The 69154-nt window shown below is 33.8% G+C and overlaps 4 protein-coding genes across 6 annotated transcripts in view; 3 read left to right on the forward strand and 1 right to left on the reverse strand.

Moving 5' to 3' along the window:
- Nucleotides 1-28954: 28954 nt before the first annotated feature.
- Nucleotides 28955-30880, forward strand: LOC111421763 (myb/SANT-like DNA-binding domain-containing protein 1). 3 transcript variants are annotated; one of them, XM_071200589.1, is made up of 4 exons: nucleotides 28955-29553; nucleotides 30053-30330; nucleotides 30383-30580; nucleotides 30650-30880. In XM_071200589.1, the coding sequence occupies exons 1-4, from the start codon at nucleotides 29099-29101 to the stop codon at nucleotides 30763-30765; spliced, it is 1047 nt and encodes a 348-aa protein (XP_071056690.1). In that variant the 5' UTR covers nucleotides 28955-29098; the 3' UTR covers nucleotides 30766-30880. The 3 variants fall into 3 exon arrangements, with proteins under 3 accessions (XP_071056690.1, XP_071056691.1, XP_022910716.1); XM_071200590.1 differs by having other exon boundaries at nucleotides 30631-30742; XM_023054948.2 differs by having other exon boundaries at nucleotides 30383-30880.
- Nucleotides 30881-41038: 10158 nt separating this feature from the next.
- Nucleotides 41039-42391, forward strand: LOC111413973 (transforming growth factor beta regulator 1). The gene is made up of 3 exons (XM_023045120.2): nucleotides 41039-41230; nucleotides 41312-41847; nucleotides 41904-42391. Exons 1-3 carry the CDS (start codon nucleotides 41120-41122, stop codon nucleotides 42286-42288), a joined length of 1032 nt encoding a protein of 343 aa, XP_022900888.2. The 5' UTR covers nucleotides 41039-41119; the 3' UTR covers nucleotides 42289-42391.
- Nucleotides 42392-45868: 3477 nt separating this feature from the next.
- LOC111420559 (uncharacterized) lies at nucleotides 45869-52141 on the reverse strand. Its single transcript, XM_071200201.1, has one exon. It carries the CDS (start codon nucleotides 51599-51601, stop codon nucleotides 46361-46363), a length of 5241 nt encoding a protein of 1746 aa, XP_071056302.1. The 5' UTR covers nucleotides 51602-52141; the 3' UTR covers nucleotides 45869-46360.
- Nucleotides 52142-68629: 16488 nt separating this feature from the next.
- The window catches only part of LOC111413981 (uncharacterized), a 1649-nt gene continuing 1124 nt past the window's right edge, over nucleotides 68630-69154 (forward strand). The window contains exons 1-3 of the mRNA XM_023045128.2: nucleotides 68630-68750; nucleotides 68811-68993; nucleotides 69057-69154. The exon at nucleotides 69057-69154 is cut by the window's right edge and continues 112 nt beyond it. Coding sequence (XP_022900896.2) covers nucleotides 68690-68750; nucleotides 68811-68993; nucleotides 69057-69154 — 342 coding nt within the window. The 5' untranslated portion in view covers nucleotides 68630-68689. The remainder of the gene's footprint in view (nucleotides 68751-68810; nucleotides 68994-69056) is intronic.

Below are 69154 nucleotides of genomic sequence, written 5' to 3' on the forward strand. Positions count from 1 at the left end.
TGTTGTTTATATCAAAAAGGAAGTTTGTGTACGAAGAGTATGATTAAAACGAGAATTTTCTGAGAACAAGCCTTTAAATACAAATACAGCTCGGAAAATTCAGTCTGACGGTATCATATTTATAGGATTAATTACTATGGAGGACTTATTTATAATGTTTAGAACATATTTCGCGTAAAAAAAATAATTCATTCTTTGAAACAAATAGTTCGAATCTAATTAATTTTCAGGCAGCTTTGGCAAATTTTCCAAATCACTGCATTCAATCACTTCAATATCAGAAAGCTCTTCATTAACCTCCACATTGGCAGAAACTAATAATTTTAAATTATGAGCAATGAAAGTTATTTTGTCCACGACTACGTTATAATATATACCTTATGAATGAGTTTTCTAAAACAAAATGGTAGTCATTTTTCACGGAGTGAATAATAGCGGTGAATAATAATCATTATTCACGGGTAGCCATCTTGACCAGACTAATAATAATTATTTCAAACGTTAAAAGTTCAAAAAACGTCAATTTAATTCAATTTTTTAGGAGTTTCTAAATGTTTGACATTAAAAAAACCTAAACAAATTCCTTTTTTCGTATGATTTAAGCATAAATTAATTAATTTTCGTAAAGAAAACGACGTTTTATAAAACTGAAACTTAATTTTGACAAATTGTTGTGAAGTTGGTTACAGTTAGTAACATTGAATTTGTGTCACATTGACGTTTAACCTTTATTCAAAAATTTATTTAAAAAATAAGTTTATGGAATCAATTTCAATAGTCGTGGACAAAGTATAGTATTCTACTCGCATATAATGAGCTATTATTCACTCAGGTTAATTATGCCACTCGCTACGCTCGTGACATAAACTTAACCTTCGTGAATAATAGCCCTCATTATATGCTCATATAATAATATACTATTAGCTCGTTCAGCCGTAAGCCCATTTCTTTTTGCAGTGTGAATAAAACCACCTTCCACCATAAAACGGGATGTAGTTTTTCCACGGATTTTATATGGTTTTCCAAATAACCCTTCCTTAAATCGATAAAGTGCCAATTCTAACTTTACCTCTGCAGACTCATCTGGGCTTGGTACAGTAGCCATATTGTCTATAAACTCTGCTCCTTGTATTTGTTCTTCTCTATTAAGATGAATTCCATTAAAATTTGGATCTAAAATATTTGCAGCAAAATGGATTGGATTTATGCCCATTTGCTTTCTCTCAACTAATAAATTTTTTACTTCCCTTTCCTCTTGGTTAAGCAAAGGGCTTGAGGAAAGGGCTGTTTCAAAATGACCTTCCAACTCATAAATGCATTCAGTTACTTAGCTTAACCTTGGTTTACCTCCTTCCAGTTGGATTATGTATTTAACAATAGGGTTTATTAGGTGATAAAAGTTTGAACCTTTTACCCAAAAATATCGTCATCTAATATCAACTTTGCAACTCGTTTACTGAGTATACTGATTGTGAGTATTGTTTCAGAAACTGCTAATGTTTTTAATGCATATTTTGTATCAAGAAAACTTTTTAAACTACGAATAATTGATCCCCATCGTGTTTTCACAGGTAATTTTAAGGAAATGGCTGCTTTGGTGTAATTTCTTTCAGTTTGAATTTTTTTGAAAGTAGCCAATAAAATGTGAGAATTGTTAATTTGTTTGGTGACAGCCTTAACATCTTCCATAATAGTAGACATGGTTTTCATTTTTGAAATGCCTCCAATTAACAAATTTAGCGTATGAGCAATGCATCCATAAACAGAAATGTGTTTATACTTTTCATGAAGTATATTTCTTGCTTTAACCATTGCATTGTCGGTTGCTATAGCAAAGAATTTTTCAGTACCAACTTTTGTACCCACATGAACAGATTTTTTTTCAGGATTGCCTAAAGGCCCTTCTGACGTCATTTTAATTTTTTCAAGTCGCACATATACTTTTTTCTTTCAACGTCTTAAACAACTTGACAAACTAAGTATTTTTTGCTTAAAAATTTTTTTTCTTAAATTCTGCGTTATGAAGATTTCTACAAAAAGAAAAATAAAACAACATTTTTCAAAATGTAATTAATAAAAAAACGATTTAATTAATCGTAAAATAGTACTAAAATTCTTCTTCATTTTTGAAATCACCTTAGAACATTGATTAAAATTTATAAAGTTACTTTTATACATCGATTAAATACTCAAAATGATGACCATTCACTTCTAAACATTTCTGAATTCTCATTGAAAACGTTCTCAGCACATTGCCAAACATTTCTTCAGTTATTGATTCGCAAGCTGCTCTGATGCGGTTTTTCATATCGTTTGGTGTTGTTGGAACCTGATTGTAAACTTTCTCTTTGAGGTAACCCCAAAGAAAGAAATCGGGAGAAGTTAAGTCGGGTGATCTAGCTGGCCAATTCACCGGTCCATTACGTCCTATCCATTTTTCAGGAAACATTTCGTCTAAAACTTCTCTTGCGGCTAGAGCATAATGAGATGGACATCCATCATGCTAATACCATAGCGCAAGTCTTTGCTCCAGAGTAAGGTCTTCCAACAAAACCGGTAAATCGTTCAACAACAAATTCCGATACTTTCTGCCATTCAAATTGCCATCAATAAAAAAAATCCATTTATTTTATTTGTGAAAAAAAATGATTCGTCGGAAAATAGTACATTGAAGAAAAAATGTTCATTCAATCTTAATTTTTCCATAACCCAAGTACAAAATTGCACACGATTTTCGAAATCGTCGTCATGTAATTGTTGGTGTAGAGAGACATGATACGGATGAAACTTATTAATTGAATTAAAATTTCTCTTAATATACTGTTTGATTTTGTTTTATTTTAATTGTCCTAATCGATTTCGACCACTTTGTCGTCCTCAGAAGACGTCTACATAACGTACAATTAAATTAAAATTAAATAGAATACAATAATACTAATAAAACTTACGTCAGAAACGGTACACATAAATTAAAAAATTCTCCAACATGAATATTTTTTAGGTACTATCTGTATTTTCACGTGTTATAAGTTATAACACAGCGCGGTTGGAGGGTTGGAGTTATAGCGAGGTTATGTTAAAGTTGGTAAACAGAACTTTGAAAGGTTGACCTTGACAATAATACAATATTAATTCAATGTAAAACATCATATTTCACACAAACGAACTCAACTATCATCGATTTTAGTTTTTGAATTTCTCGTTTGTAAGATAAGGGTTAAACATAGATATAGGAGTGTATATTGAGGTGTTATTTAGTCGTTTAGGATCGTTTTGTTTGGGTGTTTTTGTATGAACTTATTTATTTCATATAATCCATAATCTCCATAAAATTTCCCTTATCTAGTCGGTGTAAAATTTTACTATTTTTGTCTTCGTCGAAATCATGGTTTTGGAACATTAGGTGTCTTCCAAAATTTGAGTTCTCTTTTGTTTTGTGTTCTCGAATCCGTTGACTAAGATCTCTTCCTGTCTCTCCTATATAGATTGCTCCGCAAGTGTTACAATCTAACTGATATATACCGCTTTTCTGCAAATGATTTGTTTGGTCTTTGTTATTTATTAGAATATTTCTTAGAGTATTTTTTGTTTTAAAAGATAAACATATATCGTATTGTTTAAATACGTTTTTAATTTTGTGGGAAATTTTTCCAGGAAATGATATTGATCTATATGTTGTATCGTTCACTTTTTTATCATTGGTTAGAGTAGTGATATTAGATAAATTGGTTTTGTGTTGTATTTTGTTTATCAGTTTATGTATTCTATGTTGCGGAAAATCATTTTTCATTGCGATCTGCTGTATGATTAGAAGTTCTTTTTCTGTTTCTGCTACTTTTAGGCTTGAGTTTAATGCTCTCCAAATGTACGCTCTAAAGGCAGCATACTTCTGCGATTCATCGTGGTATGCGTTATGAGGTATAATGCAATCAGTCTGAGTTGGTTTGCGATATATTGAAAATTCCAAATTTTCATTGTTTTTATGTATGGTGAGATCAAGGAAATTTATAGAGCTATTTTCTTCTATTTCTATGGTGAAGTTAAAATTTTTATGTAATTTGTTGATGTAATTATGTAGGTCATTTATATGTTTTTCGTCTTCTATTATTACCAAAATGTCATCAACATATCTTCGCCATAGTTTTATGTATTTTCGGAAAGTATTGAGGAGAACCCATTGGTAATCCATCTTCAAAACTATAAATGGTATTATTGAATTGACAGAAATTCTGTTTAACACATTGTTTAAACAATAATTGTGTATTTTTAATGTCTTCATCATCATTTAATGAGTCTTGAATGATTTCTTTAATTATTTCAGTGGTCTCCAAAACAGGTACATTTGTATAAAGGTTAGAGATGTCAAATGAAATTATTTTGTAGTTGTCTTCCATTTTTATGTCCTTAAGTAGCGAAATTAGTTGGTTTCTATTATTTATTGTATATTCTGGTTTGAATTTAATGTCATTTTTAAGGAAATTAACCAACTTTTTAGACAAATTGTAAGTGCTGGAATTAACGCTGCTGATTATAGGTCGAATCGGTTGGCCTTCTTTATGCAATTTCAATAAACTGTATAGTTTAGGGGTTTGAGGGTTCATTGGAAGGTTATATTTATAATTACCTATGATTTTTTTAATTGTGTTTTCACATATTTTTACTAGTCGTTTAGTTTCTTTGTGGAATGCCTTTGTAGGATCTTTCTTAAGTTCTTTAAATTTATTGTCCTGAAGAAATTTTTCTGTTTTATCTATATATTCTTCTTTTCGCATCATTATCATCCTGGCATTTTTATCACCCGGGGTCACAATCAAATTATTGGTTTTTATCTTCTGTCTTATGTCCTTGATTATCTTCATTGTCCTCTTCTCCTCTCTTTCTTCGTTCCTACCGCTATGTCTTCTATTTCTTTCTTCTTATATAAGTATATGTTGAATGTCTTTCTTTATTTTATTACCTTCTTTGTGTCCTATCACTGTTGCCTGGATTTCTATTGCGGTGTAGGTAGTGTCGTTGTCGTTTTTGGAGCAAATTTCATTCCCTTGTCCAATATTTTTTGTTCTTCTGAGTTAAAATTAACATTAGTTAAATTAGTAAATCCAGGGCAAAAGCTATGTATGGTATTCATTCTCTCTTCCTTTTTTGTTCTTGTTAGTTTTTCTTTTATCATGCATTCTATCTCAATGTAGTGTAAATTATTGTTTAATGTTTGGTAGATGTTATATAACTTTATGTTAAGTAAGTTAATCTTTCTGTAATGATCGTTGATACTCTTCTTCATGTATTTTGTCTTTAACTGTTTTACTTCATCTTCTCGAATGTATCCAGAGTATTTTTTGTTTACAAAAGGTGGAAAAATCTCTTCTTTCAAACAAATTCTAAGAAATTTAATGTTGAAGTTTTAGTCTATATGTTTGAAACTTATTAAGTTTCAAAATCCGATTCAATTTCAAAATTCGTTAACGAAATGCCTGCATCTTTCTGTCCTTTTATTTAAAATAATTTTTAGTGTACCCACAGATTGAAATTAATGTTGAAAGTTGTGGTTATTTTGATTTGTTTATTGACTTACCGCTAAAAGCAACCGCTAGAAACAACGATAGTTCTAAAAAAAACTGTTTCAAAAAATATAAAGGCAGCAAAAAACGGTTAAAGAACAAAGAAAATACGAAAACTCACAAAGCTTACGACAATCACAACAATAACGCACGATCTGGTTACTAATTTAATTAATTAAATTAATTATCCAAGCTACCACTACGTATTGAGATATGCAGCCAATATGACACAGGTCACATGGGTTACGATAATTAATTAACACACTGTATGTCGAAAACGACTTTCGTTATTCCAATATTTAAATCCGGTGATAAACAATTGGTATCCAATTACCGTCCTATTCCTATCCTTTCAGCTATCCCCAAGATCTTTGAAAAAATTATCCACGAATATCTTAGTCCCTCTATTTCACACTCTATAATCAATGAACAACATGGTTTCCTGTCTGGACGACCGGAGGAATCTAATCTGTTGTACTATGTAAACGTCATTCATTCTGCTTTAAACGAGGATACTCAGATTGACGCAATCTACACCGACTACTACAACGCCTGCGACAAAACCGATCATACTATTCTTGTTCAGAAACTTTTCTGCTTTGATATTCCAGACGGTCTTGTTCACTGGATTATATCGTATTTATCTAACAGAAGTCAGGCCGTCAGGATTGGTACTTTGTATCTGATTACAAACCTATCACATCCGGTGTGCCTCAGGGCAGTCATCTTGGACCCTTACTATTTGCAATGTACATAAACGATATTTCTTTTTGTTTTAAATTTTCAAAGTTTTTACTTTATGCTGACGATAATCTGGACTGTCTTAGACTATAGAAAGGTTTTAACCGACTGCCTGACTACTGTCGCCTCAACAAACTTTACCTAAATTATGACAAATGCCAAAAAATTACATTTACCTGGAAACGTTACACAGCTCTACAACAACAAAAAATTGTTTTGTTGCCCTGGATATCTTTGCAAATTATTGTTTTCAAGTGCCCAGATATATATTGTCCTATCACACTGTAATATCGCGAAGCTGCTTTTAGACATGGGTTTAAAAGAATACAAACCTACTAAGTAGCGCTTTTTTATTGACAGTTGTAAAAGAAGTAAAATTTTTTTTGACAAAATTAATTACTTGGAGCATCAATGGCCGATCTGTGTGGATTTGAAAATGGTTAATTTTTTACTTGGTCAACAAAGTAGATACACGAAATACCCTTGCTTCAGTTGTATGTGGGACAGTAGAGCAAAGCAACTTCATTGGGAACAAGATGTTTGGCCTGTAAGAAATTCTTTAACTGTCGGTAAAGCCAATGTAATAAGGGAACCGTTGGTGAACACAGACAAAATCATACTTCCACCATTATATATTAAGTTAGGAATGATAAAGCAATTTGTAAAAGCGTTGGACAAAGAAGGAGATTGTTTTAATTAGAATTGTAAAAAATTTCCAAAGCTTAGTATGGAAAAGTTAAAAGATGGAATATTTGATTGTCCTCAAATACGGCAATAGATGAAAGATACAGATTTTATTAAAGTGATGACTGTTCCGGAAAGTAAAGCTTGGAAAAGTTTTGTGTTGGTAGTCGAAAACTTCCTAGGTAACCATAAAGCACCAAATTATGAAGAAATTGTACAAAATATGTAGATTTCAGACTCTAGGAGCAAATATGAGTATCAAGTTACACTATCTCCGCAATCATCTAAATAAATTTCCGGATAATTTAGGAAATTATAGTGAGGAACAGGGAGGGCGGTTTCACCAGGATCTAAAAGTAATGGAGGAAAGGTATCAGGGTCGATGGGATTGTCACGTGATGACAGATTACTTCTGGTCTTTAAAAAGAGATTGTACCCTGAAAAATTATAAAAGAAAAGCTCATAAAAGGTGTTTTATGAAAATATAACATATACAGGTGTCTCAGCGAGACCGGTCATTAGACCTTTCTGGGGTTCTGGCAAAAATAAAAATTTGAGAATTCAGACAAGTATTATTAATTACGATCTCTTCGACTAAAATATTTTCAGATTTCTTACACTTCCGGTTATATCGGAAGTCGCCACCTACGTTATTTTTTTAAATGGAACAGCCTGTATATTTTTACATATTTGGATTTGTCTGTTTTCAAGGTTTATAAATTACTTTACTTTTTGCAATTTGATTCGGCCGTTCTCGAGTTATTCGAAATTTTCTAGAAAAATCTGCTCCAGCAGACATTTGTTCAAAAAATCAGAGAACACTCGATTTTTGGGATATCACTGTAGGATTCAGAACATGCTTAAGCAACATGATGGAGTATGTTTTGGTGCCGAGAACGGCTGTCTAGAACATTTGGTCACTTTACTATGGCACGTTAACTTTTCGAAATTTGGAAATACCATAACTTCATTTTTTTAAATGGCACCCCCCATATTTTATTACTTAGTCGTCTCCGGTGTCTCATTCTACATCTTTTATATCCCATATGTTTCACACCTAACATTAATAGTTTTGGAGATAATTAGGATTTTTTGAAAAATGCACACATATATGGATATTTAGCGTAGTGTGCCATGAAAAACAAGCCTTCTCAATGAGTTCTTGCCAAAGACTCACTTGTTTACGTCACTTGATGCATGTGAGCTAATAATTATCTGTTAGGTCCCTTAATATTAGTACTGAAAAGAGTTAAAATCGATAACAATAACGAAAGTAATATTTACACAAATCAAGAAATTCTTAATTTATTTTTTATGCATGAAAAGCGCGACAAAGTTCGTAGTGTGATTCCCAAATCTTCTTTGACAGCTCGAATTTAGGTGTTGGGACTGGGCTCGAAATAAACCAAGGTATTCATGAACTTATCCGTCTATTTAAAATCGTTGTTTACTAAAAAATCTGATAATCATAAATATTAAAATTGAAGCGAATCTTTAAAAAATCGCTTCTGGTTAATTTATACGAGTTAAGATATGAATTATATCTTAAATTAAAGCTAAGATTATCTAAATTACAATAACATTTATTAATGTGGAGACTGAATTATTAAACGATCGAGAAAAATAGTCAAATATGTAGCTATGATTTTTGAAGGTAATTACGAATACTAAAGCTAAAACGAATATTTGAAAAATCACTTCTGGTTCATTTATACGAGTTAAGAGATGAACTATATCTTAAATTAAAGCTAAGAGAATCTAGATTTCAATAACGTATAATAATGTACAGACAAAATTGAATGTTTCGCGCGAACAACGTAGCAAACGACAAAAGGAACTCCACCAGATCATCAGGCTCATACAGTTTACACAGTTTTTTATTCTTCTCAACCAGAGCAAAATCCCTATCACAGGGTAAAAAACTATGCCCACTCACCAAAAACTTTTGATTAACTTCAGAGAAATATCGAAAATAAGTTAAATAGGTACACAATATTACCATTTTAAAGTTATTATTGTGGCCAATGCAGCGGTCTGACCAGATTGTTAACTTCCGTTCTTGCCCTGCTTGAAGTACACTGAAATAATGCACAACATGCTGAATAAGGCATGACGTAATTTCAGCGGAACCGCGTTTAGCTACAGATTCATGCCATAAATACATGGTTACTTGTGAATTACCCATGTTATGCACAGCATAATTATAATTTGAATATTGTCTTTGGTAGAAAACATCCGAGTGTGTGAAATTAGGTGTAAACAACACCTGCTGTAAATCAACACACAAAACTACAAAATCTTGATTTTGTTTTGCAGTCTCTGCATCCCTATGCAAGGTTTCATAAGCTTTTTCGGCCTTTCTGTGATGAAGTTCAGCTTCTGCAGCAATTTTATTTCGAGTTTCATCATCTTCGGTAGCAATAAGTTTAATGTAATATTTGTCACACAACTTACAGGTGTCTGATCTTGGGGTACCGAATCTTAAGTCAAAGTCTGACTTAAATATGTTTCTGTATGTATTATACTTAATAGGTGAGTCTGGGTATTTCTCTATGTACAGTTTAAACATTTTTTGTATAGATAGAGATGGATCAAGACATTTTTTCTTATTAGAAGACCTCGAATAATGACTCTCTTGAACAGGAAAGCTGGTAATGTGAGACTCAATGGTATCAATATGAAAGTCAGGTATTTTATGAGGACGGTTTAGATGAAGGCCCCTTTGATCGTCAATCAGCTGTAACCGCCGACGTGTGACACTTAACGCGTTACATAAAGATTTCTGACATACATTGAGCCGTCCATTTTTAGTTATTAGTGGATATTTTACTGTACAATGTCTGGTAGAAACTTCTTCAGCAACACGTCTTCTTTTAGGCTCCATCACATCCATACAGCATTGCAAAACTAAATTTTGTTCATTGTAAGTTTTCTTATAAAAGTCCGTGTATAAATCTAGTTTTTCTTCCTCAGTAATATTTTTACATCCCATATATTTACATTTATACTGGAAATCCTGTAACAGAATGGTAAAACGAAAATGATATTATGTAGGTATGTGCATATTAAAATCACGCAACTTTAATCAAACAAAAGTTTAGAAAAGTAACATGAATAACATTAAACGCACAAAGCACGTTGTTCCAACCAACATGACTTGGTCCCGGTTTACCGCTTACTGGTTTTCCCCTTCGACTTATGTAGGGTTTTCCTGCATCTTTTAACATCTTCCTTTTGAAATCCTTCCTGTTTGTAATGTCTATTTTTCTTCTTTTACGTTTATTAATATCATTTAACTCACTTGAACTTACGCGAATTGTTGACTAAAACGACGCCATGTCGGTATTAGCAACATTGTTCCGCTGTTTACGTTCAGCACTCTAGGTTACTAACATAAGTTTGGCAAAGACAAAAACATTATTTCTGCTTGAACCCTAAGATATGGATAAGTATTAGTATAATCAAAGATGTTCCATAAGAAAATCATATTTCACATTTTTGTCGTTTGCAACGTTGTTCGCGCGAGGCATTCAATTATAAAAAGATCAAGAAAAATGAGCGTACGTACTTATGTTTTTTGTAGGTAATCAAATCACAAATATTAAAGTTAAAGCGAATCTTTAAAAAAAATCACTTCTGGTTCATTTACACAACTTAAGATATGAATTATACCTTAAATTAAAGCTAAGATCATCTAAATTACAATAACATTTAATAATGCACAGATTATATTATGAAAAGATCGAGAACAATATATAAATATGTAGTTCTGTTTTTTGCAGGTAATCATAAATATTAAAATCAAAGCGAATCTTTAAAAAATCACTTCCAGTTTATTTATATGAGTTGAAATATAAAATACATCTTAAATTAATGCTAAAAGAATCTCGATTTCAATAATGTGTAATAATGTTCAGACTATATTATAAAAAGATCGAGAAGAATTATCACTTCTGGTTCATTTCACGACTTAAAATATGAATTATATCTTAAATTAAAGCTAAGATCATCTAAATTACAATAACATTTAATAATATACAGTAAACCCCCTGACTTACGAGAACATTTGTTTCGTAATTTTTCTCGTAACTCGAAAATCTCGTAAGTCGAATTCGAATTTATTGAAAACGGGAATAGATATGCATGTAGTAAAAATTAAAGATAAAAGCACCGTATTCTCAGTACGGTGTCATAAGAAACTACTAAAATAAGAAAATATATATATTTAACAAGAAAAAAAGAAAACGTATTTACAAATTTATCATAGCATCCTCTAAAATAGAACTTGAAGGTTGAGGAGAATTTTGTATTTTAGGTTTTTTTTGCGTATAACAAACGCTTCCAAAATTGTCTGACTTTTTCTTTTCTTTTTTTGTATTCTAAAGTACTTCATACCACTATTTCTTTATCCGGGGGATTATTAACAGCTGCTTCTCTAAGGAAATTCCAAGCTTGGATTTTTGATAACAAAGTATTAGAAGAAATATCTTCTAATTTAATCTTCTATATTTAATTAGTCAATAGTTTCATTCATTTTCTCTAAAGCTTTTAAATCGTCTGTAGAAAGGTCATCATGAGACTTTAGTAACTCATTTATGTCATCAACTTCTACATTTAAGCCAACAGATGCACCTATCATCACAATTTCCTTTCCAATTTCTTGAGCTTCATCTACCTCTGCATTATTTTCATAAATAATTTCAAGCATCAAGTTTTCCATGCCGATCTTAGTATCCTTATGGATAGATCATCCCATGATTTTACAACTAATTTAACGCATTCCAATATATTTAATTTTGTTTTCCAAAATTCTTTAAGAGTCATAGAATCATCAGCATATATTTTGTATACAATTTTTTCAAATTTTTCAAATTGGCAATTACTTGCTGATCCATCGGTTGTAGAATTGAGGTTGTGTTTGGGGGAAAAAATTTTATAGCAATCCAATCAAATTTTGTATCGAGAGTAAAAATCAGGATAGGATCATAACCAGGGGCGTTATCCAGTAATAATAGATCTTTAAGTGGAAGTTTTTTTTTATGAGATAACCGTAGTACCAAAGGTGTTGTTTGTCCATTGGCTAAAAAGGTAAAGGGTAACCTAAGCTCTCTTTATTGACTTTTTTTGTTTTAAATACTCTAGCATTGTCGGAGTGATAAACAAACATCGGTTTTAATTTCATATCCCCAGAAGAATTTGCACCAAGAAGAAGTGTTACCCTATCTTTCATAGGTTTATGACCTGGAAGGCGCGACGTTTCCTGTGTGACATATGTTCGGTACCTTTTTTCAGAACAATCCGGTTTCATCGCAATTAAACATTTGTTGGGGGAATAATGATTTTAAAACGTTCTGCCTACTTTCTGTCCTCACTTGCAGCTTCTCAATGTCTAACGATATTGTGTATACTACACCTTTTTTTAAATCGATCAAACCAACTATTATAAAACATAAAGAGATAATTATGAAAACAATTAGATTGATTTGCGAAATGGAAAATTTACTACTGATTTATATTAAAGACAAAGAGATGAGAGGGGAGTCCCTATCTGGTGCATTTATTTGTGAAAAAGCACTGAAAATTATTATTATACACTTTAAAGCTAGTAAGGGTTAATGTGCTAATTAAATTTATAAGAAAATCGAGAAAAATAATCTAATATGTCACATCTCACTCATTTATACGAGTGTTAAATTATAGCTTAAATTAAAGCTGATCGCATCTAGACTACAAGGATATTTAATAACATAGAGATTAAATTAGAGAAAGAATCGATAAATTATAATGTTTAGTAACGATTTTGTGATTACCTTACTATAATTAAAGTAGAAGCGAAACTTTCAAGGATCGCTTGCGGTTAATTTTTAAGAGTTGAGGAACAAATTATATTTTGAAACTGTTAATATCTAATTTAAAACGATTGGTAATCACTACATTGATTCGATTATACAGGGTGAGTTATTAGCAGAGTCACGACATTTCGGGCTGTTGAGGTCACCATCTGTATAGAGCAGCGAACGGGTTATAGCGTAGTAGTAACATGCTCCTATCGAGCACATCGTTGTGCCGCAACGTATCGATACTGGTTGAATGCTGGCCCATATAAAATTTGTGGGGTTCTCTGCGGTACAGCGTTGAATACGTGTTTGGTCGATTGTCTGACTAAAACTCAACCAGTGGCGTGGTATACTATATGTGGCGTGATGTGGTCCATGTGGCCCGAGTCTCTACCGTAAGGCGACGAGCCGCCAATGAATTGCCCGACAACGTCGCGGCTCTGGTTATTAGTATCCCGGCGGTCGATACTTACTAAACCGTTTGAAAAACAAAAAATATTTTATACAAAAGTTGTTTGACTCATGACTTTCTATTACATAAAATTATTTGCACTTATAGAGGTGTTCCATTTAAGCGTAACATTTAGAGTACATATTTTATCATATTATGAATACAACTAAATTTGTTTATATAACCGTATATGTTACTATTTCACTGCGTTCATAGTTCTTGAGATATTCAATTATTCCTCCAAAATGTGCCCATTACAGGATCTTTTTAAAAACGATGTAAAAACGACATTTTCCGATTTTGCCTTGAAACTACGTCAGACAATAGTCAAAGCCAGTAGGTAGATGATAGTATTCAAAGGTATTAGATACAATATACAGTGTGTTTAAAAAGCTCAGTTACTTTTGATGTTTTTTAAATGACTTTTTCTTAAGTTTTTTAAATGGAACACCTGTACGTTGTGTGCTAGTTGAATTGCTCATCAAGTTCCCTTTTATTAATGATAAGTATTTCATATGTCTAACTTTAATAGTTTTCCTGATATTTAGAATTTAAAGAAAAATGTGTAATAAGATGTCATTATTGTACTTAAAAAACTATGAATGCTATGAGTTAGTAACATACACGGTTGTATAATAGTTATTTATATTACAAGTGGGCTAGAAACATAATTACAGTACGAGTGTGGAGAATCACACGAGTACTGCCATTATGCTCTAGCCCACGTGTGATATACAGCATTTTATCTACAACTGTTAAAAATAACTAAAAAATCAATTTCTTTAAAAAATTCTATTTGACATTTATAAAAATATTTTGAAATGATTTTTGTCAATTTTTAATTGTCAGTTTCAACATGTTTACTCATCTGGAATAAGTGTTTTGAAATGTAAAAACATAACAATTAATGTTTATAATAAATAGTATTGTTTCTCTGTAAGTAGATAGCACTTTTTCTTTTGTATTGTTGCTCGTTTCAATAAATTAAGTCTGTTCTGATTAGGTTAAAAATGCGTTACGTAATGAAACCAGTGCGATAATGAACCTCATTACGTAACTCAAAACACCTCAAATGAGTGCGGTAATGATGACTTATCCAAGCAGTCGTAGATAATAGTTATTTATATTACAAGTGGGCTAGAAACATAATTACGGTACGAGCGTGGAGAATTGCACGACGAGGTCGTAGACCGAGTCGTGTAATCACACGAGTACTGTAATTATGCTCTAGCCCACTTGTGATATACAGCATTTTATCTACGACTGCTAAAAATTACTAAAAAATCAATTTCTTTAGAAAAGTCTATTTGACATTTATAAAAATATTTTAAAATGATTGTTGACAATTTTGAATTGTCAGTTTCAACAACATGTTTACTCATCGGGAATAAGTGTTTTGAAATGTAAAAACATAACAATCAATGTTTATAATAAATAGTATTGTTTCTCTGTAAGTAGAAAGCACTTTTTCTTTTATATTGTTGCTCGTTTCAATAAATTAAGTCTGTTCTGATTAGGCTAAACATGCGTTACGTAATGAAACCAGTGCGGTAATGAACTTCATTATGTAACTCAAATCACCTCAAATGAGTGCGGTAATGATGACTTATCCAAGCAGTCGTAGATAAACAAATTTAATGCTATTCATAATATGATAAAATGTATAGGGTGTTCCATTTAAAAAATTCTACATACTCTCCGTTACACTTAAATGGAACATCTGTATAAGTGAAAATAATTTTACGTAATAAAAAGTGGTGAGTCAAACAACTTTTATATAAAACATTTTTTGTTTCTCAAACGGTTTAGCAACTATCGTAACGGGATACTAATAACTCACCCTGTATAATCTTTATTAAAAAAGAATTAAATTGTCATTATTCGTGACAAAACAGTTTTGATATGTAACAACATAGATTCTATTTGACCATTTATTTTATTCGATAAATACAATTTGTTATCGCAAGTCTTAAAGGGATGTAGTACTTTAAATGATTTAACAATTTAAATTCATAATTCATAATAATGCTTAAAGCGATTTTAGTTTGCTTGATTTTGATATAAAAATGTCTTAGCTCCAATAAATTTAAAGAGAAAGATTTTTGGCTCCATCAAATGCTTCATATCTATAGAATTATTATGCTTATGTCCCAATGCTGCCATAAAATCCATGTCAATCTATAAAAGTAAAAATATTCGTAAGTAACTTGCGCAAGAAAACAATAGGAATCAATATTTTTATAGCAAACGAAACTCAGATGAAGTTTTGTAATATGATTTTGATGATGCTAATAGTGAACCTCTGGACTACTTTTTATTAGTAGTTGAGGTGTAGGTTAACCTGCATGAGGATGCCATTGACGATGTGCTTGGACTTGGTGAAAGTGATGGAGATAGTAACAAATCAGCATTCCGATAGTAAACACCGTCTAGTGACTAAGGTATTTAGTTTCGCCATTCTTGCAGGATAATTTGTCATAACAAATGTCTAATGTGAATATTGAAACATTAACAATTTGAGATGAATCTGCCTACATTTCTTGTGATGGTCGTCCTGAAGGCGGAAAAACAGAGTCATGGATGTGTCCAGAAGGAAAATTCTTCGGTAATTCTCTGGGTGCGCGTATGTTCTTTTCTTAAATAGTAGAATAATGATATTATTACTCCAGCTCTCTGGAGTTTGCACGTTTTGTAGTATTTTCTGTTACCTGATCTATTCCTTCTGTTTATGTACTTGATGTAGTTTCTTGGTGTTTTGTTTGATTTATACCTTAAGTGGGATTTATATTTTCTTGGGAGTTTTACCTTTGGTATAACATAAGGTATTTTGTTCCTCATTGATGCTCACTGTGCCCAGTGCTTGTACTGCAACTTCATTTACGTTGTTTTTTAACACTTGTGAAGCATTATTTACTGTGCCTTGTTGCTAGATTGATGTATCTTTAATTTTTTTGGGGAAGCTAAATAGGTCCCGTGTGCTCTTAGTTCTTAGCGATTCTATATCTTCAAGTGTAGGCAGTATCAAATACCTTACAAAAAGTCGAACAAAACCGCAACCTATCATAATAAGCGCACTTAATATCATCAAAAATTTGAATATGTGGTTAATCTATGCCATTTTATAAATCATACTCAATCAATGCTACCAGAATTACGCACTTGCCTTTAAATCCCATCAGTGCAGTTGTCTGAGATTTTTTCAAATCGTAAATCATCAAGTTACTTGTCACATATTGATGAAATGAACCAAATCTAAAGTCAATCCAAATTATTTAACGCAGTCACATAATAGTTATTTATATTACAAGTGGGCTAGAAACATAATTACTGTACGAGTATGGAGAATCACACGAGTACTATAATTTTTCTTTAGCCCACGTGTGATATATAACGTTTTATCAACGACTGCTAAAAATCAATTTCTTTAAAAAGGTCTATTGAATTAATGTCAGTTTCAATAACATCTTTACTCATCTGGAATAAGTATTTAGAAATGTAAAAATATAACAATCAATATTTATAATAAATAGTATTGTTTCTCTTTAAATAGGAAGCACTTAAACTTTTGTATTGTTGCTCATTTCAATAAATTAAGTCTGTTCTGATTGGGCTAAAAATGCGTTACGTAATGAAACCAATGCGGTAATGAACTTCATTATGTAACTCAAATCACCTCAAATGAGTGTGGTAATGATGACTTATCAAAGCAGTCATAAATAAAAACAAATTTATTAATATACAAACCAGATTTTGAAATCGTTGATATTTACCCAACAAGACTTATTTAACGTTTGAGGGCAATTTTCTTTGAAATAAACTAAAAATAATTTCAATTCAGTCACTGACAGAAAACCAATTACGATGTGATCTAAAAATTTCTAGGAGAGAAAACTGTATAACTCTTAATCATTAACACATTAAATTAACTTTAATTAAATAAATTAAATAATTTTATTTATTTTATTTTTATTATTTTAATTAAATAATAACACATTAAATAAACTCAAAAGATTTAATACTTTTAAATTAAAATTATTACAAAATTAGTCAAAATCAAGAATTGTTAAAAATCATCATTGTTGTAAAACCATATAAGTTTTTAAAACTGATTTAATACTAAACAGAATTTTAAAAATATTTCAAAAATTCCAAATATCAAAAACTTACCTACCTATGTAATGTCTGGATGATTATATTTAAGAAAAACTTAAATCTTATGTAAAGTGCCTTGAATTTGTCTCAAAGATTGATTGTAAGTTATAAATGAGATTATCTATTTGTAAAGAAAGAAAATAATAGGATAAAATATTTTTAATAAAGATTTTCTAAAACGTTCTTGATATGTTTTTCTATGCACTCCTCATTTGATTTTTCATGAATAATTGAAACATCAATTAAACTGGTTGGTGTAAACAACTAGAATAATTCCTTATGATAAAAATATGATTTCCATTGCAAATCATGAACGATTATTTTCATCAGTATGTTTCAGTTTTAAAAGTACGACCAACGTTAACGTTAACCTATCTCGCTCCTCTTATAAATTACTTTGACTCACATTGTTGTCGTTAGGCGAGAATTTAATCTTAACTGATAACGAGTTTGAAAATATAAAGATTTGATAACAAAATAAAAAATAAACACTTTGTAAGTTTCTCAGTAAAGTTCAAAGTAAAATTCATGTAAAATAAAAATACGAAGTAAAGTGAATTGTTTAAAATTAACTAATTTATGAAGTTTGACGACGATCTTGATGATTATAAAGAGATGGAAGAAACGCTGAATTTTATGGTTTTGGTGGCGGCCTTCGTGTGTAGTTTTGCAGTTAGTTTTGGCTTATCAATGTTTGGGTTTATCGTTTATTACTTTATGAAGTTGAATAATGAGGCTGAATTTACGAGATTAAACGATGAAACTTACGTTAAATTGGATCAATTAACTTATTCAACCATTGGACATGAGGAGAGACATGAAAGACATGCGGTAAGAAATTTAGATTTAAACCATCTTTTTAATATTTTTTTTTAATTATTAATTAATTATAAGTTTCATTTGAGGATATTAAAAAATAATTTGCATGAAATTTTCTAGATGAAAACATAAACTCAAAATTATAACGTAGAAGAGTTTGGGCATAAATGGTTGTAGTACGTCTCAATTTTTTGTTGATATTTCTTCATGACAATTGATCCTCTTCTGGAAATGTTTGCATTTTTCATTCCTACAGTTATTAAAACTTTTGCTAAGTCTACCAAAAGTGTCACAAGTAGTATTTTCTAAGATTAGCAATCTATATCATATCATATCAGTTGGGTGATCCTTAACTGATCTGATAAGTATTCCATATACATGTTATTATTATATTACGTTGTTTTTGCCATACGATGTATTTCAATACGTATATTGTAATGACAGTTCCTAAGTAGTAGAGCTTCTTTTGATTCTTTCTATAAAAAAGTGACTATGTTAGCTTTATTTCCAGCAGTTTTAGAATTTCCACGGGATTATATCGACAAGTCCCGTGGAAACAAAATGATCTTAGCAAAAGAAACTTCTTTTTTTCGTACAAGAACAGTACGTTAATCTCTTTAGAATTCTTTCCCGAGATGTTTCTTCAGAAACTTCCTCTCTGCCACTATAACCAGAAATCATAGATGTAGAGAGGTTGAGAATCATAACGCTCCAAAATCTTTATTTCATGTTTGACAACTCGTTGGCAGAAAAGCTATAAAAGTAATGATTACTGGGAAGAGCCTCTTCATAAAGAATTAATATAATATAGTTAGTAATAATTTATAGAATATCTTTTCACCAGTACATTTTATTGCTTTGATGTACGGAACACTAACTTTACTTTCATCTTTTGTCATTCCATTCAACTGCAAGTAATTGTAAAGTATTTGAACTCCCGTAAAAACCTATCAAATCAAAATAAATTTCTTTTGCTCTTATCGTATTTGTCAAACTTTTTACAACTTCTTTGTCGTTGAAAAATTCACAGTATTTATATTCTGACTCCTATTTAATTGGTTATTTTACGCTAATGAAAAAGCAAACAAGCAAACTTACAAATTTCGTGCAAACTTCTCTATTTTTTAAGAACTGTTTCAGTGGTTCCTTGTGCTAACAACTTGAACACTGACATATGCTGCTACTATATCAATGGAAACAATAAAGTTTGATTGCGAGGCTGTCAAATATATCTGATGAGCTTTCATCATTGTAACTGCGTTACATTCTGGATTCGTAGTACGATCTTCATGAGCCTTATGTTCTTACGCCAAATAAAGTCCATACAGCATCGAATTTTCTTCCGACAATTAGAATGTATCTATACCACTAGTTCTTAATTAGTTAATAGTTTCAGACTCAGAAACCGATTATGATGGCGATTTAATTTATGTTAACTTCGGAAACCATAGTAAATAAATGTAAGAAATAAGCATCATAATAAAAACTGCATTGCTAAGCTGTTACTTATAAAATAAATTAAAAACATTAAGCACATTGTAATTTCAGACGCAACTCCAAATAAACATTACCGAAGTTAGAATTCGTTTGCAGCATAAGATAGAGTTCCAAGTTCTAATATGATGAAAGTATAATTAATGAAATATATTTTAAACGATAGCATTGCAGTAGTTTATTCTTCACATCATCTCTAATCTACTTCATAATTCTGTAAAGATCGCCTTTTTAGTCTTTTTAGCAATAGCTTTTTATTGGTTTTTTAAATGTTTGTTATGCGTTTCTATAATGTATTTCTTTCTATATATCATATATTTTGAAAGGTACTAGCCAGTTGATTTCTGTCTCAAGTTCGTTTTGAAATGCATCCTAATTGATGCTTTTATTTGATAATGTTAAGAGGTCTGCAGTTTTTCTTTATCTAGCCTATACTCTGTAGTAGTTGGTAGATAAATGCTTAAGCTTACTTAAAAAGCAGAGGTTATTGGTATTGATAAGCCAATAGTTCTTTATTTTATTGTTGTCAATCTTAAATTTTTTATAATAATATTTATTAATTAATAATATTTATGTTTACTTTTATCATGCATTAACCATATTTGCGTACTAAAATTTTTTTTTGTTGTTTCAGCATCCAAACCTTTCAAGACCGATCATAAAGAAATTAACATAAAAATGTGATGATAAGTTATAATAATTAATTTTATCGATTTTATATATTAAAATAACAAAATAGACATAATGTAGGTATATATATACTTTCTTTATAAAAAGTATTGTTACATTTTTTTTAATCATTACTTTTAATAAAACCATACAAAAAAATAAATTTATTTCTGCACCTAATATCTATAGAGTGAAATCGACATAACTATACTTGGAACGTATTTGGAAAAGCAAAATTATCTTCAAGGATAGCGTAACATTGAAAGTTAAAACGTGTTTATATTCTAGTTTGTTAATATTCGCATTAATAAATCTTACTCCAGAGACAATTTTTTTTATAATGAAAATTTCGAACATTTTTCTATTTTTGCCACTTAGTAAAAACAAGATAACTAAAATCAATAGTTGATTATAGTATTACTAAATTAAACATTAAATTCAAAATTCAAGATACAAGAGTCTGTAGAAGTTTTTAAACTTCCTAAATACTAACGGAACAATAATTTACAAACAAAATAACGCCCAAAACATAGAAGAGAAAGAAACAAACAAACCTAATATACAATACAGTACAGATAGCTTGTTACGAGATAGCATAAAGTACTTATACCAAAAAATACTACACGAAAACATACAAGAAAGCAAAGAAGGGAAAATGCAATACAAACATTCTTTGAATACCTCGATATAATACTGTATGGATGCGGAACCTGACAAGTAACTAAACAGTTAGAGGGCCGGCAGTGGAAGTGGACTTCTGAAGAAGGTCAGCCAGCAAGACCAGAATGTCGCAGACAATAATTATCAACGAAGTGCTACATTCAACGAATGCATTGGAGTTCAACCGAAAGAAGATCCAGAAGACGTCCAAAAACTACTTGGACATCTGAGATTCGAAGGACCTAGAGGGACCTAACTAAATTACCAGTTATACAAAAATTGTAGCATGCGGAACAATATATGCATATGTTAGTTTTTTCAACAATTTGAAACGATTTTTAAATAAGTTAAAAACATATTTAGTTATTTTAAAACAGCGACTTTTTGTACACTCAATCTAATACTATTTCAGATTAATACTAGACTGAAAATAATATTCCATATATTGATGTAGTGATACAAGTGAACTGGAAGAAGAACAAGAGGAAGAAGCTGTAGAAATTCGAGAAACTAAAGGAAAGAAAAGAAAAAGAAATTGTGTCAATTGGAAAAAAAAACATTAGAAAGCAAAAGAGAGCTGCTGGCGAAGAATATCTGTCAACCACCAATAAGCTTATTGGAAAAAATGAAATGTAAGCACCTTGTCGTGATGAATGCAAAAAGCAGTGCAAACAGAATATACCAGTTGAGAACCGTGCTCTAATTCACTCACAATTTTGGAATGGTAGCATCGAATTTGACCAGAAAAGGCAATTTATAGTTAGCTGTATTGAAGAAGTTCCAGTTAACCGTGTTCGTGCTAGAATAGGATCTCGTGTTGGAACAACGTCGTTAAAATATCTTTTACCTAATTCCATTATGAAAATTAAATTTTACATGTCTTTCTGACGTTATGTAATGTCACTTATTTTATAACTAGTGATGTAATGAAATCATTACATGATATGATATAATGAATTCCATTACCTAACTACAAACTGATATCTGTCACTAATAGAATAAGTCAAGTTTTGAACAAAAATTGCTTTTTCAATGAAATTAGATAAAATTTTGTACTTAACACGTTATGAAACAGCTAATTTTGTTTGACGAACGTAATATTTTACGTATTATTATTACGTAAGTCTTTTCATAACTGGTTACGTAACTAACCATTTTGTGTAAATGGTAAGCAGTTTAGTGTGTGTCGTACTTATTTTCTTAACACGTTAATTTTATATCCCAAACCTCTGTACGTAACGTATTATCGAAAAGAAAAGTTAGTGGCATCGTAATACCTGATCCCTCAAATAAAATTTCCTTACATGTAAGAAACAATATCAGAGAGCAGGTACAGAAGTTCCCGTGTATAGAATCACACTATTCCAGAAATAAATCTCAGAGAAAGTGTTTCAATGATGTATCGCTGTTTTTATGAAGAATGTGTAGGATCCAAATTCCTAAAAAACATATTCCCAAGCAATGGCTGTAAAATAAAATTTTCAATTCGGAATTTAATTTATCCTTAACCAGGGAATGATACATGTGACACTTGTGATGGATATGTTATTAAACTCAAAGAATCTGCGGTCCTGGAAGAACGTCGTGTATTACAAACTAACTACGACGCACATCTTCTTGATGCAGATAATCGGTATAAATTAAAGCGACAGGATAAAGAGACGACACAACCGAGACAAACACCAAAATTCTGTCGGCGAATTTACAAAAAGGCCTACCCACTCCTCTCTTAATGAATGCTCAGAGCTTCTATTCTTTAAAACTATGGAATTTCAATTATACAGTTTATGATGCAACAGAGAAAATAAGATATTGCTTCATCTGGGATGAGTCTATAGCCAGACGAGGTGGATATGAAATGTTTCATGTATTCTGAAATACATTAATTTAAATGTAAAAGAGTCCATCACAAAATAAAAATTATCAGATGATTATGTGCTATCTTTCGATTCTTTTGGTGAAGCCTTCTATAAAATGCATAGACTAATAATGCATAGAATAACTTGCCATGGGATTGGCAACAGATTTTCAGACTTTGTGGTAATAAAATTGAGGTAGCTGAAATGGAAACCATGGACTTTAAGAATTTTAATCTCTTATCTCAAGAATCCGAATCTTACTTTTACAATAATAAAAAACTATAAATAATTAATCAAAACTTTTTCATATTTAATACGGGTCTTATGAAATTTTTTAAAGAAACACCTGGACTATTATATTTTAAAACAGATTTTAATCAAGAAAATTTTGAAGAAGTTGATTTCAATAGAACCACTAAAAGACTAACACGCAAATAGCAAAGTACTGTTAATTCTAAGGAAGTTATTCCCAATGCTAACTTATTGCTGCTGAAACCAATAAAAGAGACACTAAAACCTATTTCAACTAAAAAGTATAATGTATTGCAAAAGTTACTATCATGGGTACGTAAAAGATTCCATGAATACTTTAAAAATCTTCCACATGGTAACCTCACTGAAGACGACTGAAAAATGCAATGATTTTTATTTTAATTATTTGTTTGTTACTTGAACTTTAAGATTGATAGTTTTCGTTTACAACATTTTGGTGTGATCTCTCATTAAATAATATTCCATATTTTTTAGTGTTTTTTTGCCTATTGTTATAATTACTTATAAATGATATGAATTAGTTTTTGTTAAATAATTAAGTATCAAGTCTCACATATCTAACTATAAATTAGTAATAGCTAAACAGTGTTAAGTCACAAAACTGAGTATTAAGTCCCTCAATTATTTTAAAATTATTTAAAAAAAATAATGTAGGAAGTTTGCTATTAGGAACTTTAGTTATCTTCCAAAATTATAACTGGGAAAATAATAATAAATCCCTTTATTTCTATAATGCTTACATGCATAGAAAACAGTCAAAAAAACAAAAAACCTTTATAATTAAGTAAATAACATTAATTAATTAATTATAATACCAATAAATTTACAAATTCAAATACAAAAAATCTAGTACAAAATAAAAATAAAAGATGTTAATGAACATATTTCTTAGTGAGTTGAAATATTTTCGAGAAAAAAATCATCTACCCTGTAAAAAGCTTTCGCGATTAAGAATTCTTTCAATCTTTTTTTAAATACATGTGATGGTAGCGCTTTCCAATCAAACGGTAAGTAATTGTGCAGTTTTATACAAAAATATAAAACGCACTTTTCTGTATTTTAGAAGAATTAGTCTTCGGTGGTAGTAAAAATAATCGTTCAGTGCCTCTTGTTTGATGTTGATGAGATAATTCATATTTTGAGAAAAATTCATGGTAATTAGTTATAACAAAAAGTGCACATTCTAGAATAAACAAACATGGGAACGTGAGAATATTTTGTTCTGCGAAAAGAGCTCTACATGAGTCACGCGGACCCAGACCGAAAACCGCTCGTACACACTTCTTCTGAAGGATGAAAACACGTTCCGAAGTTACTGCATTTCCCCAGAAAATAACTCCATATCTCAAACGCGATTCAACACACGCATAATAAACACTTAAAGCGACTCTCTCACCTACACATCGTGACTCTGTTCGAAGCGCAAAACATGTTCTGGATAAACTAGTTGTCAACCCATCAATGTGTTGACTCCAGGAAAGACAGCAGTCCATCTTTAAACCGAGGAACGTCACCTCCTGTTTATAGGTGAGTAATTGTCCTCCAAACATTATTTCCATCTCAGGTGTTTTATTTGCAAAAATCATAAAAGTTGATTTTGCTATATTGAGCTGTAGATTATTTCCTAACAACCATTTTAGTTTTGTTTTGTTAAATTCTCTCTGGCCATTCCTAAGACCGCTTCTTCACTTTTTCCAGATACAACAGAAGTTGAATCATCCGCAAATAATACCAGTAAACTATCAAGTACATCAGGCAAATCATTAATGTACAGAAGAAACAAGAAAGGTCCCAAGACTGACCCCTGAGGTACTCCTGAAATACTTCTTTCCACTCAGACCTAACTTCTCCTCCCGAATCGCTGTATGACATAACACACTGGCTTCTGCCGTGTAAATAGGATTTTAACCAATCAAGGACAACGCCGCGGAAACCCATTTTTTCCATTTTATTCAGAAGGATTTCATGATTCACGCAGTCGAATGCTTTTGTTAGGTCCATAAAAATACAACCAGTGATATGATTTTCATTGATAGCTGATAATAACCCAAGCTCTCCTATTACAAGAGTAATCGGTTTGAAAAACATCATTGTTCAAAATCTTTAACTTGCTCTCCTGTAAAATTTAAAAAATGTCACTTAATACTGTTTGCCTCTGAGGTCCAGATATAGTTTCAGCAGTTGCTGTAGAACAAGACAAGGAAGAATGGGTTTCAGCAACATATAAATTGAACAATTTCGATTTTTTTCATTGACAAAATTTAGATTTTCAATAATCATCTCTAGCCTTTGTCTCTTAAAGTAATTTCGTATATTTATTACATAAATAATATTACACACTACAACTATAACAATAAAGTACAATTTCGAAAATTTGAAGAGATCTGAGAGGTTGGAAGCGAAACGTTAAGATAAAACTTTAAGAATTCGAATTCTCGTAAAGTAGTAACTTAGTTATCTTCATGTTGTCTTATATAGGAACAAGCGAGGATCACGACCGATCAGTGTTGTTAAATACCCGGGTATTTATTTTTAAGGGTAAATATCCTGGATATATACCCGTGGGTATTTACCCAAGATGGGTATTTTGAGGTATTTATAAATTTAATTTAAATTGAGTTGATGGCAGTTTTGCAAGCACTTCAAAAATGCAGAGTCACTTATCGACATACCAAACTTATTTATAACATCTACAATTCTACAAGAATGCTACAATGACGGTAAAATTGCATGAAAGTACTGAAGAGAGTAAAAGTAGTAAAGTACTGATTGTGAGCAAAACAAGGCGGGACACTGTTGCACTCAAATTGTTCATCACAGTCCTCAGAGTGCATTTAAACAACTGGATTGGACCCAAAAAGGCATAAACATTGATTGCAAATGCTAAATAATTTGCGCTACGCGGACAATATAGTTCTTATATCGGATAGCCTTGGAGAGATTAAACTAATGATGAACGACTTAAAGGAGGTGTGTGCAAGAGTCGTGCTAAATATCAACAAGGAAAAATCAATCAAATAATGAGATTGAGAGGGTTCACAGCTATGTATATCTTGGCTATGAGGTTCGTGTATCGAGAGATAATCAAACAAGCGAACTAAACAGAAGAATCTTAGAGACATCTTCAAGAGAAAAGGCCAAGAAAGGCTTTCAATCAATGCTTGTTTCCGGTTATGACATAAGGCTCCGAAATTTTAACATTAACGGTAACCACTGCCAGGAGGGTCCAAGTAGCGCAAAGATAGATGGAGAGGTCGATCCTGGGTCTAACTCTGAGGGACTACATACGAAATGAAGACCTATGAAGAAGAACGGTTATGTGATGCGAATCAAGAATGAGCAGTGGACAAAACGGTTGCTCGAGTGAAGACCGCGAGCGAACAGACGAAGTGGACGTCAAAAGAATAACCAACAATTGGATTCAAACAGCATAGAATAGGAAAGGTCTATGTCCAACAATGGACGCAGAGGGCTGCTTGGTGAGAATAATCATAATAACTTGATCTAATCTAAATTACGGCAGATTCGTCTTTGATTGTTGACAATTCCTCGTCTTCCTCTTCATTTTTATTGGAATCGATATATTTTTACTGGTATCACTTTTATACCCACTGTTTGGGTATTTACCCTGGGCCGGGGTAAATACCCGGATAAATACCCATTTTAGAAATACCTACCCGCCAGGTATTTACCCAGCACCCATCACTGTAACCGTTAGACGAACGCTCTGCATACGGCGACCAACAAGTTGTTTTCTGTACATGAATTAGAAGTGTACATATGTACCTATATTAAAACGTGGGAATAAATAGAAAAACATATTAATCAATGAAAGAATGTTTAATAAAACAATATAGAGTAAAACTCGACTGACGAGAACCAGTTTTTTTAACAACACAAAAATAACATTATACTCACGAAAGAAAATGATTTAAATATGTATAAAGGTTAGAAAAATGACAATTAAATAACCTTACATAACGAAACTATATAGGTGTCAAAATTTGAAGTTAACTAAACGTAAGGTTATCAAAATAGCAATTTGACATAACTTTTTGAAGTTTTTATTATTCAAAATTTGGACATAGTAACTGTCTCTGTTGTCATCGAAAGTCAAATATAAAAATTTTAATTGTACTTATCCCTTCTCTATGAAACTCTTTAATTATAAATGATTAGATCACGTCTTAATTTGATCATAGCGTATGTATATTGATTTTTTTGGAGTCATAATGACGTTTTTTCATGTAATTTCATAACCTTGGTATTAAAGCCATAAGATTCGAACTGATTTGTTAATTTTTTGTTGCCTTTATTTAGTTTTTCAAACTAAGTGTTCTACTCAGAGACGGCACTCCTCATCTTCTATTCAGTGCCCAAGTAAATGCGATCTATCCTTCCTCTTTTTTGCCTTTTCCGTTATACTATACGGCGTTGGATCCTCGATCTATTTTTGGTACTCTTTTCTATTTAACATCATCCTCTTTACTTCTTCAATGTTCCTTCTCCTCTTGCCTCTATCATCCTCTTTGGGAGCCTCTTATCATCTATACGGATCACGTGCCCATACTTCTGCAACTGTCTGTTTTGTATATTTTTCACTAAATGATCTATCCCCAATTTCTCTGTTGTGGTTCTATTTCTGACTCTATCCATTCTGATCCTGCCTATTATTCGCGTTAGGAACCTCATTTCTGCAGCTGTTACTTTGCTTTTGTGCTTATTCATTTAAATTGAGACGACCTTATAACTCATAAAACTTTTCCCATGTGAAGGAGGAAAGTATTCTGTATAGTTTTTATTGGTCTCTATTATTTTATTTTTCTTTGCTTCCATTTGCATTCCTATACTTTGTACGTTGATATTCCATTTGTTGACTGCGATTTGTAACTTCTTGACTGTGTCCGCCAGTACAGTATATGTCATCTAGATACACAAGACTTTGGAGCCTTCCTTCTTCCATTCTCCAGTGTCCAAGTTTTTGTTCAGTGCTACTTACTTTTCCTTAAAATTTTATAAGATCGTGTGACTTAGATTAACTTCTCATGTATTAGTGCTGCTTCCATGGCTTTCCAAATGATCTTCTTTGGTATATTGCCGAAGGCTACACTCAAGTCTAAGAAGCTTGTTCCTCCTGCTATCTATCCTAAGACTTTAAAACGAGTAAACAACTTCTTCGGTTTGCAAATATACATCATGTTCATATCTTTTTAAATCTATTTCACAATCCGAAGCAATTCACATATGCCATATTGTAGAAAGAACAGTGAAAGGAGTAGAAGAGTAGTAGCGAGGTATATTTTTATGATGTCAGATTTGGAATGCCAATTACTAAGCAACCTGCATAAATATAATCTGTACCATTACAACATTAAAGTACACACAATTTGGAACATATATATTCCTTGCAGTAAACAGTCTCGTAACATGTTCTGGGTAGGTCTCGAAGCAATAAGATTGATTAATTACTCATTAATATCTTGTAACTCAGAGAAGCGCCAATAAATACACAGCTGCAACATAGCAAACCTTTTAGATCGAGAAAGAAATGCGCTATCAACGCTAGTTACCTTAAGAACATCATTTTCACAATGTTGTGAAAATGCATTTAACTTGTATTTTCAGAAAATGTTTTAAAGTTGGATTAGAAAAGTTATGGAAGATGTCAAAAAAATAGAATTAAAGAATGCTAAAGAATAAACATCTAAATCTAATATCTTACGTCGCCGTTCAATTGTCCAAGTTTGACGTATGTATTCTGCAAATAACTTTTATCAAACATAAAAGGCGTGCCAGAAAAACAAATCGAATCATAACAAAGTCAAGTTGCAAAAGTTAATCGAAAAACTTAATACAAAAAAAGTAGTTATAAAGTTTTGTATTTATTTTTTACCAGTGCAGATGGATGGTCATCTTCGCACTGTACCAAAAAAGCGCACGGCGAACTTTCGCGAAGATGAGACCAAATTGCTTATACAATTATGGGGCAACCCGCTGATACAAAACAAGCTCTTCCTCACACACAGAAAAGCGCCGGTAATGCGAATTCTCGCGGCTAACATGCAACAGCGTGGTTTTTATAGAACGCCTGACGAAATTAAAACCAGAATAAGAAATTTGAAATGCCTATATCACCGTATAAAGCGTACTATGGTCTGTGGCACCGGCTTGGGAACCGTTGATCCCGATTGGCCTCACTTCAAAGCGATGGATGCCATCCTCAGTAAGCAAGGACTCAGAAAAGAACAACCTCCAACTTGCAACGAGAGTCTTCTGGAAGGACCCAAGTGTGAAGATATCAAACAGGAAATTGAAATCGACTTTAACGATGATTGGACTACAAACGATAGTGTTGAGTAAGATATGTTTTTGAGTCTAACAAACTTTTTTTTAGTTGTGTGCACATCGAGTAAAAAGTTTGTTTGAATCACCTTGGCTATGTCAACCGAATCACAGATGATGAATACCCAGCAAAATATTCTATTAAAATAACAGAGTAAGTTGGTAAACAAAGTCAATCAAAATTGATTCATTCAGAAACGTATTGAAAATTAGTCTTAAATTTCAATCCCAATAAATAATGAACGGAAAGAAATATGTATTAGAAGATATTAAACGACGAAAACTATTACATTAAATTTTAACTTAATTTTTAAAATCTGGAGGAAATGTTAAGTTCAAAACTAAATCTGTGACGACGTTGACGTTAATTATTTTTCGAAAAAAATCCGTCAAACTGAAAAATAATAAAAATCTCTAAATATAGAAGATTTGCCTTAAAATTTTATAGGAAATTTAACGAAATATTGAATTTGGGTCGGGTTTTAGCATTTCCATAAATTAAATTATTTTCAGGACAGATTATGAAGAATCAGGAACGACGATTTCAAGTCCACCACCTGTACAACAGGCTGTACAATCAACTCAAAGTAATCAGAAAACCGAAATGGGTAATTCATCCCAAAATGTATCAAAAACCACCCCAACCGTGGCTAGTTTTCAAATTCCCACCCAAGCTATCAATCAAAACAATGTCAACGGCATTAGAACCGCGCCAGGATCGATTCCTGTACCTTTACTAATTTTAAACAGTATGCAACCTCAACAGAATCAAGACAAAAGAGGCGACTTAGGTAACAAGATTGAAATTGAAGGCAGAAAAAATTTAAGTGTTTTTTGTTTCAGAGATATCGTCAACGTTAAAAAGCTTATTAGAGATACAAAGGGAGCACTTAGAAGTAGAAAAGCAACGTTTAGAAATGGAGAAACAAAAATTGGAATTTGAACGATTGATCGGAACTCAAATGGTAGCAATGTTGCCAATGTTTGGCGGTTTATTGCAGAGGATTTCGAATCAAAACTCGCCGTCGAAAGGAAAACGAGGTAGAAAACGGCAAAATAATGATGTTCTCGATAATTTTAACGACACGAAGATTTTACGATCAATGTTAGAACAGGGTATTAAAAAGTATATGATGGCTGAAGAATCGGCTAGCGAAAACGAAAAAGACAGTGAAAATGAAGACAGCGGCATTCATAACGACGACAGTAACGTTAGTAGTAAATAGAAAAAGTAGTTTTGAGAAGATTTTGAGGATTTTAATGATTAAAAGGATTTAAAGAACATTTTTGTAAATAGTATTTTAAAAAAAACATATTCCAAATGAAATCAAAAAGAAATTTCATATTTGTTTTATTATTTTTAAACAATTCTTTATTTACCTCGTATTTATTATCCAACAATATTGATCGATTTAAAATAACGTTTAAGCGAATCTAATTTTCTGCTCACCACGAATCAAGAGCCATCATCGGAAACGTTCTTCATAACTGAGTGCATAAGCTCCAAATTTCGGGTCCTTCACGATTCCATCGAATTCGCAAATTACCGACTTGTCCATTCGATAATACACGTTAGTGTTAAATTTAATTTTGTTCCTAGTTTATACAGAAATAAAATAGCTCAATTTGCCGATTTCTTGGACAACGTAGCATTTACCGAGCTATCGCATTAACCTAAAATAAGCGATTAGTTCCAAAAACTACTACATCAACACAGGAAAATCTAAAAGCCGAGAATGAATTGGTGTCATAACCTGCCAGTACTGTCAATATGAATGAAAGACATTTTTGCTTTGCTTCTTTCAAATTCTCCATAGTAGCTCAGAATATTAACTCCGCCTGGGGCAGTTTCTGGGTGGTTTAAATAACTGTCACTGCCGGTCCCAAGCCCGGATAAAGGAGGAGGGTTGCCCGATGAGGCTTCAAAGTAGCCTCAGAATAGATGGATATTACGGTTACAATCACGACAAAAGATATTATAATATGAGATAGGAGCATGGAGTGTGCGCACATTGAATTGGAAGCAGAAATTTTACTGCTTGAATTTCCACAAAGGTTTAATATGGCAATAATAACAGATCAGGAAATAAAGTGGATGAGAGAAGATATCAGAGGAGAGGAGAGGAAGGTATACCAACGGAAAACAACAAGGCAATAATATGAGATGAATATCCCTGTTATTTACGGGACATACGATATTTACGTATACACTAAAGCACCTGCAAGACTACTATGTACGTTATGGTTTTCAAATAGATGCCTCGAAGACAAAGCTAATCTTAAAAATACCAAGGAGACCTTTTCAAGATCTCAGGACACTTCTTTTTTATTATGGTAGATGATAAAATAAGTACAAAACCAGCTCCAATAACAGCATCAATCCGGTATATGATGAAGGAGATCTTCAGCAAAACGTCGGAATTATATTCGTCAGAATTTCGTCGCACCAGGACATCCAGCTACAAACGGCAGACAGAAAGGTATCTCGCAACTTTACAAAAACACCTAAAAGCAATGTCCTACGAGTCAAAAAGTATTAATAAAAAGCTTTATAAGATTTTGCTAAGATACATTACAACACCACTAACCGGATCAGATAAAACCCCAGCAGAATTATTTATGAAGAAAAATTTAAGAACTAGATTGGATTTGTTACGGTATCGAAACTCTATTAAAAACAATGCTGACCAATCAGTCGTAAGCAAGAAGTTACGCCTAGGAGAAAGAATCCAATCCACATATTATTCTCCATCAATCCTATGGAAACTACTTAGTAGAGTTAGATGATGGGTATGTAATCAAACGTCATATAGACCAGCTTCAAAGATCTGAAGTAGAGAAAAAGGTTTCAATTACTAATGACTATATGCCATCCCCGACTTCAATCTTAATAAAATCTGTCGTGTCACTGGAAGCAGAAGATAATACGCCCACTGGCGAAATGACAAAAATGACTAAAACTGATACACAAAAGTACAGAAAAAAAATGCGAAAATTAGGCTGAAAAAGGAAAAAACATACAAATACAATGCAATTAATAGGAGCTGACTACAACAAGCACAAAAAAATTAAATAAAGAAAAGTTGCAAGATATTACAATAAAAAACGCACGATTACAACTATTGCAATCTAATTACAAAATACTGTTATGTGGGTGTTGGTCAAACCAAATAAAAGACAGTTTTCTTATAAGTAGTCTTCACTGTATTAATTAATTATCTTTAACTTTATTTCCAGCACACTTCTTCTTCTCTAGCAATAAAAACAATTGTATCCAATTCCGATGCCGTTGCAATTTACAAACAATTCAATAAACTTCTACGAATTAGAAAATATTATAAAACAATTATATTCAATTGAAAGGTGTAAAGGGTACTTTACAACACTACACTTATTTAACTTCTTGGCCAAGCTCAGCACATGATCCTCCCACGACTCTGCCTTGGACGTGTTCAGCTCAAGATTATTAGATTCAAACCAAGATAGAAGTCTTTAAGCAGAGCTAGATACAGCCTGATCAAGAATATTGAAATTAGGATGGGTAGTAAATAGTTGCTGTATTATACGCATAAAGTATAACCTATGACCTTTGTGGTAGGCAGCTAAGCATGTCATTACTAAATATCAAAAACAACAACGGACCAAGCACAGATCCTTGTGGGATTCCGTATTTAACTGTAATTTTATCAGAAATCTGGTTGTTGAATGAGCATTATGAGTACGCTCCGAAAGGTAAGACTTAAGCAGTAAAATGTTCACTAAAATGGCGAGGTTTTAATTTTAGCAACAATAACTCATGGTCAACGCAATTGAAAGCCTTGGTCAGATCATAAAGACATTTCTCAGCCAGCAAGTTATTTTCAAAGCCATTTCGTATGCGTTAGGGAGTGTATTGTTGAAGTGGTGGACATGCCTTGACGAAAACCAAACTGAGAGTTCAATAACATGTGATTTTCTAAATAGTCACTCAACTACGATTTAATGACGTTCAAAGAGTTCAAAGATTTTACCAACTATGGCAATGATCGAAATAGGTCTGTAGTTAGCCAATTCGCTGCTGTTCTCCCCCTTATTTGTTTCTTATATCAGAGATGCTTAACTCAGCAATACCGTAAAGTCCGCCGTTAACGAAACTGCCGTAGACAGCATTCCAGACTCCAGCTTGCTTGTTCTTAGTCTTCATAATATCTTCATATTCTTGAAACACATAGTTCTTGGCATTACTTGCTTCAAATGCACGACGAAGTTCTTCATAAGATAAAGGTTTGCGTTTAGTCATCGTTTTTTTGCCCCCATTCTATTTCACGTTATTGGATCTCAGATCCATCTTCTGTAGGTGTTGCTAACTTTAGCCATTCTTCGGCAACACTTCCTGATTCCTTTTTTCCACTACATCCTTGGTCTACGCCGTGTTCTTCTTCCTTCTAGTTTAATATTGAACATTATATTTGGTATGACTTCTGTATTCATTCAAACCAGGTGGCCATACCACTTCAGCTCTTTCTTTATCTGCTCTATTACAGCTTTCAAGTTTAATTCTTCTCTGATGCTCTTGTTTCATATTCTGTGTCTTCTAGTTTTTCCTACAATTGCTCGCAAATACTTCATATTGCTTAGTTCTTTCTTACCTCCTATGGTATTATTTATAATAATAATAATAATATAATATATGTTTTTATTATCCAACAGGAAGACCCAATTACAAGATAATGTACAACAAAGAAAAAAGGAAAAGTAAGATGTGAAGCGCACACAACAAAAATTAATAACAATTCAGATAAATTCAGAACAAAAATAAGAGAAAAGAAATAATAATATGGCATAATAGGGATATATAGTTTAAGTGGTAAATACTTTATTTGCGTTCTGTGCCATATGTGTCAGAGGCGCATCAGAACGTTGGTGCTAGCGATCAGCACTTGGTATGTGTTGCTATTTCTGATACCAGATCTGGGTATAATGAATCCAATTCGAGCAAAAAGTGAAGATGAGTCGGCATGTTAGATAAAAATTTTTTACTAGCATCTTCTCTACGAAAAGTTAAATTCTCCCAATAACAGTAGAACCTCTTCTGCACTCTCTTGAGCATGAGCTGGTGAGAAGTATAACAAGGATACCAAACTAGAGAATCATATTCCAATTTTGTTCGAACAAACGCATAGAAAAGTACTGTTAATTCGGCTACGTTGTTAAATTTTTTACATTGTCTAATGATGCACCAGAGGCTGACTTTATTATAGCGTTAACATGGTCTTTGAATTGCAACTAGTCATCGAATAAGACACCCAGATCTCGAATAGCGCGTTCTCTGCGTATTGCTTCAACTCCCACACAATAATTAAACGTTATTGGATTATTACACCTTGTGTAAGATACGACAACGCATTTTGCTATATTAAGATCACTTCCATTCTGTACTGACCAGAAACTGATAATGTTCAGATGGCGCTGTAAGATAACACAGTCTTCAGTGGATGTTACACGAGCGAATATCGTTAAGTCATCGGCGTAAGCAAGCACATTACAATCAAGTCGTCGTAATAGATCATTCAGATAAACATTGAATAGAAGGGGACCCAGGTTGAAACCGTGTGGAACACCACAGCCAACAATGAAACTATCAGATTTAAAACCGTTGTAACTCACATAGCAAAGTCTATTGCAGAGGTAAGATGAAATTAAATCCACGAAATCATTGGTAAATCCAAGACTGCAAAGTTTAGAAAGAAGTATTCCATGATCTAATCTATCAAATGCCTTTGTAAAATCTATGTAAATTATATCAACTTGTTGCCGTTTATCCATGTGTTCGCTGATGAATTGCGTTACCTCTGTTAAATTAGTCATAGCTGAACGACCAGTGATAAATCCGTGCTGATGATCAGATATACAGGTTGGTTCAGTTTTTAATCGCGAAACTTTACTAGGATGTAGTACTTGCCAAAATAACACATTTTTTTTATATAAACGTAAGGTCGCAACTCTTTTGTTTTCGAGCTATGAGCGATCAAAGTTGAGCCAAAAAATTACAATTTGTTTTGTATTTCGGCTGTCAGTAAACCGTATAATTTGAAACTTTGTACGTATGTATTACTTGTTAAGACCTTATTTTCAACCATACCTTAAACTTCCCTAGCACCCTCTAAGGGGATGAAATTCACCATCCCCTTGATTTTTTTTATAAGAACTTTTTAACGGTATGGAGTATTAACATAAAAAATATGGGTTGTAAAGCTCATTGTTTAGTGGTATTTTTTTGTCTCTTTAGTATTTTCCTTAAAGTTAATAGTTTCCGTGTAAGAGAGTAAAATATCGTGCCATGTACTGCTATGTTCCGCCATGTTTAGCTAAAATGATTCTAAAAGTTGGTGCTGAGAACTTGAAAGTTTCATTTACAGTGAATCCTCATAATTGGTGATGGTTATTAATAATTTTTGACTGTTATTAAGCAAGAAATTTTTTTTTTAATAATAGCAACGCTTTACAGTACAATGTAGCATACTTTATTTTTTTTACGCTAAAACTATTATCTTTAAGGAAAAAACTAAAGAGACAAAAAAGTACCAATAATGAATAAGCTTTACAACCCATACTTTTTTATGGTATTATTCCATGGCGGTAAAAAGTAGTTATAAAAAAATCAAAGAGGTTGTGCATTTCATCCCCTTAGAGGGCGCTAGGGAAGTTTAAAGTATGGTTCAAAATAAGATATTAACCACTAGTACAGAAATACAAAATTTCAAATTCTATGGTTTACTTATACCCGAAATAAAATATAAAATGTACATTTTTGGCTCAACTTTGACAGGTCATAGCTCGAAAACAAAAGAGTTGCGACCCTATGTTTATATAAAAAACTTGTGTTATTTTGGCAAGTACTACGTCCTAGTAAAGTTTCTCGATTAAAAACTGAACCACCCTGTATATGGGCGAATACAGTAGCTCATTCTGGAGAATAGCAACATCTCGAAGACTTTTGAGCAATTGTTCAAAATGCTAATAGGTCGGTAATTTTTAATACTAATCTGTCTCCCTTTTTAAAAACCGGCGTTATCGGAGTTTTTTTCCATACTGCAGGAAAAGTTTAATTTTTAAGCATAAATTAAATATAAAGGTTAAAGGTCTGCTCAGGAAGGGTCCACAATCTTTAATAATAAAACTTGGGAGACCGTCGTCGCCAGCGGTAAAGTCATTCTTTAATCGTTTCATACAGATTTCTACCTCCTCGACAGAAAATGGAGTAATATAGAAGGATCCAGGACAGTTGACTTGCTGGTTACAGTTAATGATAGTTGTAAGTCCAGGATTGAAGGCTTCAGAAAACAAGACAGAGAAGCGCTATTTTCAGGGGATCAGAGATCTCAGAGCCAGCAAAGGTCATACAGCTTGGAATACGCGAATTACCATGTTTCTGATTCACGTAACGCCAGAAATTTTTCAATTTTACAATTTTCGGTATTCACGAGATAAGTCTGATAATCAGAATCTATTGCATCCTTGGATAAACGACGCAACCTAACATATTCATCGTAATATGATAGTTGTTTAGATCTCTTCCACTTCTTAAAGTAGTGCTCCTTTATATTCAATATACGTTTAGTGCTTCCAGTAAACCATAGAGGAAATTTCGACGGCGATAAACAGTATTTGGGTACATGTTTTTCAATAACGTTGTAGATGTTATAGTAAAATTTTTCCACAGCAATGGAAATTAATATCCGAGCACATCAATATATCGATGGTCTCAAAGCAATACCGCGTATCTCAAAAATGTGAACTTTACAGGACGTAAAAAAAACGTAATTATTTGATCGAAAATGTAAAATTTAATTTGAAAATTGGTTAAACAATAAAGAAAAAAGTTTCTTTTTAATTGTTAAAATATTTGTAAATAGAGTATTGACATAATATGGAGTTTAGGACATACGAGGTATTGAAACTAAAAAAAGTAAACTTACGTGGTATTACAAGTATACTTGTGACATTTATTAGAACAATAATACCTATTATTTTACATAATAAATATTAAATAAATCTAATATAATAAATTAAAAAAGTCAATGTCAAAATTAAGAATGGGGTAAATTTTCAAAATAACTCCAACAGTCCTGGGGTAAAACTGATTTTAATTGTTGTAAATGTTCGTATTTTTGTTTCTTTATTGCTAATCTATTTTGGTGTAATGCTTTGAAATCATGGTTTACTATTTTTTTCGGTTTTTGTGGGAGTTCTATATAATCACTATCAAATAATAATTTGTAACATATTACACCCGTTGGTGAATATAGCAAAGCTCGCAAATCTACGACGGTTGCATCTCCGGATTTTTTACCAGGCCGTATTGATGAATAAATCAGGTTACTATTAAAGTTGGTGAAAAATTCAAAATTGACCAATTTAACTTGATACGGCTCCGGATCTCTCCTAGCTTCTTCTGTCACGCGAGCATAATCACTTGGCAAAAAATCTTCCTGTTCTTTAGCTTTCGTTCGATAGTGGCAGGTACACTGCCACACTCCATTTGTGTGTGACCTTTCACCAAAAATTTTTGTTTGATGGTAATATTTAATTCGTGTGCCAGATGCAAAAGTGCACTGGCCATGACACTATTTCGATTCTGGTAAGTGCAACCATCTGAATAAATAATAATCGACTTCCCATCCTGCAAGTTGGCTTTAATATAATCTACTACGAAAGATGCAAAGGTGGATGCTTGAAGATCTGATTGTCTTTCGTCAAACCAATAGCAAGTGCAGTGATGAGCTGCCACATTGTATACAGTAAAATTATGAGTGCACAGTTTTAATTTAAAATATAAACTGCTTGCCATCAATGATGGGCACACTTTTACAGCTTGGAGGTCTACTGTTAAAACGTGATGGCTACCCATCAATGCTTTTTCTTTATCTTTCGTTTTTTCTTCTCTTGCCCTATTTTTTTCAGTTTGATGTTTTATCCATTCTTCTTCATCTAAATTTTTTTCTTCGTGTTGATAACAGATGTACATTGATCTTTTTTTGGTTGGTAAAACGAAATATTCATTTTTTTAACATTTTAGTTAATGAATTTTGACACATTGCGGTCTGATTTGATTCCTTGCACTGTTCGAGATAAACTTTGTAAAGATCTGTTATACTTGTAAAAGATTGTTCTAAGTACATTTTTTGTGTGTCTTTTCGACAATAATTTGATGGTAGTTTATTTAAATTTTCTAAAAAGGTTTTCATGAATGCGTTTGCAACTCTATTTGACAAAACTCCTGTTTTGGTGTCGGTTTTGGATCGTCTATTTCCTTTCATGCCATCCTGACTGTTGTTCACCCAATTTGCCACCTGCCATTCTTTTAGATCAAAAGTGGACAAGAACATCTTCTTACAAATTGGCTTGCTCACATTATTTATTTTGATAGAATATTTCAACGTACCAGTTCTACGTGATGTTGGTCCTTGTGAACTTTTTCTTTGTTTGGGTTCATCCTTGGAAACTAGATTGCAAACCAAAATTTTTCTTTCATCCCACGTTAGTTCATTCCAGAAGTAGGTGAACAGTTCTTTCCGATCCTCTTCAGTTATTTCGTTACACATCCTTTTCTTCGACTTTAGGCAAAAACTTGATGTACACGCTGGTCCAATTGATCTTGCTTTTCTTGTGCAATCATGAAAATTTTTTGTCTGATTAGCTGGTCGTCTATATCCTAAATATTGTTGGCCCTTCATTCTTAATTTTTTATTGACATCCTTAATATTTACCCCTATTTTACGCTTTCTTCTTCCTGACTCAGACTCATCACAGCCAATGGTTTCATTATTATTTATTTCATGGTTATTCTCATCGTCAGATAGTTCAGTTTCAGTCTCATTTTCATTATTTTCATTACTTTCAAAAATATCATTGATTTCGTCGTTGTGACAATCAGGCAAAGATTCTGAATGTTGATCAATGATAGTAACATTATTATTATTCTGTCTTTCTAGCAGTAAGTTGGTCACAGATAAAGTAGACTGAGATCCTTGTAAGTTTTCAGGATCATTTGCAGATAAATTATTACAAGTTATTGCACTAACTACTTCGATTTCATTTGAAAACGCAGGATCTAAATATTCTATAAAGCTATCGTTAAGAATATCTATTGGTATACTATTATTAGTTACATTATCAAACGACATGCTAGTATTGATCGCATTGTTTGTCACAGCAGAAAGATTAGTAATATCACCCTCAATATTTTCTTTGTCTTGTATTGCGTTAATAGCAGAGACGTTTTTGTTATTCTTCGCATCGCTTAACATTACGCTATAAAGAGTATCAAAACTTTGGTAATTTATTTGGCTGGGTTACTACATTGCACATTTGTAAAATCCTTTTTGATCTTGAATTATCCATTATTGCGTTATCTCTAATAATATTTAGAATAAAAACAAAGTAACAATACCTCGTAAAACAAATTTAAAATTGAAATCAATAACACGTAAGTAATTACAAGTTTAAAAGTGTAAAAGTAAAAATATTCAAAAGAAAAGCAGTTATTTATGTTCTGTTCAATCATTATCAGATAATATAATATAAAAAATAAAAGTACATACCTATTTTATTAACGGACAGCACAACACCCCTACTCACTCCTAAGGACTTACTTATTGCTGTGCTTTTGAAGATTTTGATATAGGAGTTATTGTTTTGGCGCCAATATAAAGTTAACGTTTTTTTTTAAATCTATAATATTCTACCAGAGGGAGCAGATAATAATACAGTTCCCTTTTACGCAAAAATCGAAAATTGACATTTTTTGGACTTACGAGGTATTGTTTTGAGACCATCGATATCAGACCAGACAACACGGCCAATATCGTCATACAATCCACGAATGTTCAATTATGTGGTATTTATAGACTCCACTTGCTTTTGCTATTCTGTTACGTATCTCTTGATCTATCTTGTTATCTTTACTAATCTTGTTCCCTTTTCTTGAGGACAGGTTTATCATATGTGGAAACTACTATGTTTTATCTACAGTCGTTTTGTTACGCGGCATTTTGTCAAAGACATACAGTTGAACAAATACAAGCATGTATAAGGCTGTATACGCAACTAGAAGGCAGAACTTGAAAACACTGAAATTTTTACGGTAACGACGTGTCAAAGATTCGGTACTGTACTGAAGTCTTTATGTTTTGACGATAGTACAGCAAAACACAAAGTATTAAATGGTATTAAACTGGATAATGTGTTAAATGTATCGAATCAGGATGTTTTCTGACTGACAGTGGGAGTATACCCGAAATCACGTTTTATAATCTGTCAAAGGGATCTCTCAAGAACTGTGTCAGGTGACTATTATACAGCTCAAAACAACAAATAAAAATTAATTTTCCAAAAACGGGGCCCAACTCAGACAATAAACTTGTTTTGACGTTTTATCTCTCAATTTTTATAAGAATAATTAATATAGGCAACTACATTAACATACACATGTGTTATAAGTTGCATAAGCGTCAGTAGTATAATTTGAGAGCCAATAATCTTAAAAAAATTTTAGGTTATATTTATATTTAAGGAAATAAATCTTTTCTAAGTAATAATATGAACGATCAATTTATGACGAACTTAAGAACATTAAGAACGGAAAGACCGCCCGGAAAATGGAAAGTTAAATTAGATCAATTAAAAAATTTTATTCGGGAATACGTTCATGTAAGTGTTCATTGAGGTTATGTTATTTTTCAACATTTAAATATGATTTAAATAATACAATTTAATTCTTTATATCTTCAGGAAAACGCCGCTTTGTGCGATGAAATAGCAGATGTCCAAGAACAAATAATCATGAGAACGGAAGAAAGAAAATTTTTGTTAAGAAAATTATGCGCATTTGAACCGGAAACTGAAAAAGCTGTAGAGGCCTTATCGAAACGTTCCGCTCAAAATAACAACAATAATAATAATTCTAATAATAATAACACCAGTTCATCAACTTCGACGGCAAATATTAAAAGAAATAAAAGAAAAAATCTTCCAAGTCAAAATAGTAAAAAAATGCTTAAATCTAAGAAACCACCTCTTAAAATGAAAAAGAGATTCTTCCAACAAATCCTTCTTGACTCGATGGGTCGCCCCATTTTTCCTATTGAACTTGGAAATCTCACCGTGCATTCTTTGGGTGAAGTTGTTTCTGATAAATCTGAATTTCATTCGGAAGATGTTATATATCCCGTTGGATATGTATCCACTAGAATTTATGGAAGTTTAAAAGATCCTACAATTAAGTGCATTTATACTTGTACAATTTCAGAAGCAAATGGTTTACCTAGGTAGATTGGAGTTATTGTTATTTTGTTTTAATTTGATTTCATTTTTAATTTTATAGATTTCAAATTGCAAGTGATGATAGTGAAAATCCCATAGTGGGTGGATCCGCGGATGTTTGCCACTCGTTACTCTTACAAAAAATTAACGATTGTTTATCATTTAATGTAGTCAGTACACGACCGAGGGGAAATGATTTTTTCGGTCTTTCCCATCCGACCGTTTTAAATTTGATCCAAACGTCGCCCGGAACGAGGAAATGCTCCAATTACAAATGGTCAAAATTTGAAGTTTCAAAAACTGACGATAAAGTTGTTGACGATGCGGACGCTTGTTTAAATTTCAATTTATTACAACGAAGTATTGATTTTTGTAAATATAAAATGGCACCGGACATTCTTCCCAGACCGCCTGATGATTTGTTGGAGACTAAGAATTATTTTTAAAGTGTGAATATGAAATCTATTAAAACTTGTATGAAGTAGGTTTAAACATTTTTATGGAATAAGAAGAATTTTTAAAATAAAACTGTGTGTTGTCATAATAGAATATTTTACATTTTTTATTTTTTAATAGATCCAAAGCACTATTTAAAAGTATTATAAAACATAAATTTAATTTTTTTGCAACAAATAGTAAGAGAAAAGATGAAATTTTATGTAAACCAAAAAAACTCATTTATTGAATATTAGTTCAAGAAGATGGCGATCATTATTTTCACGGAAATTATCACTGACACCTCGTCATGTTCAATCCCTACTTTTAAGTCTTGTATTGTTACTGGGCCTACACCTTAAACGGCCCTTACACGATCAATAATATTGACAATACCTTAGCATATTGACAATAATATTGACCGTTTAAGCGCCCTTCACATGATCAATATACAGGGTGTCAGATAAAAAACGCCCCAAGCTGTAACTCTCTCATTTACATTCCGATTTTCATGAGCGAGGCATCAAACGAAATGGTTTGATGAATACTATGATTCATGCTACAAATAAATCTTTTCCAAGGCCATCTTCTGTTCTAAGCAATTATTAGTTTTTGTTTTTCAAATTGCTCCATATAGTTTTCTTCACGTCATAGGATAGAGATTGTTTTTCTGAATCTATTGATGTATAGGTGTCCCAATTTCGATGTCCACATAGGCTATCTCCGAAACTAAAAGAGATAGAAAAAAAGTAGCTTACATATCATGATCTCGTTTTTCGAGAAAATTTTAATGCCGAAAACTCCGAACAGCTATCGTCTTTTGTTTTCGCCCTATCGGCAAAAACTGAAAATTTTGCGAAAACGACAATCGCGAATATCTCATGTATTATCAAAGATGGACTATTATAAATAAAACATTATAGGGGCAACTTTTTACGAAGAATTTAGTGGCGTAGGTAGAATTTTTTTCCCATCTTTTATTTTCGAGATTTTAGAGGTAACTTTATTTTTTTAAATGGAAACCATAGTTGGCTATGACCTAAAATAATTTGTTATTTCTTCTAATAACAAATATATATAGTTTGTGGGGTATACTTCTTATAGTTATAGAATAATTAACAAAAATTCATTTTATTCTATCTAAAACTATTGTATGTATTTAAAAGTTAATGTTGTTATGGTGATAACCATTATTGCCAAAGTTTGTAGTAGTATTTAAAAATTTACTAACAACTCTGGCATTATGTGCTGGTGCTCCGTCATATTGAAAATATATCATTTGAGACATATTTAATGGCAAATTGTCGACCAAAGGCTCAATGTGCTGCCTTAATATATTAAGGTATTTACCTGAGTTTAAGTTTTTATGGTAGATACTATATGCCAAATATGTATTATCTAAAAGCGTACACCATACATTGAACCCCAATCTTCTTTGAACACTCAGAGACTTAATCGGTCCAGATGACATTTTGAACAAACAGCAGATTATTTAATTTTTCTAAATATCATCTACAAAATTCTAATCTTAGATTGACATCTCCGGCACGTAAATGATGACTAAGCCAGTAGTAGGTATTCGCCGATTCTGGAACCTCCTCCTGGAACAACCAAGGTCAAGGTCACGCGGTGTGACCTTGACCATGGTTGTTCCAGGAGGAGGTTCCAGAATCGGCTAATGTGACCTTGGCCTCGACTGCTCAAGGAGAAGGTTCCTAAGTAGGCTAAGGTCACACCAAGCGACCTTGACCTTGAATGTTCATAGGAGTTCGGAATCGGCTAAGGTTATGGCGTCTGACCTCGACCTCATGGCTAAGGTCACGCAGCGTAATCTTGGCCTCGAGTATTCAAGGTGTAGGTTTCAGAATCAGGTAAGGTCACGCCGCTATTTGAAGAATGTGCTTCATTAACTTTAATGCGTTTACCTACACAAGCAGTTCGCCGATGTCTTTTAAGATTATCTAAACGGGTGAAACTTTTACCACAATTTTCACAATTAAACATTTTGCTGTTGTTGAACTGATATGTTTTGTTAGAATCACTGTTCTTGTTATAAAATCGTTTTTTGAACAACTTCACTTTATCCTCCTCGTAAGAGAGAATAATTGGGAGGGGTCAAGGAAATCACCAATTTTGAGATTTTTTCATTTTAATAACTTTCATTTAAAAGATCACCGGTTTACCATCATTTCTAGGTTACCATTAGTCGCTGATGGAACAGTCAAGGTCAAGGTCGAGCCGATTCCGAAATTCTATGAACATTCAAGGTCAAGGTCACTTGGTGTGACCTTAGCCTACTTAGGAACCTTCTCCTTGAGCAGTCGAGGTCAAGGTCACATTAGCCGATTCTGGAACCTCCTCATGGAACAACCAAGGTCAAGGTCACGCGGTGTGACCTTGACCTTGGTTGTTCCAGGAGGAGGTTCCAGAATCGGCGAATACCTACTACTTAAGCCCCGCTTTATATGGTTTATACTTATTTTTCTTTCATATTTGAGAGCAGCGGCTGTTGGGTCAGACGTCTTGTTCAATTTCTCTGCAAGATGTTGAAGGATTTATCGCAAGTGATGCCAACACATTGACTTCATCCTCTTGCAGGTCATTTTGGTATGTTTTTGCACGTGGTTTGGGGAAGGACCAAAAATCTATTAAATTTTCTGCTAACCGGCTGAAGGTTCTTACGTGCGGTTGTCTTCTTTCCGGATACCTTGTGAAATATAATTCCGCAGCAAAAATATAACACGGCTACCATCACGTTACATTTTTCATAATTTTCGAAATTCATTGAAAAGTTTTATTCAGTTTTGTTATACTTTGACACTTAACATGCTGGTGCTTCGTACCAGCACATAATGCCATAGTTGTTATCGAATTTTTAAATATAAACTTTGGCAATTATTTGATACTTTATATTCCATCACAGCTACATCAATTATATTTTTGTAGTCCATTACGGGTTGGTTGCCCGCACACTACGTCACACTATTTGCCACGCCTGGTAACTGTCTGTGTTTTTAGAGGTTATATGATAGACATTAATACGTCTAAAAACATAAAACTTCAAAAATAATATGAATACGTCTAGGATACAACCTCTAAAAATACACAGCAAAAGCATAGACCATAACAACAGCTGGGCGTGGAAAATGGTGTGACGTAGTTTGCGGGCAGGTTGTCACAACAATGGATGTAGCCGTCCTGTTAAATTCTACTATCCTTGGTTCCATCATAGTACGTATGGTTGTCACCATAGCAACATTAACTTTTAAATACATATATTAGTTTCAGATAGAACAAAATGAATTTTTGTTAATTATTCAATAACTGTAAGAAATATACCTCACAAACTATATATATTTGTTATCAGAAGAAAATAACAAATTATTTTAGGTCATAGCCAACTGTGGTTTTGTTTTAGATTAATCTATTCACGATAGTTTTTGAAGAAAAAATTGATCTACTAAATATGTGATCTCGACAATGTTGATGAAAATTATACTTGCTTTTTTTTTACTGTCTTGAATATGCACTTAGAACTCCAATGAGACCAAATTTATGAACGAAAATTGTTGAAAAAGAAAAGGCACCAAACATCATTGAAAACTCACTTTATTCTGTGTCGTAACAGCAATTTTTAAGAAAACGAAAACTGGTTTTTTTACTTGCGGGCGGAACGAACGTACACAAAAATTTCGGCACGAAAATAAAACGAAAATATACAATCTAATGGAATTAAATAAAATAAGAAAAATAAAAATAAAAAGAATGCAATTTTATCTAATGAAATTTAAACATACCGCCCGCCTTGCCGAACATTCGGCAACCGAATACAAAATAAAGAAAATATAATTTGAATCATTTAAAAATAATTGAAAAGAAAAAAACTCATATAAATTGAACGCGATCTTCCGGCTAATTTTCCACATGGAATTACAAAGATTCCGGAAGAGGAAACTGAATTTGGAAAATGAAATCAACTGTGACTGAATCGTACTCAATGAAAATAAACTGAAATATTAATCACAAACCGTTACGACGGAACAAAATATAATAAAAATTACATAATTAAAATGGGCGCGTCTATTATTCAGTTGAAGGGAGGACACACAAACGAACGAAGGGACGTGTTAACGTTGTAGACGGTGTTTTTAACGTTGCAACTCGAGCGTGTCCATCAGGACCATAGTGAATTTTCTCAATACGAGCAAGCGTCCATTTACCGGGGGGGAGGCGCTCATCCTTAATTAAGACCAGTTGTCCGATTTGTGGCAAATTATGAGGAACATGCCATTTGGTGGCATTTTGTATTGATTGCAAATAGAATCTTTGCCAATGATTCCAGAAATCCTCCAACATCCGCTGCAAAAGCTGCCATCGAGACAAACGAGAAATCTTTTCGTCAACGAGAGATGGTTCTGGCACTACTGTCAGAGAACCGCCTATGATGAAGTGAGCCGGTGTCAACACATCGTAACTACTGGGATCGTCGGACAGCGAGCATAGGGGTCTTGAATTTAGGACGGCTTCGATTTGTATAAGGATCGTAGAGAATTCCTCATACGTGAGCAACGTAGAACCAACCACCCTCTTTAAATGTGTCTTAACAGACTTGACGCCGGCCTCCCATTTACCACCGAAGTGTGGTGCCGCAGGAGGGTTAAACTTCCACTTCGTACCGTCATCGACCAGCATGTTAGCTATTTCCTTCCAGTTTTTCGAAGCTGCTGCGAATAATGAACGAAGTTCACGATCGGCGCCCACTAGGTTGGTTCCGCAGTCGCTATATAGACATCGACTGATACCTCTACGGCCAGAAAATCTCTTGTATGCCGCCATAAAGCCGGAAGTCGTGTAATCGGTTGCAAGCTCAAGATGCACAGCTGACGTGGCTAAACACACAAAAAGAATTAAGTAAGCCTTATACGTTTTACCACCACGTCCTCGGAATGTACGGAGCAGAAATGGTCCGGCGTAATCCACTCCGGTGTGCAGAAAAGGTCTAGATGGAGTAACACGAGGTGTAGGCAGTTGTCCCATCAATTGTTGACTGGTTACGACCCGCTGCTTTGCACAAACCATACACTTCTGAATAAAAGCTCTTACTGGAACACGACCCCCGACAATCCAAAAGCGTCGTCGAATTGATGATAAGGTGAGTTGCGTTCCTCCATGTAACGTTCGTCTGTGGTGGCTGTCAATCAACAACTCGGTGATGCGGGATCTCTTGGGTATAATAAGAGGGTGTTTTTCATCCCAGTCTAGATTTGCGAATCTAAGTCTCCCGGTAATGCGGAGAGAGCCATTCCCGTCGATGAATGGAGATAAACGGAATAATGGACTGGACCTTGAAATTACTCGACCGCCCAACAACTCTCTAATTTCCTCACGAAAAGAAAATTGCTGGCACTCTTGAACCCAAAACATTAGAGCCCTATCCACTTCATCGGGTGTTAAAACGTCTGAAACATAACTAAATTTTGAAAATATTTGCGAACACCATGCGGTGACGCGTAATAGTTTATTGAGTGAGGAATATCGGTGTTTGAGATTCCACCCTTCATCAGACGGAGTCGCAGTATGTGATGCAGGAGTTGAACGTTTTTCTCGTTCTGATTCAGAAGAAAAGTCCGGATGGAGAGATGGCCAGTCACCGGAAGATGAAGACAACCATGCAGGTCCAGACCACCACAGCGTCGCCTCCTGAAGCTGTCGAACGGGAACTCCTCGCGATACGAAGTCGGCGGGATTTTCTCCGCTGGGAACATAACGCCATTGCGCCTCCGGTAGATCGTGGATCTCGGTGACCCTGTTGCGGACGAAGTCCTTCCATTTCGATGGTTGACTGCAGATCCACGCCAGAGCCACAGTAGAGTCAGTCCAGAGATGAATGGGGATGTCGGGAACGTCAAGAGCTGACCTCACACGCCTTGCCAACCGAACCAGCAATACACACGCGCATAATTCGAGACGCGGGATAGTGACAACTTTAAGCGGCGCCACTTTGCTTTTAGAAAACACGACGGATACGCGAACTTCTTCGTTATCAAAAACACGCAAATAAACTACCGCTCCATAAGCACTAGTGGACGCGTCAGCAAAACCGTGCAACTGAATCGAATTTACCGACCGACCCAAACCCAACCATCGCGGTACCCTTATCATCGGAACACCGCGAAAATCATCAACAACCGTTTTCCATTGCCGTTCGAGATCCTCCGGGAGTGGTTGATCCCACTCAAGATTACGAGTCCAAAGATTTTGCATGAATATTTTCGCGGTAATAATCAGAGGCGAAAGCCAGCCGAGGGGATCGAACAATCGCGCGATGAACGAAAGTACGGTACGTTTATTTACTTTATCAATAGAGTCATAAAGGTTGTTAAAACAAAAGAGAAAGTGATCAGATGCATTATTCCACATAAGTCCCAATGCTCGAGGAGACTTGTCATCTTCGATATTTAATGTACGAGATTCGGCTAGTAAATCGGGCGTCAGTATGGAAATAGCTGCCGGAACGTTTGATATCCACTTTCGCGCAGTGAATCCGCCCGCCTTTAATACTTGAGTCAATTGGAAAATTACTTCCTGTACCTCGTCGACGGTATCCGCGCCGGAAAGAATATCATCTACATACGTGTCGTGTTGAAGAATTACGGCACCGAACGGTTGCGCTTCAGAATGCTCGGAGGCTAGCTGGCGTAAACAACGGATTGCTAAGTACGGAGCACATGAAAGACCATATGTGACAGTGGTCAATTCAAAATTTTGAAGTTCTTGTGAACAATTATTTCTCCAGACAATACGCTGGAATGGTTGATCCATTTCATGAAGTCGAATTTGTCTATACATTTTCTCGAGGTCGCATGCGATAGCAATTGGATGGCGCCTCCACCGCAAAAGTACATCAACGAGTTCGGTTTGAAGCTTAGGTCCGGTGTATAAACAATCGTTAAGCGAAAGCCCGGAGGAAGTTAACTGAGAACCGTTGAATACTACTCGTAGCCGTGTCGTCGAACTAGATTCGCGGATGACACCGTGATGTGGTAAATAAAAATTACGAATGTTTAAATTTAATGGCACGCAGCGCATATGTCCTAGTTCGATGTATTCATTTATGAATCGTTCATATTCGATTTTAAATTTCTCGTTCCGCGCGAATCTCAATTCTAACCGCTTAAAGTTTTGAATGGCAACCGGATATGAAACCCCCAACTCGCTTGGCGACCTTCTGAACGGCAACCGCACCACAAAACGCCCATTATCTTCACGAGTATGTGTTCGAACGAAATGTTCTTCGCATTCGCGTTCATCAGTCGAAACGCGCGGGACAGTAGCAGAATCATCTTCCTGCTTCCAGAAGCGTTGAATCAAATCTATAAACTCTCGATCAACGGAACATTGAAATCCGTGCGGATTTGAATCTGTTAACGGTTGGTCCGACAAAACTCCGGAAAGAATCCACCCGAAAGAAGTTTGCTGCGCAATCAAACCGCCGTCGCGACTTCGTTTAACCCCGGATTGTAAAATTTTAGAAAATAAACTAACACCAAGAATTAATTCTATTCTTCGAGGCGATGTAAACTCAGGGTCCGCTAGCGGAAGATCGGTTAGCTCAAACGGAATTTGAGCTGATCGTTTTTGGGGTAAATATGCTGTAAGTTTGGGTAGAATTAGAGTTTCCTCATTAAACGATACAAATGGGTTTGTACGCGAACACAACCGAACCGTCGTCATACCACTGGAGATACTCAGTTTTTGCGAACCGATGCCGGAGATGGGTACACTTGCTGATCGTCGTTGAAGACGAAGTCGCTGCATCAAAGACTCGCTTATAAAAGAAACTTCTGAGCCCTGATCAATTAATGCGCGAACAATTATAGATTCTCCTCGAGAGTCTGATACGAAGATCAAAGCCGTAGCTAGTATCACCGGCGTGTGAATGTGGTACGAATGAAGTAAATGGCTTGATGTTGAGATTTGCGCATTTATTGTGCTTGGTTGTTGTTGATTGGACGTGCCACCTGTTTCAGGTTGAACAGAGCCGTCTCTTTGGGTGAACGCCTGCGTCACCGGTGGTGCCTCGTGAAGAGTGGTATGATGAGGCTTTCGGCAGATACGACACCGTTTTAAAACCCGACACCTTCGTACGATATGCGGCCCCAAACAGTTAAAACACAATCCTCGATTAAGTACCAATTCTGAACGTTGCGCCGCGGTTTTCGCGAGGAATGTTTGACATGATGCAATATAATGAGCACCGCCGCACAAAGAACACCCGGCCGTAGGAGCAGAAGCGTTATGAACTTTTACATTGGATAGTTTAGACAACGTTTGCGGTTTACTTTTTGTGAGCTTTTCAATTGCTTCCAAAGTATAAACACGACCGACAAGAAACTCTTCGAGGTCTCCAAATGGCACAGGATCGCGAGAATGACCAATTGATTTTTCCCAGTCTTTTACAATTTCCGCGTCCAATTTTCGAACCAGCATGTAAACCAGCAAGTGATCCCACATATTCACCGGACACCCGAGCGATTCTAAGGCTCCCAACGACTCCTTTACTTCACCGATTAACCGTTTGAGTTCGTAAGCCGACTCGTTTCTAATCGAACGTGCAGAAAACAAAATTGATAATTGCGCGTCGATCAACACGCGACGATTTTCGTACCTTTCGATGAGCAAATTCCACGCTCTTTGAAAATTAGCACTGGTTACTAATAAGTTTTTAATTAACTGAGCCGGCTCTTTAACTAAGCTCATCTTCAAATATTGCAGCTTCTCAACATCGGAAATATCGGCGTTATCATTAACCAGGGAGTAAAAAAGGTCTCGGTACTGCGACCAATTAGCATAATCGCCGTCGAATGTGGGTAAATGAATCTGGGGAAGATGTCTCGAACCCGACGAAACGCGCACCGTTTGCACCATTGGAGTATCAGCGATAAGAGGAGCTTCTGTTGCTACTGTTTGATTGACAGGTTGACCGACCGAACCCTCGGAACCCTGCACGGGCATTAGGTTTAATAAATCAAGCATGAAACTTTTCGCGTCTAAATAAGCGTCCTCGCACAAAGTAAAAGTATCTTCCTTGAAATAAACGGTATCTAGATATTCGATTTTATATGGAATGAGTTTTTTATGGATATCGTTAAAGTCATTCCAATTTGATTCAAGCCGTTCAAGACGACTTTGAACAGCTCCACGGGTCCAATTAGCTCGACCCATCTTTTTTAAATTGTCAATAGTTCGTTTAATAAGCCCGAATACTTCATTTTGCCGTTCGAAAAACGGGTTCAAGTCCGTCCCGTCACCGAGCGGAGCCATCTTGCTAACACCGAAAATGTCTATTTAAAAGATGAAAGAAATCCGATGGCGAAAGAAAAGTTCCTAATCGTCAGTTTTTACGAAATAATTCGAACAAACCCTCGCGAACTACATCCGACCGGAAGAATTCAAACGTAGATCCGGCTCGAAGGACCAAAAAATTGTTTTAGATTAATCTATTCACGATAGTTTTTGAAGAAAAAATTGATCTACTAAATATGTGATCTCGACAATGTTGATGAAAATTATACTTGCTTTTTTTTTACTGTCTTGAATATGCACTTAGAACTCCAATGAGACCAAATTTATGAACGAAAATTGTTGAAAAAGAAAAGGCACCAAACATCATTGAAAACTCACTTTATTCTGTGTCGTAACAGCAATTTTTAAGAAAACGAAAACTGGTTTTTTTACTTGCGGGCGGAACGAACGTACACAAAAATTTCGGCACGAAAATAAAACGAAAATATACAATCTAATGGAATTAAATAAAATAAGAAAAATAAAAATAAAAAGAATGCAATTTTATCTAATGAAATTTAAACAGGTTTCCATTTAAAAAAATAAAGTTACGTCTAAAATCTCGAAAACAAAAGATGGGAAAAAAGTTCTTCCTACGCCACTGAATTTTTCGTAAAAAGTTGCCCGTATAATGTTTTATTTATAATGTAATTGTAAATGTAATTTTAGCAGAGAAAAGACACCTGTATATACAAGTTGTCACACAAGAACGCCGCAAGCTGTAACTCTGTCATTTACCTTTCGATTTTTATGAGAAAGGTATCAAATGAAATGGTTTGATGCATACTAAGATTCATGCTACAAATAAACTTTTTCCAACGCCATCTTCAATTTTAAGCGATTATCAACTTTTGATTTTCAATTTGCTGGGTATGTTTTTCTTTACGTTATTGGATAGAGATTTTTCTGCACCCATTGCTGAACAATACATTAACATTAATTGTAATTTTAGCAAAGAAAAACAATTAAAACATTTTCCGAATATTGTCTTAGTCACTTCTGTAATACTGTAGTGTGCCATGGAAAGAAATAACGCGCAAAACTGATAACAGTCATTAAATTATATTTCAATGCCTGAAGCAGTTGTAAATGATTATTTTTTCCCATGGCACACTACAGTATAACACAAGTGACTTTAAGAGAATGTTCGGAAACTATTTTAATATTTTTCTCTATTACAATTATAATTAATGTTGATGTATTGTACATTAATGGATTCAGAAAAAAAAATCTTTATCCAATAACGTGAAGAAAAACATACCGAGCAATTTGAGAATCAAAAGTTAATAACCGCTTGAAATTGAAGATAGCGTTGGAAAAAGTTTATTTGCAGCATGAATCATAGTATTCATGAAACCTTTTCGTTTGATACCTCGCTCATGAAAATCGGAATGAGTTACAGCTTGGGGCGTTTTTTATCTGACAGCCTGTATATTGTCAATATGGCCAATAAATATTAACAAACTGTAATTGCTTCAGACTATCAATATTTATTGACAATCTACTTAGTTTTGCGTTGGCTGTCAAAGATGTCATGTCATGTTTACATGTGTTAATGAACCATCTTGGGAGTTAATAGTACTTTTGTCCCTTAAAGTATATCTGTCTGAATTCATTATTACGCGATATAATCCGTAATATAATCCTACTAACGTAGGATTGTCAATATCTCCCTCAGACTGTCAATATATCAAATATTTTCGTTTTCGTCAAACCATCCCATCAATATTTTCAATATAGACAATATGTCAATCTTTCTACTCACACGTTCAATAATATTGTCAATACTCAGATATTGACAATATAATATTGAGATATATACAGGGTGTATCTGAATGACGTGCCCAAACTTCAGGGGGTGATTCTTTAGGCAATTTTAAGGGTACTTTCTCATATAAACTATCAGCGATTTCGACTCCCCTGCGGAGCTACGCCGCTTCAAAAATGGCGAAAAATTTTGGTTTATTTTTTTTTTCCCGAAAACCATTAACAACAAGAAAATGAAATTTGGGAAATATGTTTAGCTTATAATAGGGCATGTTTCGAGCCTATTTGTACTTTCAATCTTCCCTTCTAAGTTACTAAACATAAACACCCCCGTTCAATTTTTGTCTAGATCTTTTTTATGACGATGATAAATACATTGGAAATATTTTATTTAGATAGACGAAAATATTCTAAAACTTTTTTGCCTCTCTGATTTTCTTCGAAAAGTTAATGGTTTCTGAGAAAAAAATTAATTAAGCAAACACTAACTGTTAAGCTGTAGCGTTGTTAATCGAAAGTTGGAATGAATTTTTAAAGAAAAAATCTTAGTAGGCTTAGCAATCTTTGTCAGAAATATTTTTGACGTTTAAATGTCAGTGTTTTTCTTACTATTATTATTGTTTTTCAAATTAATTTATGAATAAAGTTCTACCGTATTTACGCTCGTTCACTCGACGTTTCAAAATTTTAAATAAAACAATAATAATAGTAAGAAAACCACTGACATTTAAAAGTCAAAAATATTTCTGACAAAGATTGCAAAGCCTGCTAAGATTTTTTCATTAAAAATTCATTCCAACTTTTGATCGACAACCCCGTTGTTGAACGGGCAGTGTTTGCTTTATTATTTTTTTTCTCAAAAATTAGTCGTTTTTGGAAAAATTTTAGAGAGACAAAAAAGTTTTAGGATACTTTCATTTACCTATGTAATTTTTTGTTTAATGTATTTACCCTCTGCATAAAAAAATTTTAGCAAAAATGTAAAGGGGGTGGTTACGTTTAGTAGTTTAGAAGGATAGGTTGAAAGTCCAAATAGGGTGAAAACGTGCCCTACTACCAGTTAAACATATTCCCCAAATTTCGTTGTCCTAGCGTTTATGGTTTTTGAGAAAAAAAAATTAAACCAAAATTTTCCGCCATTTTTGGAGGAGTGTAGCTCCTTAGGGGAGCCCAAGTAGCCCAAGGTTTATATATCAAAGTATCCTTAAAATTGCCAAAGAATCACCCCCTGAAGTTTGGGCATACTGTATACAGGGTGTATCAGGTATGAGTAGAAAAAATTTGAGGGGTTATAGGTCTTCTCTTTCTCAATAAAAGATTCTTATAACACAATGTCCCATTCTTTATCCTTCTTAAGATATGATACGATAAAGTTAAGAGTTCACAAGTTTGAGTACTACCGGTTAATGAATTATACTAAGCAAGTAAGTCTTTCTTTGTAATTTGTTTCTAGTTTTGTAATTTTGTTGTTTTTAATACAATAAGCAAGTTTATTTATTAAAACCTAAATTTTTGTAAATTTTCACATTAAAGAGTGATAAAACAGATGTGATAAATTTATTCGTATAAAGTAAATAACCTTTAAAAAAATATCTCAAAAATGACTTTTATCGGACACTTTTATGCAAAAAAATGGGACATTGTGTTATAAAAAATTTTTATTCAGAAAGAGGAGATAACCCCTCAAATTTTTTCTTCTCATACCTGATACACCTTGTATATACAGGTGATTCAAAAAACCGCTGACAGACTTCTAGGGCAGGTAATACATCAAAAATGAAGATGAAAAACCTTAACATACATAGGGTCGCAAATGCCTCCTTAACGAGATATAGAGGGTCAAAGTTACTTTAAAATTAAACATTATCTGCAATAAAAAGCCATTGAAGAAACTTTGACCCGCTATAACTCTTTAAGGAGGCATTTGCGACCCCATGTATCTTAAGACTTTTCATCTTAATTTTTGATGTATTACCTGTCCAAGAAGTCTGTCAACGGTTTATTGAACCGGGTGATTCAGACCACCCGTACCAGGGATTTTTCTCAAAAACGCGATTACCTAAGAAGTTGCAATAAAAAATATGATAATAAAATCGTATATGAAGAATCCAATGCACCAGTTTTTATCACGCTGGTAACACCGGAAGTTGGTGGTAATGACATCAACTTTAAATTTTCCCAGTTGTTATATGAATTAAGTTTTATCGTAGAATAGATATTTTAAAAATACAAACATTTGCTTTAATTCTTCTTAGATTTAATGCAACGTTTAAGTGCTATTGATGATTACAATAATGATAATTAAACATGTATTATAAAAAATTGCTGAAGTAATTTAAACACCTATTTAAAATTTTGAGAACAAAACCGACCGTAAAGAAACTTTAACGTTCAAAAACGTTGCCATCAACAGCCACACACCTTCTTGCTCGCTTCCTTACAGCATTAACTGCACGACGAATTTTGTTAGCGCTAATGGACTGGCATGCTCGACGAATTCGGAGTTTCATATTCTTCCTTGTTGTAGACGGTTCCATGTAGACTATTTTTTTAATTCGGCTCCACAGGAAAAAGTCCTACTGGTCCCCCACGACCAATCCAACGCATGGGATAATGCGGGTCAATTACCCTACATGCAACAACTGCAAAATGTGAGGACACCCATTGTGTTGATACCACATTGTTGTCCTTGCAAGTAAGGACACATCGCCCAAATAGTAGATGTTCAGCACATTTTGTACAAGTCATAGAAATGTGGACCAATTATTTGCTCTCCTATCACACCACACCACGTGTTGAAGGTCCATAAGTGTTGATTGTCAACATATCTCACCCAGTCCGGATTTTCCCTTGCCCAGTTGTGGGTGTTATGAAGATTTACCTCTCCATTACTTTTAAAAAGCGATTCATCGGTTCAAAGAACACGTCTAGGAAAATCGTCGCCTTGATCCAAAATCCAATTACAAAAAGCCAGCCTTCTTTCAAAATCTCGTCCACCAAGAGGCTGATCGACGCTAAGATGGTATGGATGCAAACGATTTTTCTTTAATATTCTCCATACTGTTGATTGGCTTAATGTTAAGTCTAACGAAATCCGGCTTGTAGAAACGTGTGGATTCAAGTTCACCGCTTCAAGAACTTCAGCAGTACTTTCCTCTCTTCTGACTCTTCGAATCGGCAAGCCTTTGTTCTGAGTTGGTTGCACACAATCTTTACGTTTTATTCGGTTCGCTAAACGTTTAAAAACATGTCAAATGTTTTTTCATTGGTAAACATAGTATTTTTTAATAATAAAATAATAAATGTTAAATGTGGAAGTCATAGCTCACTTAATCATAAATTATTAAAAAATAATTTCAGCCGATCCCTTAAGATTTTCATCAATAGCACTGAAACGTTGCATTAAATCTAAGAATATTTAATTAAAGCAAAACTTGTTTATTGTTAAAATATCTATTCTACGATAAAACTTAATTCATATGACAATTTGGAAAATTCACTCCGGTCGAGTGTAATTTACTAGTTTAGACAAAATGTCGTCTTTCTTTATAACATCTGCTATGTTCTTTCTACTAAGTGGTATATTCTCTTTAACTAGGAAATTAAAATCATCGCATTTCTCTTCGGGTCGTTCTTGATTTACTGGTAACCTTGACAATCCATCTGCTATAGCCTATAACATTGCTTTTTCCCTTAACCCATTTAGTCCCATGCTGCTTTATATTAAAAAAATCGGTTTTTTATAATTGTCTTTAAGATAAGATGGAATGAAAAGTATAAAAATGTACACAGGCGTTTGAAAAAAAAATTGTTTTTGAGATATGAGATGGGAGACTGGTAAGATAAACGAACAACAACACAAAAAAATACTAACAAATACCAACTTTAGTATGAAGTTTAGTATAAAAAAATATTTATACTAAAATTGGTGCAAAAATGCACCAATGCAATGGGATGAACAGTATAATCATTATTGTGATACTTCACAAAGCACTCTACATGTAAATGAACGCTACACTTATTACTTATTAGACATATCTATAGTATGTTTATGACATATTTTACATCTTCTACGAGCTTTAGACTCGTGAGTCTTTATAAAATGGTCGTTAGAATATTTAAATTCTGAGTTTGACCTAGTGTTGCGTTTTCGTATTTCATTAGCCGAACTGCGATATATGATTATAAACCAATTGTGCCATTTTAGTATTATTAATAGCATTGTACAATATCCACGCATTTATTATGATACTATCCAAAGAATTAATAAATAGTGGCCACCACCAGTTCTTTCCTAATACTCTCGTTCTGTGGTTGCCTATTCCATTATCGTGTAAATCCACACCATCCATGAATTTATTATATTCTGATATCGCATAAGGTTGATTACCTAGTGTTTCCTTTTCTTTCTTTCTATTGTCCCTCTTAACTGATTGTATTGGTTCTACATTCAGATGATTACTAATTACAGTGACAACGGAGTTATCATTTCATCGTACTAAAGAAATTTTTGAACTGGTATCATAAGCTGCATCAAAAAATCCCCTTTCTTTCTTTGAAATACATTTTATGTTTTCTAACGAACAATTTTTGTTTTTGTTATCGCCTATAGTATCGGTAGCAAAGAAACGTTTATTTTTCAATTCAGCAAACAAATCAAATGATGAAAAGAAATTGTCAAAAAATATCCGATAACCATGAGGATTTTTACTACAGAGAGTAATAGCATAACTAACGTTTCTGATAATAGAAAGATGTTGTAATCCTTATATCTCATCATACATCGTCCCAACGGTGTGTTTTTGCACCATTAATGTTTCAAGTCGTATTTCCAGAATTCAAATTTTTATTTCTTGTGTCTAGATATACAGGCTGTCTCACGTAACTGGTTCGTTAGAACATTTTTAGGTTCTAGTATACGTACAGTTTTGAAATTTTGGTAGTATGGGTTGTTCAGTCGGAACTTTCGATCTAAAATATTTTCAAGATGGGTGCCACTTCCGGTCTACCGGAAGTAGACCATAACTTCGTTATTTTAAATGGAATGCTATAGTTTTTATTGCACCTTTTAATTCTACGTAAAAAAATATGTTGACTTTCATAAAAGTTATTGGTACCTAGCGTTTTTCGTTTTCGAGTTATTTTGATTTTAAGGTTTTTTTGACAAATCTCACCATGCTCTTTAAAACCCTATATCCCAGCCAACGTTCATTCAGAAAAGCTCTAAATTGGCACGATTACTCTTCGGATGCTCTCAAATAGATTGTCATATATTGTATCAGAGTATCTTATACAGGTTGGTCAAAAATTGAATTACCGTTTCTCCATATTCAATGGGGAGAAAGTCGAAAATTTTAAATGGAACGCCCCATATTTTATTAGCCTACACGAAAGGGAATTTAATTCTCTACAATTTATCTATAAACATTCCTATACTTATTTATTGTAGTTTCTCTCATATTCGTAAATTTATCAAAACATGCAGGAAATGCAGGAAACCGTTTGTATTTTTATTATATTTTTATTTTGACATTTTGACAGTTGTTTGTTTAATTTATTTCTATTATTATTTGTACTATTAACTACGATTGATAATCTTTTAGTTTACTAGCTTTTACTTACCAAAAATAACAAATAGAAGATCAAATAAATGAAACTATTAAAACAAAAAGTTAATGATAAAAATTGGATTTGAATAAAAATATAAATTTGTTATTAAATTGAATTTGGAAATGCAATAAAATAGGTACGTTAAATTATTTATTTCGTTGTCTTCATCACTGATGACCGGAAATATGCGATTTTTTTTGGTCTCGATATATCCAGAACTAATAAATTCTTTATCAATTTTTTGAAATTTTTCCTTGTGATAGGCGTTAGGTTTGTCTCATAAAGTGTTCGACACGTCTTGTCCGAAAGTTTATTACATTCGCCATCAATACAAAATAAATTTCAAATATCGGCGTTGGAATAATTTACCATGATGTTCAATAACTTACACCCGTCGTCAAATGTAACTAATGGCAACAATAATACAAACATGCACCAAAAACTGTCAAAATTCCATAGCTTTCTAATAAAGAAAATCTACATTTCGTGCATGTTTTAATAAATTTCGCAATATGAGGCAAACTACAATAAATAGGTATGGGAATATTTATAGATAATTTGTAGAGAATTAAATTCTCTTTCTGATAGGCTAAAAAAATATGGGCCATTCCATTTAAAATTTTCGACTTTCTCGCCATTGAATATGGGGAAACAGCAATTCAATTTTTGACCAGCCTGTATAAGATACTCCGATACAACAAATGACAATCTATTTGACAATATCTGAAGAGTAATCGTGCCAAACTAGATCTTTTTTGAATGAACTTTGGCTGAGATATGGAGTTTTAAAGAGCATGTTGAAATTTACCAAAAAAAGTTTAAAACCAAAATAACTCGAAAACGAAAAACGCTAGGCACCAATAACTTTTATCAAAGTCAACCTATTTTTGTACGTACAATTAAACTGTGTAATAAAAACTATAGCATTCCATTTAAAATAGCGAAGTTATGGTCTACTTCCGGTAGACCGGAAGTGGCGGCCATCTTGAAAATATTTTAGATCGAAAGTTCCGAATGAACAAAATTTTAAATCTCTACGAATAGTGGAACCGGAAAAAGTTGTAACGAACCAGTTACGTGAGACACCCTGTATATGAGGAAAGTATGCACTGACAACTTACAAATGCCAAAAATTTTAAGAATTTTATGCATTAAAAATAGTTTTATTTCCTTTGTATATTTTGAACAGAAATTTTCAATAGGAAAGAATTGATGCAAATATGGTTTAAATAGCAAGAATTATGAAATATTTTAATATGTATAGCCTAACAACCTTATAGTGTTATCGCACAAACAGCTAGCACCTTCAATTCTGGAAATATATGGCTGTAAAATAATGTGGAATACCTTTGTTTTTGTCAAACAGTGCTTGTAAAGGCTTATGATCTGATTGTAACAAGAATTCGTTACCCATTAAGTATTGATAAAATTTGTTCATTGACCAGTAAATAGCTAATGCACGTGTAATAAAGCGCCCCCCACTCCAACACCTGAAGCGTCACAAACCAGTTTTATTTTATTTTTGTTGGATTAAAATGTATCAAATGTTTCTCCATACTCATTAACTTTTAAATTTTTTTAAATGCCTTATCACTCCTTGAACACCAATTAAAATTATTAGGTTTTAACAAATCATACAAAGGATTTAAAATCGTAGTGATATTGGGTATGAATTTACAATAATAATTTACCTTTCCCAAGAAAGCTTTTAATTCTGTCACGTTCTTCGGATTTGTTCCATCAACAATAGCTTTAATCTTATTTGGGTCTTTATGCAATCCTTGTGCATTGATAATATGTCCTAGGTACCTGATTTCTTTTTGGACTTTTCTCGAGATTCAATTTGAAACCAGAATCATATAGGTAGTCTTCCAAAAACCTGTTCTAACGCCTCCCAATGTTCCTTCTCATTTTTGCCAGTTACCAAAATACCTACCTTTTCTACGATTCTTTAAAACAATGAACACGTAGGTTTTGTGCCATACGGCAATCTATGCGGAACATAAATTCTCTTTTGAGTACTCCACTCTAAGAGTTTTTTGTGTTATCCCCTAATTCTAATTGATTATCAGCGTTTTTAAAATATAATTTTGAAACTTTGACTGCTTTGTAATGCTGCAAATAGTTCTTCAATCCTAGGCAAAGGATGTTTAATACCTTCAATAAACTTATTTACACTGATTTTAATCAACACAGATTCTTACGATTTTCTTTAATTACTGGAAATAAACGAGTTTCCCATTCACTGTAATTTACTAAGGTTATAACACCCCTTTTCTCTAGAGCATTTAGTTCTTTTTCAATTTCTTTATGAAATGCAAAAGGCACAGGCCTTGGCTTAATGAAAATAGGTTTAACAACCTTTAGTATTTTAAAGTCAACTTTTTCATATAAGTACGAAGGCTTTCACGGCCGATATTAATTAAACTAAAACTAGAACTAACACTAGCACAATCACAAGAACTAACACTAGACCTAGAACTAAAATCTTTCGGGATAAGCCGTGCGTTTTTTGAAAAAATGTTCGTACAGGCTCCAGTACCACCAAGGATATATGGATTACCCAAAATCCATAAACCAGACGTCCCACTACGCCCTATTGTCAGTGCCATAAATTCTCCCACCTATCAACTAGCAAAACACCTTTCCAAGATTCTGTCTCCTTTTACAGGTAAAACAGAGTCATATGTCAGAGATTCCACACATTTTGTAGAATCAATTAGGAGTATGAAGCTAGACCCTCAGGATATGCTGGTAAGTTTTGACGTGGAATCTCTATTCACCAGAGTACCAGTCAAGGATGCCGTGGATGGTCTTCGCCAGAAACTCATCCCGGAGGGTTTGCCCAAGTATGTCCCAGGACTAGTGGAATACTGCCTATCGTCGACATATTTCAGTTGGAAGGGGGAATTCTACGAGCAATGCGAAAGAGCAGCCATGGGATCACCTTTGTCTCCTGTGATAGCCAATTTTTACATGGAGATGTTTGAAGAGGAGGCGCTAAAGAAGAGTCCTTGGAAACCGAAGCTATGGCTCCGTTACGTCGATGACACTTTCGTGATCTGGCAACATGGAAAAGAGCAACTCCAGGAATTTCTAGAACACCTCAATTCACAGCACCCCCACAACAGAAGAGGTCCGTGATTCAAGCCTTATTCCAGCGAGCAGAGAGGATATGCGATAAAGAGAACCTAAGAAAAGAAGAAAGATTCCTAGAAGATGTGCTGCAGAAGAACGGCTACACGATGAGAGATATCCGACGATCCACCAAACCACACAAACAGAAGGATGACTCGGTAAGTACGACACCAGCCGGTTTTATATGCCTTCCTTATGTTTCAGGTGTGACGGAGCGAATTGCGAGGCGTCTGAAGAAGAATGATATCGTGGTACGATACGGTACGGTCAGCAAAATACAAAACGCTCTTCCGATAGCCAAAGACAAACTAACCCCATTAAAGGGAGCTGGAGTCTACCGGCTATCTTGCAGTTGCGGGAAATATTACGTTGGCCAAACTGGACGTAACATCGAGTGCCGCATCAAGGAACACGAAAGAGACCTCCGACTAAGGAAGATCCAACAATCTGCAGTCGCAGAGCATTGCCACAAAGGAGGACACAGCATAGAGTTCGAAAAGACCAAAGTGCTAGCAAGAAACGGACATTATTTCCAAACATTGACGAGAGAGACGATAGAGATTCATCGACATGGGAATAACATGAATAGAGAAGATGGCTGGGAACTCAGCCGCACATGGAAGATGTTGGTGAACTCAACGAAGCCTTCTCCACCCGGATTTGACAAAACAACTTAGTTGACAATTAGACACTAATTAGTTATTAATTTCCTTTTCCTGTATTTATTGTCAAATTTTAAAACGAATTCGTCACTTCGAACTTGTTTCTGAAGAAGGTTGCAACATGGCATCCGAAACGACAAACATTTTTTCAAAAAACGCACGGCTTAATCCGAAAGATTTTAGTTCTAGGTCTAGTGTTAGTTCTTGTGATAGTGCTAGTGTTAGTTTTAGTTTAATCAACTTTTTCATGTTTATATTTTCAGCTCCGTATTATTGTTATTTAAAGCCATCAAATCAATATAATTAAATGTCTTAGGTTCAACACTTATACTCTTTGTCTTTACATTTTGCAAAGTTGTGTTGTCCTTTACCGCATGCTCGGAATTTGGATGAACTCTTCCCTTCCTTGGTATGGTTCCCCCTTTCTTGTCATTTCTTTTTGAATTTTTTTGCTTTATTATTGAAATTAATCTGAATGTTGTGGACCTCTATTTGTTTTTTTTCTTCTGTGCGGCTTCCTTATTTCAAGGAAGCCGCACTTCCAATACTTGCTAACAACGTATTTCGTTGAATGACATCTCAGCAGATTGAAGTGGCTCATAGCTACAGTGAGTGAGTAGACTACATGCTAAGTGTTCGAAGCGCAGGTGTGGGATAGTGATTAATTTTGCGATATTTTAGATAAAGAGACGTGAGACTGTGTAGTCCACTTTCTGTCGCGCTCCGTTTTAAGGTGGTTTTTCTTGGTAAATACGCGCTTCTGTTACTTTTTTCTTCTTATCTGGGGACCTAGTATACCTTTATAATATCAGTGCTGTTTGTTTTTGAACCTATAAATTAATAAATAGGCAGTAACAACTTCATATGTGTTATATTGATAACCGTAAGTGGTTTCGGTGTTTGTTGAAACGTGTTTCATCTCGGCCACTTTTTGCTTGAACGTGAGTTCTCTCCTTCTATCATCGTATGTACAGGGTAAATCAAAATCCTCGCGTTTGTTGGTTCTAGTTTGGATTTATCTAAATTTTTTTTCTTTCTTTCTTTTCCTTTGTTCTTTCTCACCATTACCTATTTCCTTGTCTTCCGCGGCCCGTATGTCTGTTTAAGTCGCTGGTATCGGCCCGCCAGCGTGAAAGTGTACTACCTATCCTTATCCCACTTTGTGTGATTATGAGTACTAATTGTGGAGTATGTTTGGGTGACCTAAACCCTACAATTGAGATTTCTTGCGACCTATGTCGTACTTTTATTCATACTTCATGCAGTGGTTTATCAAGAAACGAATCTCAGTTGCTAAAATCTAAAAATCGGAAATTGACTTTTCATTGTCCAACATGTGCTGATCTTAAGCAACAACTAAAAAAGTTACACGAACTAACAAGCCTTGTTGTAACCCTGCAGAAGGATCTGGAAATCCTTAGAACTGAACGTTCTTCTGCCGCCTCCACCGTTACTGCGGGACCGGCTGTGGATCAGTCATATGTTGAAAGCATTGTTCAAGAGATTTCGGACCGGGAAAAACGTAAGAGTAATCTAGTAGCATTCAACTTGCCTGAGCTTCCGGATGGTAGTAAAGTTGACCAGCAAAATGATGATGTTAGATCTATAAAAGAGATACTTAACTATTTGAAAGTCCAGACACCTAATTTTACTGTAAAGCGATTGGGTAAATTTGATCCGTCGATATTGAATCGTAAGCGCCCATTGAAAATCTCTTTTTCCTCCTCTGATGTAGTTCACAATGTTCTTAGGAACATTAAGTCATTATTAAAATCTGATAAGTTCAAAGCTGTTGTTTTAACAACAGACAAAACACCGTTGCAAAATTCTTTCTACAAATCTCTCAAAACACAGCTTGATACCCGCATTGCCGCCGGCGAGGTGAACATAAGAATTAAATATGTGAATGGGTCACCTAGCATTGTATCATCTGACAGTGACCGAAGTATCCAACGGGGAAACTAATAGAATCCAACAAGAAGACCCACACACTTCGTTTATTTTATCAGAATGTGCAAGGACTACGAACAAAAACTCACCAATTATACACAGCCACAAATTCTACCGATTTCGATATTATTTTGCTTACCGAAACATGGCTGTCTCCGGACATCACCAACTCTGAGTTGCTGCCTACTACATTTAATGTAATTAGAAATGATCGTAATCACCGTCTTGTGGATAGAAGAGTGGGCGGTGGCGTTCTTATTGCCTGCAGTCAGCAAACCAAATTATTCAACTGTGATATGTCCGAGATTTTAAATCTTGCCCCGCTAATTGATGTGGTTGTTGGTAAATGTGTCTATTTCTCGATCAGCATATTTATTATTACACTATACATACCTCCTGATGTTCCGCTGGATGATTTGGAACTGTTTCTTGATTCGCTTAGTATCAGCTTGATTGGAAAGAATATTATAATTTGTGGCGACTTTAATTGCTTCCGTTTTGTGATGTCCGAGAATAGCCTCGACCGCAAATCTTTCCTTTTGAAGAACTTTGTTGATACTTTAAACCTAGTTCAACATAACCATATCTACAACTCTAGAGGTAGGATACTCGACTTAGTATTTACTAACTTTAACTGCGAAGTAACTGCAGAGCGTGACGTTGCACCCTTACTTACTGAAAACTTCAATCATCCTGCACTGAACATCTCCATTAAATCTCAGAATATTGAAGATGTTCTAGTGTTTCCATCAAATAACAACCTTTGTTTTAACTTCCGTAAAGCGGACTTTCGTGGATTGTATGACGATATTGGTCGTGTTGTCTGGTCTGATATATTGATGTGCTCGGATATTAATATTGCTGTGGAAAAATTTTACTATAATATCTATAACGTTATTGAAAAACATGTACCCAAATACTGCTTGTTTACTGGAAGCACTAAGCGTATATTGAATATGAAGGAGCACTACTTTAAGAAGTGGAAGAGTTCTAAACAGCTATCATATTACGATGAATATGTTAGGTTGAGTCGTTTATCCAAGGATGCAATAGTTTCTGATTATCAGGCTTATCTCGTGAATACCGAAAATTGTATATTGACCAACCCCAAAAATTTCTGGCGTTACGTGAATCAGAAACATGGTAATTCGCGTATTCCAGGCTGCATGACCTTTGCTGGCTCTGAAATCTTTGATCCCCTGGAAATAGTGCAGGCCTTCTCTGTCTTGTTTTCTGAAGCCTTCAATCCTGGACTTACAACTATCGGTAACTGTAACCAGCAAGTCAACTGGCCTGGACCCTTCTACATTACTCCATTTTCTATCGAGGAGGTAGAAATCTGTATGAAACGACTAAAGAATGACTCTACCGCTGGCGACGACGGTCTCCCAAGTTTTATTATTAAAGATTGTGCACCCTTCCTCAGCAAACCTTTAACCTTTATGTTTAATTTATGCTTAAAAACTAAAACTTTTCCTGCAGTATGGAAAAAAACTCGGATAACGCCGGTTTTTAAGAAGGGAGACAGATTTAGTATTGAAAATTACCGACCTATTAGCATTTTGAACAATTGCTCGAAAGTCTTCGAAATGTTGCTATACTCCAGAATGAGTTACTGTGTTCGCCCATACATATCTGATCATCAGCACGGATTTATGACTGGTCGTTCAACTATGACTAATTTAGCAGAGGTAACGCAGTTCATTAGCGAGCACATGGATAAACGGGAACAAGTTGACATAATTTACACAGATTTTACAAAGGCATTTGATAGATTAGATCATGGAATACTTCTTTCTAAACTCTGCAGTCTTTGATTTACCAATGATTTCGTGGATTTAATTTCATCTTACCTCTCCAATAGACTTTGCTATGTGAGCTACAACGGTTTTAAATCTAATACGTTCACTGCTGGCTCTGGTGTTCTACAGGGTTCCAACCTGGGTCCCCTTCTATTCAATGTTTATCTGAACGATCTATTACGACGACTTGATGGTAATGTGCTTGCTTACGCCGATGACCTAAAGATCGTGTAACATCTTATTCGCTCGTGTAACATCCCCTGAAGACTGTGTTATCTTACAGCGCAATCTGAACATTATCAGTTCCTGGTCAATACAGAATGGAATTGACCTTAACATAGCAAAATGCGTTGTCGTATCCTACACAAGGTGTAATAACCCATTAAGGTTTAATTATAGTGTGGGAGTTGAAGCAATACGCAGAGAACGCGCTATTCGAGATTTGGGTGTCTTATTCGATGACCAGTTGCAATTCAAAGACCATGTTAACGCTATAGTAAAGTCAGCCTCTGGTGGATTGAGTTTCATTATCAGGCAATGTAAAAAATTTAACAACGTAGCTGCATTAACAGTACTTTTCTATGCGTTTGTTCGTACAAAATTGGAATATGGTTCTATGGTTTGGTATCCTTATTATACTTCTCACCAGCTCATGCTCGAAAGAGTGCAGAAGAGGTTCTTAAAATACTTACATTTTAAAACAGTTGGTCAGTATCCGGAGCGAGGTGTTGACTACGTTGCGTTATTGGAAGAATTTAATTTTTCATCTTTGAACAATCGTAGAGAAGATGCTAGTAGAAAATTTTTATCGAACATCGTCAATTGTACTGTCGGCTCACCTTCACTTCTTGCTCGAGTTGGATTCATTATACCCAGACCTGGTATCAGGAATAGCAACACATACCAGATGCCGATCGCTAGGACCAACGTTCTGATGCGGGCGCCTCTGACACATATGGCACGGAACGCAAATAATGAAGTTACCACTTAAACTATATATCCCTTATTAATTTTGTAATTTGTAAAATATCTCTATTGTGACATATTATTATTATTATTTTTTTTTTTCTCTTGTTTTTGTTTGGAATTTATCTGAATTGCTATTAATTTTTGTTTTGTGCGAAGAAAAGGTAAAGTGTACCTTTTCTTCTCTTTGTTGTACATTATCCTGTAATTGGGTCTTCCTGTTGGATAATAAAGAGATATATTATTATTATTATTATAAAGGTTAAAAAAATGTTTTAAGAATTCTTTAAGAACATTAATTATCTCCTTTTTTTCTATATTTCTTTATTACCTCTCTCCTTTTATTCGGCTTTCGATGTCCATGACTGCGTCTGATTTGTTTTGGCAGTAAATTCGGAAACAACAGGAATTGAGGTTGATGGAATTGTAATTCCTTCAATCAAAGTTAATAGAAAATAAATATTAAAGGTTTTGTCTCGGTTTGGCCTCATTTTTAAGATAAAATTAGAGAATAATTGTTGAATGAAAAATTAATACACTTCACACTTATGTAACTTAAGAAAAAATTTTAATATCGTTATTTAAGCTATCTTTTGGGAAATATAAAAGTTATGGTTTTCGCAGCATAAATATTCCTCAGAAAAATTTTAAAGGAAAGATCCGTTTTAAGGATTTTTGGTGAATCATGAGAAATAGATAACGAAATTCATGAAATCGTGGAGGTTTTATTTTTGAAAATAAGGAAATGATTTTTTGTATCAACCTGTTTACACTTTCCTCTTTAAGAAAACATATAGCTATAATTTTGGTTTAACTACAGTCTTATTGTCAATTTGAAAATGATAAATTATTATTTCAAGAAGAATATTTTTCACGTCAAAATATCTTATCTAAAACATTTTCCTTTGTTAGGCTTATCAACGCGGTTCATTTAAAACATTCAAAGACGTATGTCGCAATGTTTCATTTATCATCAAAGACACATTAAGAAGTAAATAACTAATAGCACTCATTTCGGTCATTTCTAAAGGTTCTTATCGCCGATGAATAGCAAAAACAATGTAAAAAATGAGTGAGAAAATTCTAAATTTTGCGTATAAAAGAGCATGCAAGCACCATAATGTTAACTACTTTGGTTTTACTTCTCTAAGAAACAGGTGAAGAGCTAAACAATGAAGTTTAACTTAGCTTTCTTACTTTTGATAGTTTGCATAACAACTACGTTAGCTACTGGTAAGAATACCTTTAATAATTATTTACTGTATTTATGTAATAAAATTTTATCTTATTTAGAACACCATCATAAAAAGCACAAGCATGGTTTAAAACACCACCATGGTGCAAAACATCACCATGCAAGACATCACATCGCCAAACGCACTAGTTGTCTTTCATTAAAACTGAATTTGGATTTGATAGCCCAAAGTGTGAATGAAGTCGATCAAGCTATGTGTGGGTCAGTATTACTCACAACATGTAAGAAATTAATTGTAGCGTCCAGAAAATTTAATTATAATTCTTAAACTATTTCTTCAACAGTCAAAGCTACTACTTGGGCTCAAACGAAACTGCAAATTACAAGAGTATGCGCTATCGATTTTAAATTCGACTTTTCATTATCAATCTCCCTAGGGTTG

This window comes from Onthophagus taurus, chromosome 11, assembly GCF_036711975.1.
Source record: "Onthophagus taurus isolate NC chromosome 11, IU_Otau_3.0, whole genome shotgun sequence".
Classification (NCBI taxonomy): domain Eukaryota; kingdom Metazoa; phylum Arthropoda; class Insecta; order Coleoptera; family Scarabaeidae; genus Onthophagus; species Onthophagus taurus.

Bases quoted from the DNA above. Each gene is read 5' to 3' on its own strand.
- LOC111421763 (XM_023054948.2), top strand. From the start codon at position 29,099: ATGGATGGTCATCTTCGCACTGTACCAAAAAAGCGCACGGCGAACTTT. The intron at 29,554-30,052 runs GTAAGATATGTT...AATTATTTTCAG, and splicing joins ACTACAAACGATAGTGTTGA to GACAGATTATGAAGAATCAG. The intron at 30,331-30,382 runs GTAACAAGATTG...TTTTTGTTTCAG, and splicing joins AGACAAAAGAGGCGACTTAG to AGATATCGTCAACGTTAAAA.
- LOC111420559 (XM_071200201.1), bottom strand. From the start codon at position 51,601: ATGGCTCCGCTCGGTGACGGGACGGACTTGAACCCGTTTTTCGAACGG.
- LOC111413973 (XM_023045120.2), top strand. From the start codon at position 41,120: ATGAACGATCAATTTATGACGAACTTAAGAACATTAAGAACGGAAAGA. The intron at 41,231-41,311 runs GTAAGTGTTCAT...TTATATCTTCAG, and splicing joins TTATTCGGGAATACGTTCAT to GAAAACGCCGCTTTGTGCGA. The intron at 41,848-41,903 runs GTAGATTGGAGT...TTAATTTTATAG, and splicing joins GAAGCAAATGGTTTACCTAG to ATTTCAAATTGCAAGTGATG.